Source organism: Mustela nigripes, chromosome 14 (assembly GCF_022355385.1).
Source record: "Mustela nigripes isolate SB6536 chromosome 14, MUSNIG.SB6536, whole genome shotgun sequence".
In the NCBI taxonomy this organism is placed as follows: Eukaryota; Metazoa; Chordata; class Mammalia; order Carnivora; family Mustelidae; genus Mustela; species Mustela nigripes.
Window position 1 is genome coordinate 27,297,643 of NC_081570.1, and position 68,893 is coordinate 27,366,535.

At 54.2% G+C, this 68,893-nt stretch overlaps 3 protein-coding genes across 8 annotated transcripts in view; 1 reads left to right on the plus strand and 2 right to left on the minus strand.

Moving 5' to 3' along the window:
- The window catches only part of COL8A2 (collagen type VIII alpha 2 chain), a 14,400-nt gene extending 10,709 nt beyond the window's left edge, over positions 1–3,691 (minus strand). Inside the window, exon 1 of the mRNA XM_059376338.1 lies at positions 3,653–3,691. The gene's annotated coding sequence lies outside the window, so the exon portion shown is untranslated. The remainder of the gene's footprint in view (positions 1–3,652) is intronic.
- Positions 3,692–21,351: 17,660 nt separating this feature from the next.
- Positions 21,352–32,719, minus strand: TRAPPC3 (trafficking protein particle complex subunit 3). The gene is made up of 5 exons (XM_059377252.1): positions 32,554–32,719; positions 24,138–24,235; positions 23,787–23,886; positions 22,551–22,733; positions 21,352–22,093 (listed from the first exon to the last, which is right to left on the minus strand). The coding sequence occupies exons 1-5, from the start codon at positions 32,593–32,595 to the stop codon at positions 21,974–21,976; spliced, it is 543 nt and encodes a 180-aa protein (XP_059233235.1). The 5' UTR covers positions 32,596–32,719; the 3' UTR covers positions 21,352–21,973.
- A 5,290-nt stretch (positions 32,720–38,009) lies between these two features.
- On the plus strand, positions 38,010–59,626 carry MAP7D1 (MAP7 domain containing 1). 6 transcript variants are annotated; one of them, XM_059377256.1, is made up of 18 exons: positions 38,012–38,318; positions 50,212–50,562; positions 50,764–50,832; positions 51,446–51,609; positions 52,360–52,474; positions 53,918–54,028; positions 55,190–55,312; positions 55,409–55,575; positions 55,668–55,810; positions 56,569–56,897; positions 57,177–57,354; positions 57,442–57,580; positions 57,723–57,827; positions 58,110–58,163; positions 58,313–58,358; positions 58,461–58,551; positions 58,649–58,845; positions 59,033–59,626. In XM_059377256.1, exons 1-18 carry the CDS (start codon positions 38,273–38,275, stop codon positions 59,041–59,043), a joined length of 2,439 nt encoding a protein of 812 aa, XP_059233239.1. In that variant the 5' UTR covers positions 38,012–38,272; the 3' UTR covers positions 59,044–59,626. The 6 variants fall into 6 exon arrangements, with proteins under 6 accessions (XP_059233237.1, XP_059233241.1, XP_059233238.1 ...); XM_059377257.1 differs by having other exon boundaries at positions 38,013–38,318; positions 58,316–58,358; XM_059377254.1 differs by having other exon boundaries at positions 38,010–38,318; positions 55,190–55,575.
- The last annotated feature ends 9,267 nt before the right edge of the window (positions 59,627–68,893 follow it).

Below are 68,893 nucleotides of genomic sequence, written 5' to 3' on the forward strand. Positions count from 1 at the left end.
TCAGATGAGAAGGGTGCGTGCCTACTCAAGGCCCAGCCACCTCCACACCCCTTCCCCAGGGCCTCCCGCTGTCTGCATATGACCCCCACCCCATCTCCAGCCTCTCCATCACCTGTCCACACAGGCCCAACTGACCCCTGACGCCAGCCACCCTCATTTCTCCCCAACCTTCTCAGCCAAGTTCCTTCACAGACAAGGACTGTCTCTAAACTTCATCGCTCTCTGCTCCCTGCCCCCCACAGTGCAGAATCCTGCCTGGGGGCCTGCTTTCCTCCTTCCTGGAAAGGCTCCTCCTCAGATTCTCCACTCCCTTCCCCTGCCCACTCTGCAGACCCAGGCTTGCCCCAGGGAGCTGCCTCAGGCCTCACCCCTTGTCTCTGGATGTTTCTTCTACAGTTTCCAGCTCTTGCCAGGCAGGCCTACAGTCCCAATCCCACCACTGAGGGTTCCCACATCTGTCTCCAGGTATGACCTCGCCCTGAGCCCGACTCTAATGTTCAACTTTGAGCTGAGCATTTTCACCTGGCTGGCCCTTAGACACCTCTGCCCGAACTGTGGTCATTATCTTCTCCCCATTACTTGCTCTTTCTCACTCCCAAGTGCCCAGGCCAGATATCTGGACATCACTTCTGACCCTTCCTTCCTTACAGGGCAATGAGGAATCTTTCTAGCCTGTACAGTGCCTTAGCGCAATTAGAAAGGGGTACCCCTCCTTCCAGCAGATTCAGGTACTCTCATTGCCTTGCCTTTCCTGGGTGCCCTTGTACAGTAACCAACCTGTACAACTGTACCTGACAGCTCTGTTCCTTTACACACCCAATCCAATCCTGTAGGCCCTCCTCTACCTCTCTCGCTTCTATTGCTGCCTCTCTCTCCCCATAATGTCTGCCGTAATACAGACCTTATACTCTCCCAACACACCGCGCAGGAAAATCCCCGCCAGTTGGTAAAGGTTTGTTATATTAAGTCGCCAAATCCTCGCCTGCATGATCATAGCAGCCTCCCCCGCCATCCTCACTCAGCTTCTGTTTTTCCATAGATCCCCCAACCACACTTCTTAAACTTCAGTGTGCGTCAGATAAAACACAGGTTCCTGGGCCCCATGCCCAGGGATCCTGATTCAGTGGGTTTGGGGTAGGGCCCAACATCTGCATTTCTAAAAAGCTCCTAGGTGAGGTGATGCTGCCTGTGTGTGGACCACACTTTGACACAATTCTGCCCATGGCCCTCCCCTGCTCTGGATTCTCCAGTGGCTCCCTAGTACCGACTTGATAAGTTCCACACTATTCTGCAATTTGAGTGGCTTTGTGGAGGAGGAGGAGGCATACGTCAGACTCAGTAGGATGTGGATCAATTAAAATGGAGGAGATGGAGCGGGCAGAGGTTGATGGTGAGCTTGGCAAAACCCTGAGATCACCGTGGGTGAGTGCACTGAGTAAGAAGGTGGGGAGCAGCTTGCTACAGGCGCCATGTGGGTGTGTGCCGCGGCCATCTGTGCCCCTTCCTCTGTGTCTCAGTGTCACTAAACCCAGAGCCTCACCTGCCTGTGCCTCTCAGGCATCTCCTGAGTGTCTCTCTCATCCCGTCTCTGTGTCACTGTCCTATTTCTGCCCATCTCTGGGACCCCTTTTGTCCCTCTCCTCTCCTATGTCCTTGAACCTCGATCCCCGTCTGAGTTCTAGCCTCTGTAAGTCTCTAGCTGTGGGTCACTCGATGGGACCCTCTGGCAGGCCAGCGGTTATGGCCCTAATACTCAAGCTGACGTCAGTTCTGTGTCGGACCTCGCTGGGTGAGACTTGTGGAGTCCAGTGCCTACAGCGCCCGTGAGCTGAGCTCTCTGTCCTTCAGGATCAATCGGAGACTCAGAACCCCTCACGCCTCAAAGCACAGGCACAAGGATTGCTCTAAAACCAAAGAACCACCTGGAATCTGGGACTTGGGGGGTGGAGAGGGGCGCCAGGTGGGGGCAGGGCTGTCTGAGGGCCACCTCAGCTTCCAGGTCGATGGCAGGACTGAGGCATTGCTCTCTGCCCACCCTGCCTCTCCTACCAGGCCTCGATCTGCTAAGAGTCCAGCATCCCTTCCCTCTGCAGGTGAGGCTCCCGGACGCAGGGGGCTCAGCCCGGGAAGCTGCGCTGTCGGGAGGCTGGGAGGGCCAGTCAGAGCTCTAGAGTCCAGAGGAGTAGTGGTGGAACATTTCAGACTAACAGCAGCGCATCCAGGAGGCAGAGAACTTCGGGTCTGGAACTCGACGGGGAGAGGCATGGACTAGAGATAAAAATAGGCCCTCACCAGCCAGATTGCTGTAGCCTGGACAAGGCCATGGACCCTCCCTTGGGGAAAGCACCCACATTTAGGGGTGGGAGGAGCCCCCTGCAGCCCTGAGCCCCAGTGTCCTCATATCCAGAAACCTCAGCCTATTCAGTATTTCCTTCTACCTGCTTACCTGGCTGCCTTTGCCTCACGGCCCTCTCTGCCCAGAGTTCCCTTCTGATCTTTCTCCTCCAAGCAAACATGTTATTTCTCATTTAAGACAGCTCATGTGCTTCCTCCTCCAAGCAGCCTTCCCTCAGCTCCTCCTCCTGGGCACCTCTCCCCCACCCCACCCCTGCCTCATCCCTGACTGGGGCTTGGCACACAGTAGGTGCTCAGTAGGGTCTGCAGCCTGGGTGTGCCAGCTCCAGGCCTAGGACACCCCCCCCCACACACACACACACCTCCAGCCACGCCCACAGGATGGCTTTCCAGAGGCCTTTGTTCTTTGTGGTTCCTCCAGAGTCCTTCTCAGCTCTGGGGCATAGGCGGCTTGGGCGGGATCTCCCTCCCCACAGAGGATGAGGTCCATCTCCCCGGCTCCAGAGGCTCCCCAGCTCTGAGAGTAAAAGGTAGAAGCCCCACTACTCTCCTGGGGAGAAGCATCTCGGGGCAAAAAACTCTTCCAGGGAGGAAGGAACAGCCAGCTCGGGGCAGAAGAAGAAGAGGCCCAGCAGTGGGCAGGACTCAGAGCAGTATGTGTCCTCAGGCAGGTGGCCAGGGGACTGGCCCTTCCCTGCCAAGGGGCTCAGGCCTCGGCTGCTGACATCGCCCACTTCCCAGCAGAGGCTTTGAACTTCTGAGCGGACAGAACATGGAAATGCTCCCCCACCACTGCCAGCCCCCAGCCATCCCCAACCCCCTGCCCGGCCTTCCTTTACGGCAGCCAATCCCTCGCCTTCTGGTTCATATTCGCAGCCTTTTCCGGAGCGCCACCCGCCGCCCGCTGCCTCCTCGCGCCGGCCAAGATTCCAGAGCCTTCGCGGCTTCCCTGCTCGGTGGCGGCGGCAGGAGGAGCCGGGCTGGGCTGGGAGGGGGCCTGGCGGGAGCGCCGCCAGGCCACTGCACCCGGGCAGGCCAAGCAAACACAGGCCCCGCCAAGGAGCTGGGGCGAAATAGTTCACAAATGAGAAAAAGCTGCTTCCGAGTTGGGCTGGGGTTTTAAAGCCTGGGGCCACAGGGAGCTGAGGTCACCTGTGCGAGAGGGGCTGCCCGCTAGGACACCCTGAGCCGGGGAGGGGCTTCTGCTGCAGCAGGAGGGAGCCGAGTGAGACAGCAGCAAGCACCGGCCTCATCCAGCCGCGGCTGTCAGAGAACCCTGCCCCCATATCCAGCTTACCTCTCAGGTCCCAGGGGCCTCCGAAGGTCCCAGCAAAGCCAAGGCCTGGGGATGAAAGAGGGAAACAGACAGTGAGGAAGCTGCCGGGAGCCTAGAAGCCTCTGGACCCTGACCCACGGGCCCCCGGGGCCTGCCGCAGGTCTCTTACCTGGAGCCCCTGCTGGAAACTGGCCCCAATCTCAGCCCCTCCTCTGTGGGAGCCCGAGGGAACGGTCTTCCTTTATTTGTTCCACGCACACTTAGCAAAGCCCATGGGTGCCTGGGCTGGGGCAGTGGAGCTCCTCCTGTCCCCGGGCCCGGGCTGAGGAAGCTCCTTCTCCACACCAGGATCCACACTGGAGAAGTCCCTATTCCCTATCGGGCCCTGGGCTGGGGGGCCCCTTCCACAGGCTAGGCTTCCTGAGAAAGCTCCTACTATGTGAGGAACCGACCAAGGCTGGGCCTTGGGGGCACAGAAACAGCTCAGCCCCGGGCCCTGCCCTAAACTAGCATTGGACAAGGGCCTGTCACACAAGTGGCTGACATCTCCCAGCTGCAGGAGCCCAAAGGGGGGACCATTGCCTCCCCCTTGAGCTCTTCCAGGGGCTTCACGGAGGAAGGGACACTAGAACTGGATCCTGAAGGGTGAGTAGGAGTCTGAAAGGCAGACAAAGTCAGAAAAGGAGTTTCAGGCAGTGGGAAGCCACTTGGCAGATACGGGGAAGGTCCAGAAGGACCACGGGGTTGACAGGACAAGCAGGGGCCCAGAAGGCAAGGGCGACACAGTGAGGAGCCTTGATGCCATGCCTGCATGTCTTTGGAAGGCAATGGGGAGCCACGGGAGGTTGCTGAGAGGGGAGGTGAGGTGGGCAGAGCCATGGATGCCCAGGTCCCCATTTCTGCTTCCGTCAATCATGCCTCGTCTCTGTCACACACAGCTATACACAAGGGAGCCCAGGCTGGAGCCCAGGCCCAGATGGGACTCCCCGGGTGGGTGGGGAGGGGACACCTAGCCAGCCCACCTGGCAGGGAGGCCAGCCGCAGCGTCACTTTCTCCCCCAGCTGCTTGCTCGCCTCTGCGCGCTCCCATGGAAACTCTGACACCCCGGCCCTGTCTCTTGCTGCACAAGCAGCCAGATGCCGAACCCAGCAGCTCCCAGGCTTTCCCTTGGATTCGGCTAAGACCTGCCCCCATCCCCACCATCAAGCTTTGAGACCCTAGAGGTGCGCCGTGAGGCTCCTCTCTGAGGGCCCAGGCCGGCCCACGGCCGAGCGCGAGGTTCTCACCGGCCAGCTCAAGCCCGGCCTCTCTCCATCCCACTGCCCCAGCCCCAGCCCCAGCCCTGGGCTCAGGGAACGGGGAAGGACTCAGGCGGGCTCTGGGCTTCAGAGGATAACTTTGTGCCTTAAATGAGGTGGTGGCAAGGACAGGCCACACGTCCAGGCTGAGAGGACAGCATGGATGAGGGCGTGAAGATGGGGAGGTCCCAAGCCTATCCAGAGGGTGGGAAAAATGAAAAGAAGATAAAGGAACAAAAGAACTCGCTAATCTTAGCTAACGTTTATCTGGTACCCAAGACGTGTGGGGCTCTGGGTTTCTGTGCTGGATTATCTCCTTTAATCCTCACAACGACCCAGTGAAGTGGGTCCTTTGTCTTCCCTTTTCACGGATGGAGAAGCCAAGGGACAGAAAGGTTGAGTAGTGGGCTCCAGGGCCCACAGCTCATGAGGGGTAAAGACTGAATTTGAATCTAGGCTCCCGTGCTTGGCTCGTCGCCTCTGATGGACAGGTGACTGGGAATGACAAGGGTTAGCCAGCGGCAGCCCGAATATGCCTGAATATCAGGATCAGGGGGACACACTGGGCCCAGCCTAGAGCTGGCTCCCCAGCCCGCCCCACAGGAGCCCTTAGTAACAACAGCCTCCCAATCCCAAGCCCCGTGCACCCCAGACACAGCACGAGGCAGGCTCCTAGCTTCCTCTAACTATTTCCTCTAACTCCCGCCTAACCCTGTAAGGCAGGAATTGCTGCCCCATTCTTCCGACGAGGAGCACTGACATCCAGAGGGGTGACATCTGTTCAGCAAGGTCACAGGGCTGGGAAGCACAGGGGCCAGATCTGAACTTCTGGGGCTCGCTCAGCCCCCAGGTGGCTGAAGAGCCCGTGTAACTGGGCTTCCGGGGCACCTCAGGCTCGGGGCCCTTGTCCCCGGTTCTCTTCTACCCCACCTGTGCAGCCGTAACCTGGATGGCCACAGGGACAGGCCAGGCTGCAAACCACGACGGGCAGCGACTAGGAAGGGCATCAGAAACCTCCTCCTGGATCACCTGGCTCACCCTCAGTCCTGCAAAATGGGAAGCTGGGGCGGTGGGTGTGCCGGGGCCGGGGGCCGGGCCCCAGCCGACTTCAATGGGACTCTCTTCTTAACCTCCACCCACAGCTGCCTTTCCTAATCTCCTCCTTGAGCCCCTCCCCTGGCGACATCTCCTCTTTGCACGGAGCCCACGGCCTGGCCGGCTAAATCCCAAACCCAAGGTGGGTGGGACAGTCTGTACCCGCCCCCTCCCGGCTTCTCCGTAGGGGGCTCCCACGGAGACTGGTCAGGGTGTGCCCCACTCCTGCGCCCCATCCCAACTTTCCAAACTGAGGTGCAGATGGCGCTGAGACAAACAGTCGGCCTCCCCTGGAGATGGGCTCATGGCGGGGAGTCCCCATTTTCGGAGCAGGCCCAGGCTGAGCGTCTTGCTCGAAATATCAGCTGAGAGCCCAGCTGCCTGGGTTCTTCTCCCAGCCCTGCTGCTTCCTAGCCTGTGACCTCGCTCATCCGTGCCTCAGAGGCTTCATCCATGAAATGGGGATCAATTCCTATTTATAGAGCGTGTGTGAGATTTAAGTGAGTTAATGTCATAGAGCGAAGGTCCAGCGGTATTTGCTGCATAGGAACGTTCAATAAATGCTCGCTGCTATTATTATATCTGTCATCACCGTGTGCCTCCCAAAAGCCGTGTGAAGTTAGTATTTTTATTTATTTATTTGACAGAGAGAGAGCACGTGCCAGAGAGCACAAGCAGGGGGAACAGCAGAGAGAGGTAAGCCGGCTCCCCGCTGAGCAGAAAGCCCGATGTGGGGCTCGGTCCTGGGACCCCAGGATCATGACCTGAGCCGAAGGCAGAGGCTTCAACCCACTGAGCCACCCAGGCGCCCCTGAAGTTAGTATTATAAACCCTATTTTACAGATGAAGAAACCGAGGCTCGGAGAGAAGTCACTTGCCCAGGTTCACCCAGCCAGTTAGTGGGGGATGGCCCCAGCGTCTGGAGCTAAGCTGATGGAGTCTGCAGAGGATGAGGGCAGGCTCGCAGCTCCCTGCAGCAGAAGCACAGTGGGGGCGGTAGGGGAAGGTGGGGGTCCCCACACCCCTCCTGCCTGACCCCCAGGAGCTCCCCCTATGCCCCCCCACGCCCAGCCCCTGCTGCCGCTGCAGGAGGGGGACTCTGCATTCCTGGCTAAGCAGCCGGATTTGCTGTGCTCCCGGAACTATGAAAAGAATGTTTGCCACGAGCTGAGCCACGGTCGCCTGTCAGAGGAGCGTGGCCTGAAGGGCCCACGCAGAGCTGCACAGCAGCCAGCAGCCGCCACGGTGGGAGGGAAGAAGGCTAGACACAGGGAGAGCTTCTGAGGCCTGTGGCTGTGGGACAGGGATGGACATCACCGAGTAGGCCTCCTGGGAGAGGAGACATGACCTGTGCCCCCCCTCCACATCGGCATTGCTCCCCGCCACAGGCGCTGAGGAGAGGCAGGACGGCATTACTGGCCCATCTCATAAATGGGATTATGAGGACCCGGAGAAGTCACCTGAGGTCACACAGCAGCCAGGGGTAAAACTGAGACCTGAACCCTGGATCCCTTCCTTCCAGAGGCGGTCCTCCCTCGTAGAGCCCCCCAGGACCACAGCAGGCTCTTAGCTACTGGAAAACACCTTCCTGGGCTCCTCTCTTCTGGCCTTTCTCCAGGCCTGACCTTCTTATGCCCGCTACTCATGTTCCCCACCCCCCAGCAGGTGCTTTGGGCTGTGAAAATGCCTGGGGCTCTGTGGATGCTCAGCAGTTAAGTTTCCATCCCTTTCTGCACCAAATCAGGTCCTGGAAAGGGCAGAGACCCGGGAGGTCAGCGGGAAGAACATCAGCCTCACATCCTCATGGACCTGGGAGTGAATCCCAGCTCAGCACTCAGCAAGGTGACACGTGGCCTGATTACTAATCTCTCTGAGCCTCCACTTTCCCCTCTGTAAAATGGGCCACTGATTCCTGCCTTGCAGCATTGTGACAAAGACTAAATGAGACATGTGAACATAGACCAAGTACACAGTAGGTGCCCAATAAACTCTTACTGTGACCCTCTCCCAAGGGGACAGAAAGAAGCGATAATAGAAATCCTCAGGGGACAAAGTTTCTTCTGCCCCAGAAACCTGATGGGCCCTGCTCCCGGGGCAGCGTGGGGAGGAAGGGAGGCCTGAGGCCAGGATCCTGGCCTCTGGTTCACTTCTGTCACTGGCCGCTTGCTGTATGACCTCAGGCAGGTTCCTCTGGGAGTCTCCATAAGCCCACCCATGGGATGAGCTCACGAGCCCAGGAGCCCACAGCACGGCCCTGCCCACAAGGCACGAACCCTCTGCCACTCCCCCTGACCTCCAAGAGCCCAGAATCTCCACCAGTTCAGGCTGCATGGGGACAGTCACCTCCCAATTCAAAACTTTCCAAGAATCTCAGCAGAAGCAGCGCCAAGTCCTCTCACGTCCCTTCCCAGGATCCACCCAGAGAAGTGTAACCGATACTGATCAGAAGTCTGGGTAAACGTCCTGGGTGCTACTGCTGTGACCTGGGATCACTCCTTGCCTCTCTGCAAGTATAACAACCCCAGAGATGAGTATTAGCATTCTCATTTTATAGATAGGGAAACTGAGGCACAGAGCTGGGAAGCTGCTTAGCCAAGGTCACATGGAAAGTAACCCAGGTCTGTCCGACGGCCCAAGCCAGCTCTTCCCCTCTTTAACCCCGCTGCCTTCATTCAAGACCCACTGTCCACACCCAGCTCCTTGGAAATGCCCACAAAACAGAGTGGGTCTGGAATTCCCTTTCTGGGAGTGCGACTTCCCTGGGTGATGTCTGGGCGGTCGTGTGCTCATATAGGGCCTCACCACCCACTCGGGCTTCTGGACACACCCCAGGCCTCCCAGAAGCTATGTCCCTGAACTCATGGCCACGCCCCACATGGAGTCCCTCACCATCTCAGCGTACCAGACACCTGGGTCCAAACCCACATTCTCCCCTTCGCCTGCCTCCTCTGCGGATAGGCCATAGCCACCCGGGGCAAACGTCCTGGCCTACCCTCTCCTCACCCCCACGGCCAGTCAGTCACTGAGGCCCGACCAGTCTCTCCCCCTCCTCCTTTCCATCTGGTTCTTCCTCTCATCCCCATGGCAACCACCCACCTCAGCCCCCATGGTCTTTCCCCTCCAAAGGCCCAGGCCCCTCAGTGAGGTCCTTGCCTATAACATGCCCTTTCATCTTGGTCCCCAGAGCAACCACAGAGACTCCCAGGGTGCACTGTTTCTCTGGTCAGCGTCCTTGGAAACCTGACCCCAAAGGAGTGCTCAGTCCCACTGGTCCCCCCACTGTGTGAGCCACCAGTTACTCACTGTCCCCTAAGAGAACCTTGCTCCGCCACACCTCTGTACCTGCTCTTCCCTGACTGGAATGGCCTCTCCTCGCCCTGCCCACCACCTGCACCTGTCAGAGCTCGCATTCTCTTTGACGGTCCCAGCCAGGGCTGTGTCTTTGGTGCTGCCTCCCGGAGAGTCCCTCCCTCCCACACTGTGGCTTGCATGGTGCCTCCCTCCCCCTCGATGGGCACCCTGGGACACAGCTGCACCCCAGGAGAGGGCCCTGAGCCTCTCTGGTTCTTCGACTCCAACTCTGTAAGTCCCTCAGGCCACACTCATGGTGGTGGGGGGGGACCCACTCACTGAGGCCCCAGCGTCCCACAGGGAGAGCCCCACGCCTGCCACTGGAGGGTCTGGAGTCAGACCAGGAGCAGGGGAGCTCGTGGAGGGTGGTCAGGCTAACAGCCCTGTTTGGTATCTTTCCCCTCCCTCTTGTGAGCAGACACATTTACTTCCATTTTTTCTTTCCCCTTCCACTGAGCCAAAGAGCGGAAACGCTCATTTTCACTCTGGTGGACAAAGTGAAACCGGAGAAAGAGACCCTGGTGAGTGTGTCTGAGTGTGAGTGTGAGTGTGAGTGTTGTCCTGTCTGAGTATGTCTGGCTGGGCTCAGTGGGGCCCACCACCCGTCTGGTGGAGTTTGGGTGTGAATGCGGGTGCACACACACGTGCCCGTCATTCTAGCATCCGTGGTGGTGCGTGTTCCGAACATGTGCACATGTGTATTTGTGTGTGACTATCAGTAGTAGGGAGCATAGCTGTGTGTGACGTGTATGTCTGTGGTGTGCTGTCATCATTTTGGGGTGATCGTCCAAGGATCTGCTGCTGTGCCCCAGCCTAGCAGGAGGCCGGTGGAGGCATCTGCGGCCTGACTGAGATCGCCAACACCCCCCATAGCTGGTGCCCACCAGACCCCCACCCTTCTCCTGGGCTCTAGAATGGGCTCCCTGAGGGCACCCCCATCAGATCAGGAAGCTAGGGTCTGTGCCCAGAGAGAAACCCCAGGCTACCTGACCACCCCCCACCCCGGCCACCCCAGCCCCTAGCCCCCAGCCGTTCTGAATGCCAGTGGCAGCTCTTAGACAGTTGCCCTTGCTAAGGGCACTGGGCGGGGGGGGGGGGGGGGGGGGGTGGACCCTGGACACAGGGCACAGGTCTTAGGAAGAGGCACTGCAGGCAGACGGGTGGAAGCCCTTCTGGGCCCCCAGGGCCCCCTGGAAGGCAGTCACTGGCATCACCGGGAACCCAGCAGGTTCTCTCACACTGGGGGTCTTACCCAAGCACACAGAGACAGACATACACATTAATACCATACTGGTGGACACTCACTGTCCCCCGCACACCCCACAAACACACGCACTGACAGGCTCACACACTCACACACAGGGACACACACACAACCAGCAAACTCAGAGGGTTTGCCTTTCCCCAGCTGGCAACTCCGGAGCCCATCTGGCTGAACAATCCTTCTGTACCCGGGGACTCCCGGGGCCCCTGTGTCTCCAGCCCCCAAACAGACAGATGGGGAAGGAGGTTCTGGGGCTCTCGGACCCCAGCCCTTCTCACCCCTGCAAGTCTCAGGTCTGAGCTGCGGTGGGGGTGTGCTGAGCCTCTGGTAGGGACAAACCAGTCTCCAGTTTGGGGGCACTGCCAGAACACCTAGCACAGGGGACTTGGAGGCAAAAGCAGAAAAACAGAGGAACTGGAAGGTCGCCAGCGGGCCAGGAATGGGAGAAAGATGGGAGAGGGGGAAGGGAGGAGCTGAGGGGCTTCCCTTGCCTGGGGCTGGAGGGGGCTCTAAGGCCCCTCACCCCTCCTCTCTCCTCCACCGCCCTGTGGGGTAAGCTTGGTCGCTCCCATTTCGCAGGTGGGAAGAGAGACTCCCAGAGGTGAAGTGATGTGCCCAGAGCCCCATCATGGGAGATCCCACCCAGCTGTCTGTGGCTGGGGCCCCCACTTCTGGGAGAGGAAGGAAGAAGACGGCTTTACCCGGGATTCTGCCTGGGCATCTCTGGCCGGGGAAACGGGGAGCAGGGAACGGGACAGGCTCCCGCACCCTAGCGCCCACCCCCTGGCCTGAGTCCCCAACTCATCCCCACCCCGCGGAGCCGCTGGCCCGGACAGTCTCACGGGCAGCTTAGGCCGGGTCCTGACCTCGAAGCCCCCAACCCCCGCGTCCGCGCCAGCCTCCCCGCCTTTACCTGCAGGGGCGACCGCGGGGCGCCGCTCCCGGCCCTCGAGGGCCACCGGGGCGCGCGGGCTCCGGGCAGGGGGCGTCGTCGAGGTCCGCACCGGCGGGGCTCCGCGTCGCTCTGCCGGCCGCCCCTCGCGGCTGCTGCCGGAGTGGGCGGGCGGCGCGGGGCGGTAGGGGGGTGCCGAGGCGGCAGGAGGGGCACGGCGGGGCGGGGCCTCCACCCTCCTCTTTCCACAGCCACGGCCAAGGCCTGCGCCCCGCCCGCCCGGCAGAGAGCGCTCGCTCAGCCTCGACCTGCGCCACCCTCTCTGCGTCCGGAGCAGAGACCCCACACACCCGCGTGTTCCCATTCATCCTCGCGCACCCTGTGTCTGAGTCTGGGCCCCCTGCCCCAGAGGGTTACCGTCTAGGGGGACACAGACCCAGCCACTAAGGAAGGCATGGTCAGTTCGGGGATGGGGCAGTACCAGAGTTGTGGTCCCTAAAAGACCAGTCCACGTCTTCCTGCAAATGGTGACCTCGGCTGAGGGTGGAGGGCTCGGGCCCTCAAAGGAGAGGGAGGAGGAGCTGTCGTGGGCTGCATCTTTGGGTCAAGGGAGGTGAGCCTGGGTGTTCAGAGGCAGGCAGGGACTGATGCCGCGCAATCTTGTAGGCCGCGCTGAAGCTGGTTAGACTTCCCCTCAGGGAAATGGGGATCCACCGAAGACAGGAGCAGAGCACAGGGACATGGTCAAGACTGTGCTTTAGAAAAAGCCCGCCCCCCTCCCGCTGTCCGAGCAGAGCACAGAGGCAGGGACACGGTGGTGGGGGAGGGGAAGCGCTGGGAAAATCCTGCTGGTCCACCCAAGCAGGTGAAAGGAATTAAGGAGGTGGATGAGGCAGAATTTGGGTCGGGGTGAGGGGCCTGGAAGGAAGGCGGTATCAACGACAGCATCTAGGTTTGTGGTTAGGCAACTGGGGAGGTCCCTAAGAGGGAAGGTGGTCAGATGCTTGGAGTTGGACACACCTGTGGGGTATCCATGTATCCAGAAGGGAGGTGAGAGTTCTGGGCTAGGGGATTAGGGATTAGGGGCCCATGGTGACACATGATGACTGATGTCACTTAGGCAATGCCTAGGGAAGGAGGGGAGGGAGTGGGGAAAGCCCACACCGGGACCAGGACACAGGGAACACCGACACTCACCGGGCATGCAAGGGAAGAGACATCAACAAAACAGCAAGAAGGTAAGGGGGGAAACCAGGAGAGCAGTGACTCAGAAGGCAAAGGCACTGAGCGTTTCTAGAAGGCCCGGGATCCCCCAGGGTCAGGTGTCACAGAAGTCCAGCAAAGAGGGACTGCTGGTTGGGGTGGGGAGGAGCCAGGCTGCAGAGAGGGAAGGAAAAGCCTCAGGGGAGGTAGAGACAGTGAGTGCACTGGGGGAGTTCAGATGAACTGAGGTCAGCAGAAGGAGGTTTGGGGTGAGGGTGTGTGTGGGGTGTGTGTGTGTGTGTGTGTGTGTGTGTGTGTGTGTGTGTGTTTTCTAAATGGGAAATGGCTGGGACCTCAATAGGTCTAGAAAAAGAATAAGGAGGGCCAATGGCAGCCTGTCTCTGGGTCTGGGCTGCCTCCATTGCCCACCCCCCCTTCTACTGCCTGCCCTCCAAGGGCCTCCCACTTTGCTGTCCTCCTGCCAAGGTACACACCAGCCCCACCACTCCTCAGCGGGGCCTCTTACTCTCGCCCACCTCTAGAGCCTGGGCCCATTCCTGTCCTACCCCTCAGACTGGGGAGGTTACAAGAGGTCTTTGGCTCTGGCCTCCTGACCTGAGCCAGCCTGGAGGGACCATGGGGAGCCAGGCCAGGCTGGGGCACTCCCCTAAGAAGGGGAGGGGGCCAGGCGGCAAGGGACACTAGCCCTCCACCAAGGCTGATTTGAGAACTAGGGATCAGATGGGGGCTGGTGAGTGTTCGGGAAGGGGGTGGGAGCTGAGGAGCAGGGACTGAAAGTTGCCAGCCTGGACTCTGAAATTAGACTGCCTGGGTTCAAGTCCAAGTGCCCCACTCCACAGCTACGCGCCCTGCAGCGCCCTGCAGCGAGGTCCCTAACTTCTGGTGCTCCATTTCCTCATCTGAAGAGCTCTCAGGGGGGCTGGTTGTGAGGATTACACCCCTCAGTCCATGGAGAGAACTTAGCTCTAGGTGTGAGCTGTTCTTAGAGAGGGGAGGGGCACTCATGGAAGAGGAAGCTGGCGGGTGGGGGTGGCACTGTGTTGGGGAAGGGGTCCTCTGGGCTTCATGCACATGGACACTGACACAGTCAGCCAGCGCCCACAGGGTCCCACCCCTGCTTCTCCTGACTCACTCCTTGAACATTCCTGAGGCCCTGGGGCCTGGTTCTCTGTGGCACACACGGTCCCCACTCTCTCTCTTCTTCTGCCCAAGGCCCTGCATCGGGAAAGAGTTCGGCTCCTTCATTCAACCCACCCTGGGAGCCTGGCCTGTTGTCCTGGAGCCCTGGTGTTTTCCTGGACAGGTGGGCCTCATCCCCCAACAGAGGCTGAGACAGCCTTGCCATGACCTTGCCACAGCTGCCTCCTTGTCCACCAGCTCTTTGCATAGCAAACTTTAAGACAGGAAATGAGTGTCCTAGAGCCAGATGTCTGCAGACTATCCTGTCAAAGCTCACCTCTGGGCTAGGCCATCCCACTTGCCAGGGGCTTCCACTTTTGGTTTGTTTCTGGTGGTGTCTGGATATCAGTGGGTTAGCTCTGCCAGGGGTCACCAGCTGTGTGGCCTTGAACAAGTTACTGCCCCTCTCTGGGCTTCAGCTCCCTCAGCCCCAAGAATCAGAGGCTGGCAGAGAGGATTCAAGGACTATTCTAGGACACCCGCCTCCTGGCTCAGTCAGTAGAATGTGTGACTCTTGATCTTGGGGTCATGAGTTTGAGCCTCAAATTGGACACAGATATTACTTAAAATTTTTAAAAATTTTATTATCTAGGGACGCCTGGGTGGCTCAGTTGGTTAAGCAGCTGCCTTCAGTTCAGGTCATGATCCCAGCGTCCTAGGATCGAGTCCCACATCGGGCTCCTTGCTCAGCAGGGAGCCTGCTTCTCCCTCTGCCTCTGCCTGCCATTCTGTCTGCCTGGGCTCACTCTCTCTCCCTCTCTCTCTCTGATAAATAAATAAAATCTAAAAAAAAAAAAATTTATTATCTAAAAAGTTTTTAAAAAATTTTTTAAAAAGGATTGTTCTAGACCTGAGCAGGATTACCAAATGGGGTGGGGGTTTAAAATGAACCAGACGAGGCATATAACCTGCTTAGCACAGCCCCTGGCAGAGCCAGTGCTGGCACCCGCCCTATGGTTCAGAGCATGGGCTGAGGAGTCAAGCAGACCTGGGTTTGGATCCCAGTTCTGCTTCTCTGTGACTGTGGGCAAGTGACCTCATTTCCCCAAACCTCAAATTCCTCCTCTTTAAAAGAGGGATAATGATAGTCCCGAATGATAACAACTAACTCTCATAGGGCCCTTCCTCCCTGCCAGCCACTATTGGGAGGCACTTATGAGGATGAACTCATTTAATCCTCGCAAACCCTTTGAGATTGGGATCATCACAGTTCCCATGTTGTAGATGGGAAAACTGAGGCACAGACAGGTTAAGTGACTCACCCACAGTGACATAGCTGGGAAGAGGGTGAGCTAGGAGCTGACTTCAGGCAGACTGGCCCTGTCTACCTACTGTGTCACAGGGGATGGAAGAGAGTTAATACAGTCTACACAGGCCAGGGACATAGAAGTGACTCAATGTGCGTAATCTTTATTGCTGTTACCATAAGTCTTCCATTCATTCTAAATGTCTATCTGGGGCGCCTGGGTGGCTCAGAGGTTCAAGCCTCTGCCTTCGGTTCAGGTCATGGTCCCAGGGTCCTGGGATTGAGTCCCGCATCGGGCTCTCTGCTCAGCAGGGAGCCTGCTTCCTCCTCTCTCTCTCTGCCTGCCTCTCTGCCTACTTGTGATCTCTGTCTGTCAAGTAAATAAATAAAATCTTTTAAAAAAAAAAAACTCATTAAAAAAAAAATTTCTATCTGGATCTGCCAATAAGAAAACTCTCCAGGCTCCCACCACCCCTGGTTGGATCCTGGGGAGGGCCTAGGTAGAACCTTCTTCTGGCCACCATTCCGTCTGTCTGGCAAGCTGAGGAGGGGCAGGGGATGTTTGCACAGATGTGTGGCCGAGGGTGTGCAGATAGTCTGGGGAGGGGTGTGGCGCTGGCAAATTCCTGCCCGACCAGGGCCTTGGCGATTCTGCACCCCCCATCCCCACCCCCAACTCCCACATCTGCTGGAGGACTGACTCCTGGTTCTACAATTCCTGGGAAGTCCTTCCCTCTGTCTTGCCCTCCTGCCTTCCTTCTCTGTTGCCAGAGGCCTCTTCTACAGGACTAGAGAAGAAAAGACCCTCCTGCAACCCCAACACACTTTCACCCCGGGGGTCTCTCAGCCCCATCCTCAAAAATCCCAGTAATGCTGGCGAAATTAAAGGTACCTTAAATGTTCTAATCTTATAACAATTTTGGTTCAATCAACATCTAAATGTGACCACATGTGTCCAGACCACCCAGTGCCCTGGATGGTGGCTTGGTGGGGGGAGCAGTGAGCTCCTGAAGGTGGAGGGCGGAGGGCTGCTGTAGGCCTGGCCCGGCTCTGGAAGGGCTCCCTGGGGAAGAGGTCTGCAGGTCTCTGGCCCCTCCCTCTGCTTTCTCCCCATGCCCTCCCTTCCTTACCTCCCCTCAGTCAGGCTGGGAAGCATGGCAGACCATGGCTGGAGTCTGCTTCTTCTATCTCCAGGACATGTGGGCTTGGGAACAGCTGCGGACTCAGGCAAATGGAGGCCAGGGCTGGCTTCGTGGGCATGCCTGCCTGTGCAGTCACACAGAGCCCCCTGCTCAGATGGGCTTGGTTTACTGCTCTGTTGGTCATCTTGAAATTCATAATCATTTTTGAACAAGAGGTTCTACATTTTCATTTTGCACTGAGCCCCATAAAATGGTGTAGCAGGTCCCAGTGGAGGCCCACACACCCCTCTCTGGGTGGGCCCTCCTGGCTTCTTCTTCACTCAGTCAACACGCCATCAATAAACATTTCTTGAGCACCTACTTTTTGCTGAAAAGTAGCCCTGGATGCTTGGGGATACGATGATGAACATCCCAGACACAGCCCTGAGTTCACAGAATCACTCTTGGCACACACTCCGCCCCTCAGATATCCACACATAGTAGTCTTACAAGACAGTTTCATAATAGCAATCCTGTTCATCATAACTGCCAATTAGGGAGCACTCGGAATACACACTGCATCTTGGTTCATCCTCAAAACAGTCCGTAACATGGGCATTACTATAATCCCCATTTTGAACCAGAGGAGAAACGGATGCTCAGAATCAAATCCTTTGCTCAGTGTCTTGTAAGCAGTAAGCAGTGAGCCAGAACGTACCTTTGTCTCTTGTTTTCAACATCTCTCCTCCCGGCCACCATCTCCCTGTCCTCTTGTCCCCGGGCCCAAGCCCCCAGCACAGGGCTCCGTTTTTGTTAAATGAAAGAGTTTACATACAGACACTCTCTCCAAGGAACACAAGGAAACAGACACACACTGAAACCCACTTATACACAGAACACATAACGTAGGGCTTGGGGCCTGAATCTACTATGCCCTAGCTGTGTACCTCAGTTTTCCCATCTTCAGAATGGGCACAAGGATGGGGTTGTTGTGAAGGCTAAAGGAAAAACATATGTGAAGCACTTAGACCAGCACTGATTGGCACGTAGTCACTCTTCGATAAATACTCGCTGTTGCTATGAATAACATTTGTCACCCACATTCACTCACACATACTCTCATGTCACCACCAGCCTCCTCAGCCCGGCTCAGTCCCAGATGTCTCCATGGCTGACAGTCCAGACCCCCAGAGCCAGGAGGGAAGAGCAGCGGCTTCGCTGGGCATCCCTGGGGCTCTACCTGGACCGGCCCACATGTCTGGTGGAGTGAAGATGCTGCTCCTCAGCAGCTCAGGGTCCATGAGAGAAGGCTTCCTGGAGGAGGCCTCTGCCCAAGCCAGTTCAGCGAGCCAGAGGTGGTAAGATGGTGCTGCCCTATGCCTTGGCTCCCTCCATAGTCCCTCGCAACACCCACCCTCTAACTTCATCTGCTGCGCCCTCTCTCCACCCCCTTCCCCACAGTCGAAACTTTCCTCTCCTCCTGCCAAAAGGGTAAATTGCCCCCAGGAATGCACTGTGTCCCACAGCTCCCCTGGCAGTGGCCATCGGCTGTCCTAGGGTCAGGCCTGGCCCTACATCAAAGGCTGGGGATCGGTAACAGCGAGGCTCCTCGCCTACCGCCACCCACCCTCCCCCCCCACCCCAGCCCTTTGGCTTCCAGGGAACAGCACATGGTAGCACTTAAGCTCCAAGAGAACGGGAGGATGCTTTTCCTGCCCCACCACCCCCAACCGTCCACAATGAACTGCTTGTTAGGAGACTATTTTAATTTTACTTAATGCAATTTCTGTTGCCACCTCCTTCTCTGGATGCCCAGTACAAATAGAGGGGAGGCCAATCCGCGAGGGAAAACGTTACTGATGGGGGTGGAGGGCAGGAGTAGGACTCTCTTGCAGCAGGGGAACAGTGCTGGTGCTCTGGTCTCCACTCGGGAAGTAAGGGGGTTGATGAGGGGAGGGCTCAGCGCTAGCTTACACCACTGAGGCCAGCAGGAGAGCCTGGGGTAGGCACAGGGGCGACATACTTCTTTGCCAAAGTGCTCTTCCCCAGGCTCTGGGTTCAGCAGGCAGGCCCTCAGCCTGGCAGCACGCAAGTTTTGCTGTCAGATGCTACGGGAGTGGCTGGAAGAAGGGGGTGCTTCCGGGTTCTGACCGGCCTCTGGGAATTGTCCCACCAGGTGCATGTCCTAGCAAATTATGGAAACCAGGGGTCCAGTGGTCACTCTGGGGCAGTAGAGTGGTGATCTGGAGACCCCTGGTGGCCAAAGGCTGCAGAGCAAGGCCTTTCCTTGGAGCTCTGCCTAGCCTGTGTCAAGCCCAAAGGCCACCAGGACCGTCTCCTGCAGCCCCAGCCAGAACTCAACCAGGCCGCTGGCCTCATTGTTCAGCCCCTCCTAGAAAGCCAGCAAATGTGTCCCATCTTGCTTGGAGGGTGTGCCAGCACATCACAGAGAATGCGGAATGGCCTAGGCGGGAGGGGGCTGCCCCAGCCTCAGAGCCAAAGCAGAAGTAGAGAGCTCTATGATCCCCCGTGAACTAATCCGGGGGGTGGGGGAGGGCCTGAAGTTAGGTTGCTGAGACTTGTATGTTTGGCTCACTTGGAAGAGATGATGAGGTGATGTTCCAAGCAGTTCCACAGTCCAACAGCCCCTCCCTTTCTTCAGCCTCTGGGCGCACATCACACAATTGTGGGGCTGCCATTGGGGAAAATCACCATGGGGGCTTTGTTCCTGCAGTTTGCCGACTCTGTAATGCTGCCTGTGTTTAACTCTGGAAAAGGAAAGATCTAAAACCTCATACCAGACAATGGCTGCTGGAAAATAGGTGTGGTTCAAGAAGAGGAAGGGTGTGCCACCCCCACCCCCCCACGCAGAAGGAAAGGGTGGGGTCACTTCCTTGTCTTGGCAGACCCCCGATACCACACAGTGCGTCCACATCGGGGCCCAGCATCCGTTCCCTTAATCTCCTTCATTCACACACTCTGGAGTAATTGACCAGTGGATGCTAAGGATACAGCTGACCTGCCCTGGGGTCCCAAACTGTACCTGGAGGGCGAGGTAAAGAGGCTCAGAGGACAGTATCTCAGTGGGAGCTTCCCTATACTTGGGAACACAAAAGTGACCTCTCCCTCCCCCGGCTTCAGTGGCCTGACCCAGCGGGAAGAGGCAGGTCTTATGCAAACTGCCTCTAGACAGGTGTCCCAGAACCCTGGTCCTAACCTATGCAATCAAGACACACTTCACAGGGCGCCTGGGTGGCTCGGTGGGTTGGGCCGCTGCCTTCGGCTTGGGTCATGATCTTGGGATCCTGGGATCGGGTCCCGCATCGGGCTCTCTGCTCGGAGGGGGGCCTGCTTCCTCCTCTCTCTCTGCCTGCCTCTCTTGTGATCTCTCTCTGTCAAATAAATAAATAAAATCTTAAAAAAAAAAAAAAAAAAGACACACTTCATGCACAACATCTATAATGGCTCTCCTCAACTCAGGCCTGTGCCCTAACCTTGGGAAAAGACTGGGGGCCCCTTCCCCCCAAAAAACCTGAGTATCTGGACTTCAAGGGCCTAGGCTGTCTCCAAGAACAGTGCTGCCAATATGGCCTGACAATCTCTAATCCCTCCTTTGAAAAGCTATCCCAAGTTCTCTTTTTTGTTTTTAAGGTTTTTATTTATTTATTTTTTAAAGACTTTATTTACTTATTTGACAGACAAAGATCACAAGTAGGCAGAGAGGCGGCCAAAGAGAGGGGAAAGCAGGCTCCCTGCTGAGCAGAGAACCCGATGCGATGTGGGGCTTAATCCCAGGACCCTGAGATCATGACCTGAGGTGAAGGCAGAGGCCCCAACCACTGAGCCACCCAGGTGTCCCAAGATGTTTATTTGAGAGAGAGAGAGAGAGAGAGAGAGAGAGAACAGGGAAAGGGACAAGCCAATCCATCACTGAGCACAGAGCCCAACGCAGGCCTTGATCTCATGATCTAAGCAAAATCAAGAGTCCAACGCTCAACTGACTGAGCCACCCAGGCGCCCAAAAAGCTATCCTAAATTCTGTAAGGCTTGGGGAGGGGGCTGCAGGACTGCTCCCCTCCTTCCCCACAGGGCTAACCAGGCATCATGGTTAAGAACATGGACTCTGTGCACTAGATTCTCCACCTAATGGCTGTATGACCTTGAGCAACTTGTAGTCTCCCCTCTAAAAATGGAATTATTGTAAATAAGGAAATTATTGTGGATTTGGTAATGTAAAGTGCTAGTACAATGTCTGACATGTGGTAAGCACACAATAAATTGTACCCAACCTCAAAAGTTTAACTTTCCTTTGACTTCACACCCCCCTCTAGACACTACCCTACTTCTTCGCTCTTTTTTCCTCCCTCTAAAGATTTATTTTGAAAGAGAAAGCGAGCGAGCACGTGAGCAGGAAAAGGGGCAGAGGAAGAGAGAGAATCCCAAGCAGACTCCCTGCCAAGCGCGGAGCCCAGCATCCGGGGGGCTACCTCTCACAACCCTAAGATTCGGACCTGAGCCAAAGTCCAGAGTCAGAGCCTTAACCACCACCACCCACCAGGCGCCCCCAAAGCTCTTTGAAAGAAAAACTTGGTACCCTTGGTGCTCTTTAATTCTCTCAAACCTTTACCAATCTGGCTTTCATTCCCATCGTTATTTTCTAAGTAAACTCTACACCACCCATGGGGCTTGAACTCATGCCCCTGAGATCAAGAGTCACACACTCCACTGACTGAGCCAGCCAGGCACCTCTCCCTCGCTCCAAGAAAGACAAGGTCTTTCTAGCCACGCCTTCCTACTCAGTGGCCAAGAACTCAAGATAGTCCTTTTTAGGTATATCTGGGATAATGGTCCGCTTCCAAGTTTTGCTAGACAATAGACCCAAAAATGACTTTGCAGGGGTATTTGCATCCAGGTCTCCCAGACTCTCTGGTCTGCGAGGAGGAGCCATTCCTAGACCGGGTAAGTGTGTGAGGCAGGGCCCAGGAACTTAGTTGGCCTCCTCACTCCACTGTAGTAAAATTCCAGAAAGAAAACAGGACATGATTAGGATTTCACTCAAGAATGTGTATTTATTGAAGAATCTGTAAGAAAAAAGGATGGACCCTCTGTTAAAAGAGGAGATGTCGCCTCCAAACAGCAGGGAGGAACGAGACCTGGGTGGCTTCCCAGAAGTCAGTGTTCCCGGCATGACTCCCCTTTCCAGGCAAGCACTAGAGTGTCCTATCCACCCCATCAGCTTCCCCTCCCCCACCCCACAACCCTGGATTCTCTCAGCCATTCACCATTGGCATTCCGAAGGCCTGAAGGCCGAAGGCCGAGGAATAGATGCGCAAGGCTTGCCTCTTAACAGGGTCAAAATGGGTTTTGCTTTGGAAAATCCGAACGGGGAATGTAAACTGGCTGAGCTCTTTCTAGTCCGACCAAAGATGATTGCATCCAACCCCTCTGAAGGGAAAGGGAGCAAAGAGTTTCCCTCCCGAATGTGCACACTTGGGGGGTGAATGGACTGTTATCACAGCCTGCTCTTTATTAGCTGGCAAATGGAAACAGAGTTAGGAGAATATGTAACAACCGTGTTAACGAGTCACTGAGTTCTAAGGGGCAGAGGGAGCTCTGAGGCTTCTGATTCCAACAAGTGCTCCTGCTAGCGACCCTCAAGTCCTGGGGACGGTCACTCCTCTCCGGCTGGGAGATTGTCCTCAATCCGCCTGATGAACCTCATCCGGATTTCTGTCACGCCGTCTCCTTTCAGGGTGTCTTGGACAAACTTGGCCTCCACGGCCATCTGGACCTGGGGGACAGTGGGAAAATGAAGGCGCAGCTGCTAGCCACAGCCTCTGGGGAGCCACAGGGGAGGGGCCATAACTGACTCATCCACAGCAGTCCAGCTGAGGGGGCTGGTTTCCACAAGGACGAGATCACCGGTTCCACCGTTCCCTTGTAGAAAGCAGTGGCCCCGACCCGTAAAGACAGACTTAGCAAAGAACACCCACAAATGAGATTGTCGCCAAATGAGCCAATCTGGGAGTGGGTGTTCCCGGGCTTTGGGGGCTGACAGCGCCACTCTCAGGGAGAATCAGCACCGCATAGAGACACCCAGCTTGGATCCTATGCTCGGTACCATCACATCTCAGGCAGCAGAGTGCTGAGATGAGCCAAAGCCCTTTCTTTTTTCTCTCATTCATGCAAACATTTTCTGAGCCCCTTTTAGATCTCCAGTGTCCCGGAAGGTAAGGAGCTGCACTCACCATCTCCAAGGCTCCCCGCAACACCCCACACAAGAGGTTAGAATAAATAAGGGATGAGTGGTTATCAGGAAGTTCCACAAAGTCCACCAAGGGGTTATTTTCCAAAATGAGGGAGAATTCGTCACCAGCTGGGCTCCAATTGGTGATGCTTGGAGTGATGCCCAAGTACATCTTGAACGCCACCTGTCAGGAACACAACAGCACCGTGGGGAAGAGCAATGGGGGCTGCACACCAGGGAAGGGACGGGACTGGTGAAGGAGAGGTAAGCGGCTCGGGGAAAAAACTGTGGCCTCTGCAAAACACTGGGGCTTTAGGTATTCAGGGCAATAAAGGAAAAGCATCTATGCACAATTCCACACCCCTTTCCTTCAAGGCCTCATACAATCAGGCAACCTCCTGTCCGCCTACACTTCTGACACGGGTGGCTTCCCGGAACCAGCATGTGAGAGGCCGCAGCCCACTGCCCTGTCTTCTGTGCTACCTTGAACCCTTCTTCATGAAAGCAAATATGGTCACTGCGACCGAATTGGTCTGAAGACGTCCTTCCCTCTATCCACTCTCCTACTTCCAAACCTTCACAAAGTGCTCTTCCCTGCCAGCCCTCTCTAGGATTTGGGCCAGCATGCTCTACAACACAAAGAACCAACCTTTCGGTAACAGATGCCACAAAGCTAGAGGCGTAATACCATTTATTATTAATTTTACAAGATGTAAAGCTGATACTATCAATAGCGACCCTTTACCACAAGCACACTGCGTGAAGTGCATTTACCGGAATGCTCACGTCATTACTTCATTTACTCCTTACAACCATCCTATGAGGGAGCTCTTATTTTCTTTTAACGTTGAGGTAAGTGGTAATTAAAAAGATAAAAATTTACTTACCCTTAACTAGTAAGTACTGGAGCCAGAATCTGAAGCCAAGTCTATCTGAGTCCAAAGCCTATCTACCTCACACCCATGCTACTCTGCCACATCTTCACAGCCGAGGAGATGTGGCCTTCGCCTCAGTGGGGCTTTCATCCACACGGATGATCTCAACCACTCTTCCCTTTTCGAAACGCGCACTATTCCCCTACCACCAGGAAGGCTTCTTTGGCCCAGACAGCTGCCTAAGCTGCCAGACTTTTGGAATAGTCCGAAATAGTCTCCATCTCTCTAAGGGAGATGGAGAGTGGTCAGCAGTGCCTCCCAATGACATCCTTCAGCAAAGCCAGGTGGCCCAGGATAATGACCTTGGCAATGACATCTGCGGTTTCCCGAAAGTCGTGGCACCTCCCAACATTTGACCGTGCCAAGAAATCTTCAATCAGTCGGACTCCAATGTTATAGCCCCTGGGAAGAAAATGAGAGAACAGTCTCTATCATGGGGTATGAAATTCTTACGTCTGAACGTAAGGCTGTGGGTGGTAAAGGAAAAATGGGGGATAATCCCAAAGCATCCCAATAAATGAGCTCAGTGGAAACCATGCCCAAAATGTTGGTTATGAGAGAGAACCCTAAAGGCCCTAAAGGCTCTAAAGGCCCATGTAGATTGCGTACTAGAGAGCCCCATTCTTGTCTCTCCTGCAGAGGAGCTTACTCACATTTTGTCCAGCTGTTTATTCACATCTTCATCATTTTCATAGTCCTTGCACAGCTGTGTGACCAGAGCCCCATAGGTCAGGGTGAAGAGCTCAGAGCTCTAAAAGAGGTTCAAAAGGCAATCAGGCTCAAGAAGCACAAAAGAAAAATTTTAGTGAATCTAGGTCAGCCTCAGTGCAGCTGTCAGGATTCAAAGTAAGGTCATCTGTGTCTGGTGGGAAAGAGCAACGTCCCCTGTGGGGTGGCCAGAGTGTGCCCCGCCCCCAGGGTCAAGGTGGCAGGGCTTTAGCCATGCCCACTATAGAACGGGCTATAAAGGGCACTTCACACATGGGGCAGTCACTCTTCCAGCACATCAAGGTGGGTTTCTGCTAACCCAGGACCCCACCACAGCTGCCAAGCCTAAGCTCAGGTCGCCAAAACTGGAGGGGGGCAGGGGAAGCAGCAGCTATCCACCGGATACTATGACACACAGACCGGAAGAAGACATTTACATATTAGCTTCTGTGCCTTAGATGGTGAGACCCATGGCTTCTCCACATCTAAGAATGTCTGCAGTGTCGGGGCCTAGAGTGCAGCTACACTCCCAGGCCCCCACCCAGGAGCAGCAAAGGACCCATGGGCCTGGTCTGTGGGGAGGAAAGGAAGTCCCAGAGTCCATTGCACTGATAAGCCCCCTCCTAAGTCACCAGCACCAGGAAAAATAATGTTCCTCTTGACACAGAGCGAAAATGTTTCCAGGAAAGGGGTAACTCTGAGAGGAATCCAATCTTTTGTGTACCTGGAACATAATACTGATCTGGACTGGTTTCTATTACAACCACAGTTAAAATCACAGAAACCCTTTCTCGGATAAAGACTCCTGGCACCTACCCACCAAGAAACAGAAGTGTGGAAGGTGACAAGGTCAGTAATGCCAAGACTACAGAATGAAAGCAGGAGGTGGGGGAAAGGCACTAGCAGAGCTAAACAAAGTAAGAAACATGCTAACAGAACATCTGGACCAATGGATTCACAGAGAAGCAATCACCCAGCCACTCCCTTCTGAATGGAAGCACGTCAAACTCGGAGCACAGCACCTTTCTGTCCTCAGGTCTTCTGGGGAACAAAGTCCACGTCATGTTAAGGCCCAGGCTCTCAGCACATCAGGGCCACTCATCTCATCCTCATGGCCTGGTGGCAAGGTCACCGTAAGAACAGTGACGTGAGTGCCTTTTGCTTATACACTGCGTTCTATTTTTTATCACGTCATTTTCCATCCCACAAGAATTCCGTAAAGCAGAACGGGAAGGAATTAATCTCATTTTAGAGATGAAGAAATGGAGACTCAGAATGATTAAGTGATCTGCCCAAGGACAAACAGCTACTGACAAAAGTAATTCTGGGAAACAAAAAAACAAGAGTTTCTAAGCCAATGTTCATTATATCCACTGATCCCCACAAGTGCAATATTAGTAACTCCCCATACCCCAAAACAGTAACAAAAACTTAGCCGCACTAGGAAATCAAAGACAATCAGTTTCAGAATCAGGAAGCTTTTTGAACTCAACTAAAACAGCCCAGATCAGGGTGTCTCTAAGAGACCATTTACCAAATATGGCAATTAAGGGAAGCTATTAGGGAGGACAATGTTTTTTAGTAAAGTTAAGGGTTTGGCACTAGAATGGCTTGGACATGAATGGATGGAGACAATCCAGCAGTTACCAGTCCATAGAGTTAGCACCGCTGCATTAAATCAGGACAGCTCTCTTTCCATTATTAATGAGCCCTTGGATGGAGACTCCTCTAACAGCCTCACCCCACCATGATGCCAAGTAACATCCATACCGTGATGCTGTCAACTGCTTCTACATGCAGCAGCCCCCAGTTTACCAATAAGAAAATCCAAGGTTCTAGATAGATCTGTCCACAGTCACAGAATCAGTAAGCCTGGGATCTGGGAATGGGATTCCTGACCCAGGCTCTCCACACTCTCTCTTAATTTGTAAGTCTGTCTCCATCTCTGAATATGAACCAAGCCTACTTGAAACAGTGCACAATTCAAATATGCAACTTGAAGGTGTTCATACTTTAAAAATATGAATGGGGCTGTGGTATAGAAAAAGTCATTCATTCAATGTTTACTATGTCAAGGGACTATCTAATAGGAGGGAGACAGATAATATACACACACACACACACACAAACACACACAGAAAGAGAGGAGGGAGGGTGAGTGAGAGATCAGTTTTTTAAAAATATTTTATTTGGTTTATTTAGTTATTTTATTTTATACTTATTCTATTTATTTATTTATTATTTTAATTTGTTTATTTGATTTTATATTTATATTACTTTATTTAGTTATTTGACAGAGAGAAAGAGAGAGAGAGAGAGATCACAAGTAGGCAGAGAGGCAGGCAGAGAGAGAGAGCCAAAGGCACCTTAACAACTTAACAACTGAGCCACCCAGGCGCCCCAAGAGATTACTCTTGACCTGGGTTTTCAGTCCTGTGACCCTTGTAACCAACAGTTCTATGGGACCTTAAAGGTCAGCTAATTCAATCAATCCAATTTCTTCACTAAGCATAGTAACTACCTTATCCCTCCCAGAAGAAAACTTGAATCTCTTCTGCAACATTTTTACGTTTAGGTGCTTTAATTATGATTAATAATAATGGCCATAAACATTTATAAAACCTCCAGAATGCTTTCAGAGTTTCTCATTGATCCTAATCATAACCATGAGAGGTTAGCAAAACAAACATTATTCATTCTCACTTTACAGGTGATAGGTTAAGTAACTGAGACTCAGTCCTCTTATAGTTGAGCACCATCCTGTAAAAAGTTATGCCATCCACACCACCACTTAGTATCTTGAGTCAGTTCTTCCCCATCTGCACGATGGTGACAATATTATCTGCCCTTGAAAGTTACTGTGAGATCCCAGAGAGATAATGTTTGTAGAGCACCTGCTGCACAGCACCTACACAAGTATCTATTGCTGGGGATGCCCAGGTAGCTCAGTTGGTTAAGTGTCTGCCTTCAGCTCAGGTCATGATCCCGGAGTCCAGGGATCAAGCCCAGCATCGCACAGTATCAAGCTCCCTGTTTGGCAGGGAGTCTGCTCCTCTCCGCCCCACTCATGCTCTCTGTCTCTGTCTCTATCATACTCTCTCAAATAAATAAAGAATCTTTTTAAAAAAGTAGATATTGGGGGCGCCTGGGTGGCTCAGTGGGTTAAGCCTCTGCCTTTGGCTCAGGTCATCATCTCGGAGTCGTGGGATTGAGCCCCCATCGGGCTCTCTGCTCGGTGGGGAGCCTGCTTCCTCCCACTCTGCCTGTCTGCCTACTTGTGATCTTTCTCTCTGTCAAATAAACAAAATATTTTTTAAAAAGTAGATATTGTTTTATTTATTTAATTTATTTGAAAAAGTGACAGAGAGAGAAAGAGGGAAGGGCAGATGGAGAGGATCTTAAGCAGGCTCCAGCCTAGCCTGGAGCCCGAAGATGGGCTGGATCTCTCACCCTGAGATCATGACCTGAGCCAAAATCAAGAGTCACATGTTTAACTGACAGAGCCACTCAGGGGCCCATTTTTATTTTTAAACTAGTTTTCTGGGGCACCTGGGTGGCTCAGTCGTTAAGCGTCTGCCTTTGTCTCAGGTCATGATCCCGGGATCCTGGGATTGAGTCCCACATCGGGCTTCCTTCTCTGTCTGCTTCTCCCTCTCCCACTCCACCTGCTTGTGTTCCCTCCCTCTGTCAAATAAATAAATAAAATCTTCAAAAAAAAGAAAAACTAGTTTTCTGTGGTGTGGTATCTGAGAGTACCCTGAACTAAATTCAAGGAAGGAGATTTTGAATCAATATAAAGAACTCGGTAACAACCAATAAGGCATACAGAAAGAAGACTGGGTTTGTAGTCAGAAGACCTGGTTCTGAGTCTGGACTGCCACTTACTCATGGTGAGATTTTAGGTCAATCACTTCACTTTGCAAATCTCAATCTCCTGACACAAAAACGGTTAACAGTAAAATCTGTCATGCTGACTACAGGACTGTTGGGAGGATCTCATGAGATAATGTACTGAAATACGCTTTGCGGATCAACAAACCACAGGAGTGGTTTCATACTGAACAGCTGATCTGATCTCCAAGTACTCCCGGCACAACCTGAGCAGAGCAAGTTAAGCCAAGGCCTAGTTCAGGTGAGCTGTGGCACTTGAGGGTTTTCAAAAGTCTTTTCAGTTAGTGTCCCAGACACATAACAAATCTCCCTAAGGGGGCTGATCTTTGCAGCTACTGCTCCTAGAGTCGCATTTACTATTTTTATCAACATAAGTGACTCAGTGTGACTGCCCCCAAAAGCTGGGAGTGAAGGTCAGTGACAGGACGGAGTGAAGGTCAGTGACAGGACGGAGTGAAGGTCAGTGACAGGACGGAGTTCACCCCTCTCTCTCACCCTCTGGCCTCCCCTTAGAGACTCTGGAGTGCTGCTGTCCAACGAGCAATTCACCAGAGCACTGGAGAGCAGAGCCGCTGGGGTTGGGTTACTAGTAACGTGACACAAAATAAGGGAAGGTTTGATTGTCCAAGGAATTCAGGAACCAAACATGATACAGGCACATAAAGGCTACATCTGCACTAACTAAGATGCTTGCCGGCTGACTTTCACTGAGTGCCAAGTGCATTAAGTACACCATCACACTGCTATCTTTTCATGCATCACCTCAGTGAATTCTCAGAACCCCATGACAGATAGTATTACTACACTAACTTATTTTTAATTTTAATTTTTATTTATTTTTAAGATTTTATTTATTTATTTGACAGAGATCACAAGTAGGCAGAGAGAGAGCCTGATGCGGGACTCAATCCCAGGACCCTAGGATCATGAACTGAGCCAAAGGCAACGGCTTTAACCCACCGAGCCACCCAGGCGCCCCTCTAACTTATTTTTTAAAGATGATGAAACTGATGCTTACGACAATGAGGAAACTTGCCCAAGGTCACACGTCAAGTAAGCGGTTAAGCTGGGACTCCACACCAGACAGTATTATGCCGCTGTGTTGTATACTTTCCTGCCTCATGGAATGTGCTCCTCAATGTTACAGAATAGGACTGCATCTCTCACAGCACCCAGCACAGAGTTTGGGCTGTGGAAGAGTTTAGGGCTCAGGAAGAGTTTGCCAGATACATCGGTTATTTCTGTTCACACGGACTGAAAGCAGAGATCTAGTTCCTTGGCATATTAGTCATTTTTTTAAAAGATTTTATTTATTTATTTGACAGAGAGAGATCACAGGTAGGAAGAGAGGCAGGCAGAGAGAGAGAGGAGGAAGCAGGCTCCCTGCTGAGCAGAGAGCCCGATGCGGGACTCGATCCCAGGACCCTGAGAGCATGACCTGAGCCGAAGGCAGCGGCTTAACCCACTGAGCCACCCAGGGGCCCGAGGCATATTAATCATTTAAGTCTTGGAAGGTTTAAGTGGGAACATAGCAATTAGCAGAAGGTACAGTCAACTGGGAAAGAGGGCTGCTAGAGGGGGAGACTGCCTGGGAGGAGAAGGGCAAGTCAGAACCAGATGGCCACAAAGAGGATCATGTGACAAGCCCTAAGTAGCCGCCAGCAGTAAGTGAATGAGAGGCTGCACCAAACCTTCAAGTCATTCATTCACTAAATATTGATTGTCTAGTGCCAAGCATCATTCTAGATGCTAGGAATAGAGCAGTGAACAAAACAAATCCCTGCTCTGGTGGTTAAATTCTCATGGGGGGAGCTGAAAATAAACTATGTAATTCATAATGAAATAGCGCTATGAAGAAAAATGGAGTAGAGTTAAGAGGACAGAAAACTAGTCAGGCAGTCAGGGAAGGCCTCTCAGAGGAGGTGACATTTGTGTAACTGTGAATGAAGTGGGGAGCAGTTAGATGAGGATTAGGGTTACTCATTGAGGAAAGGAAGGTTTTTTTTTTCTTTCTTTCCTTTTTTTTGTTTTGTTTTGAAGTAGGCTCCATGCCTAACGTGGGCATGAACTCAAAAGCCCCCCAGAATCCCATGGACCCTGAGATTAAGAGTCGCAGGCTCTGTGGATGCTCTACTGACTGAGCCAGCCAGGTGCCCCGGGGGAAGGAAGTCCTAAATAGAGACACTAGGAGTTGCAAAATCCTTGAGATGGGAGTGTGCTACTGGCCCTTCCTAAACTACCACACTCACCAAAGCTGAATGAACACTGGAGGTTAAGGGTGGAACCTGGGGGTTCCTGTTTAAAATATGATTAAAGATTTCAATAAGGATTTCAGGTTTAAAAAGGGGGGGGGGCGTGCCTGGGTGGCTCAGTGGGTTAAGCCTCTGCCTTCGGCTCAGGTCATGATCTCAGGGTCCTGGGATCAAGGCCCGCATCAGGCTCTTTGCTTGGAGGGGAGCCTACTTCCCCCTCTCCCTCTGCCTGACTCTCTGCCTACTTGTGATCTCTCTCTGTCAAATAAATAAATAAAATCTTAAAAAAAAAAAAAAAAAAAGAAAGGTGAAAACTAAACAAGAAGACCTCTTGTATCTGCTCTTATCTTGGGAAAAGGAGGAGGAAGCATTTACCATGCCCCATACATTGTACACTGCTATCTCACTTAATCCTAAGTAAGCATTATTGTCCCCAGCTTACACATAAGGAAACTGAGGATCAATCAAGACAGGACTGTTTCCTAGCAAAATATACTTTTTTCTTTGAAATTCTTGGTATTTCCTCCAAAACAGGAATTCTCTTTTAAAGATTTTATTTTTAGGGTACCTGGGTGGCTCGGTTGGTTAAGTGACTGCCTTTGGCTCAGGTCATGATCCTGGAATCCTGGGATCAAGTCCTGCATCAGGCTCCCTGCTCAGCAGGGAGTCTGCTTCTCCCTCTGACCCTCTCCCCTCATGCTCTCTCTCTCAAGTAAACAAAAAAAAAAAACCTTAAAAAAAAAAAGATTTTATTTTTAAGTAATCTCTACACCCAATGTGGGGTTCATACAACTCTGAGATCAAGAGCTGCAAGTTCCTCATACTGAGCCAGCCAGGTGCCCCCCAAACAAAAATAACCTGTTATCCATGGAGGAGCTTTAGGGAGCCCACAAATCCACCCAAAAGATAAGTAAATGTCTGTGTTTATGTTTGTCAATTTATTATTTCTAGGAAGAAGTTCCATAGGCATCAGCAGCTTCTCAAAAGGGGTCTGAGAGACAAAAAGGGTAAGTACTACTCTGAAGTACAAGGGCCTCCTGCAGCCCATTTTGGGTGCTGTTCCTGTTGTTAAGAGGCCACAGTGTAAGGGATGCTTAATCACACCCCTCTAGAGCTGAGTTTCGACAAAGGGCCCCTGATCGGCTGGCCCAACCTGCAACCTTGGATATTTAATTTCTAAATCTGAAAACAAATAGCATGGGCAATTCTGGAGGAGGGAAGAACATGGCATAGAAAAGAACACTTATCAAGAAGTCTTAACTTGGGGGTGCCTGGGTGGCTCAGTGGGTTAAGCCACTGCCTTCAGCTCACGTCATGATCTCAGGGTCCTGGGATCAAGTTCCACATCCAGCTCTCTGCTCAGCAGGGAGCCTGCTTCCCCCTCTCTCTCTGCCTGCCTCTCTGCCTACCTGTGATCTCTGTCAAATAAATAAATAAATAAATAAATAAATAAGTCTTAATTTGAAGAAAAACGTCGTCTACCTTACTTTCCAGTCCCAGCTGCCACCTGCAGCCAACCTTTATGAAACTACATGGTGCCCCACTCTTCCCAGGACAAGAAAGGAGCCGCCCCCACTCACCAGAGGGGCACCACTTAACTCCCTACTCGGGCCCACCTCTCACTCCTCCAAACAGAAAGTTCTTTCTGCCAAGACCAGTATCTGAGCGTCTCTTGCAATGCCCAGCATTGCTCTCACAGCGTGAGAGACAGGGGGTGCCCAGCAGTCTGAAGTCTCGCAGTTAGACATGGGTTCAAATCCTAACTCTTCCAAGCCGTAAATGTGGGCAAGTTATGCAAACTTAACTGAGCTGTAAAACTGCGATAACATTATCCACCTAAGAGAGTTACTTTGCGGATTAAATGAGCTAAGGTAACGTAGAGTGCTTGGCCCAGTGCCGAACACCCCGGAAGGGAGCGAACGACGGTGGTAGCTACCGCTACTACCGCCGCCGTCGCGGGTCCTGCTCACGGCGCTCTCGGGACCCGGGGGAGGGGTCTCTGAGCGGCTCCAGCGGCCCCCCAACCTGCCCCAGGCCTGCGACGCCCGCGGTGAACTTCTCCCCTGCCACCCACCGGCAGCCCCCACCTCCTTCCTTCCCGCAGAAGCACCCTGCGCTCACGCGAGGAGCCCCTTTTCCAACTGCGCCCCCGCGCCGGGCCCCTTCCCCAGAACCCCTCCATTCCGCCCGCCCGCAGAGGTCACGCGCTCCGAGTTACCATTTTCTTGCTCTCGGTGCCACGGTTCGCCTGCCTAGACATGGTGCCGGCCTCCCTACCCCGCCTCGCCACAGACCCGCTTGGCCACCCCTCCTGACACCGCTCGACCCAGCCGCGGCCCCTCAGCCTTCGGGACTGACCGGCACCGACTCACCGCGCCTGCGCGGCCTGCCGCGGGGCACCACGGGACTCGTGGTCCGGACGACGAGGATAATTCCCGCCCAATAAACGTCAGACTACAACACCCAACAGCCTCACTGGAAGCACCGCTGGACTACAATTCCCAGAGTGCTTCGCGCTCAGTTGTCTCTTAGAGCCGGGCTCCCCCACACAGGGCTGCATTCTGGCCACTGGGTGGCGTCCGGAGCTTGCGATAATCCTGTATCGTCCACGCACTTCCCTCTCTTCCCACCCCCTCACCCTCACAGATGCTCCGCAAATTCCTCTCTCAACGGGTTGGTCTTGGAAAGTCCCACTTTCGAACTGACTTCTTCCGCTGTTGCTGCAATTCAGAGCCAGAAGCTCCCAGGATGTCCCAGAAAACTAGCTGTGGCTCATACAGAAATCTGGCTTCTTACTGCAAAAATATTTAATGACAACCTATGTGCCAAGCATTTCACTCACTAGTAGTTTTCTCTTCAAATTGTCATCTGTCCCCCAGACTCCAAAAGCAGCCAGTACCTGGATCCTACCACTGTGGCCTCATGATGGAATATTGAGTCTGTTGCTAAAATTCGGGTCACTTTGTCCCCCTCCCTTCCTAAGAACAACAACACTGCCTGGTCCCTGGAAAAGAAAGATCGCCAGAGTTGGTAACAGCCAATCCTGGATTTTAAGTTCAGCTTTGCCATTTTAGGCAACTTGCTGGACCTCTCCCAGTTGTTGTGAAGATTGGTAAGACACAAGGGCAGAGCGTTTGGGCACAAAGTTAATGCATATTCCCTTTCTTCCAGCCACTCTCTCAAAACAGACCAACAAACAGGTCCCAGAAACGCCAGGGGAATGTGCTGGCCACACCCTCAGCTCATCACCAAGGGGGAAGTCTTACAGTCCCTGACCACAGCTCTTTGGTTTCATCTCCAGCCATTCCCTCTGGCTGGTCAGTTGTGGGAAGGCTGGCCTGGGAGTCCCTGAGCAACCTCTCCTCCTTTAAGCCTAGTAGCTGGACTCTGTAGGCAGCTGCATTCTAGCCCCTAGCCTTCACCATGACAACCAGCCATGAGCTGGCCAGCCTGGGGAAGACTGGGGGACCCAGGCTGCTCTGGCTAAAAGGGCTGCTCTGGCTAAAAGCCAGTTCCCAAGACTCCCCCAATTTCTTCTTCAGGGTGCAGGACCAATGGCTATTATATCCTTCTCCCTGCGACACAGACATTCTGGGCCTCCCTAGATGCAGTGACCTTTGACTCTCCCCTTCTCTGTCAGCTCTTTGGCTGACAGTTCTGGGAAGGAACAGGAGGGTGGGCTGTGAGAGGAGGAAGTCAGGGTCAGCTAGCACCCCCCAGCCCCCCCACCCCCACCCAGGCCCGCATGGCCAGGCAAGGACCTCCTGCATTCCCAGGAGAGAGGACAGCTGAGGTGAAAGCTGCAGTTGGCTGGCCTGTCTGTCGGTCTGGGCTCCTCCCTGCCGGCTGCCCTTGGCTGCCCACAGAAACCTGAGTCACAGTCACGGCCAGCCGCCCGACCCCACCCAGCCTGCTGTCAGGCAGGGTGGTTCTGGAGAAGCTGAGGCGGAGTCTCTCCCTGCCTATCTTAGGACCTCTGAGATTCTTCCCCTGTCTGCCTCTGATTGTTCCTTTTGGAGTCTTTTTTGTTGGGACGACTCCTTGCGTCACGAGCTGTGAATTAAGGATGGGGATGGGCTCCATTTCAAGCTGATTTATAGGGTCTCCTCCTTGCTCAGATGGGAACCTAAACCTTCTTAGACAGCTGCTCCAAGGATTCTCAGTTCCGCTGCCGTCATTCCCAAATCCCAGTGCCTCTCCACCACTGCTCAGAGTCAGCACATTTAGGAATGCTGGGCGCCTCCTTCCCACCCCCATTTCCCTTCTCCCTAGAAAAAAATACAGCAGGGACAGCTTCTCATTCTTAGCAGGGGCTCTAGACAAAGACCCTCCCAGAAATCCAAAGCATTGAGCCTATTTGATCCTGGATCTCAGTTTCTCCCCCCTCCAATCTGTCCCTGTTCCTTCCCCTCCCCAAGCTGGAGGGAGGCCACCCTCAGTCCTGGGGAGTGAGCCTGGAGGACTCCCCAGGAGAGCCATATGGGTTAGAGACCCATTTATCGTGCAGTGCCTTGGGGGTGGGGTAGGAGTGAGAGTCTGGTGACTGGTGTCTGTTCTCTTTGTGGGGCCCCTACTATGAGGCCCCTCCCACTTCCTACTTTGTGAGTGTGGAGGCAGCCTCCAGGGCCTTGCTCCTGATTCATATCTCTTATCTCTGGGTCGATTTCCCAGTGATTTCCTTCACCCCTCCATCAGGTTCATCCTGGACCCTGCCCCACCAACCCAAGGAGGCTGTGAATGCTCTTGCTCCTGCCCTCCCCCTAGAAGGATCAGAAAGGGGACATATTTCTGATCCCCATTCAGCCACCTGACCCATAGCACCAGCCCATCCTTGTGGTGGTGAGAGGAACAGCTCATTCGTGCCTGCTTCGGAGGAGGAGGGGACTGCCCTAGGTGGTGGGGGAGGCACAGAGTTCCCTGTCCCTCACCAAAAGGGCGGGGCATCCTGTAGGGGGTTTCAGTCCCCGATGTTGCAAATGCCTCATTTGCTCCTTCTCTGGGATGTCTAATATTCGGGGGGGGGGTGCAGATGAGGCTCCCAGACACCATCATCCAGCCCCAAACTCAGAGAGACACATACTCCAAGCCTTCTCAGTTGCTAGGGTGTGGGATCTGCCAGGGATCCTAGTCAGTCTGGGGGTAAACGGAGAGGAACGGACTCCATCTCTCCATCTGTTTGCTTCGACTTAATCACGGGACCCTGGTGCTCTCTTAGCTGCCGCTTAGCCATCCTCCCAAGACTCACTTTGGACCCCTCAGCTGTACAGGAGGCCTGGGGCTGGCCAGGAGAACGGTCCGTCAAGTTGGCTAACTCCCAGATATCTTGTCCCCGCCATTAGCATCTTGTAAAAGGGGGTATAGCTGTCTCCTCCCACAGTCTAGGGAAGAGTTCCTCTGTGTTGGCACCGTTGATGTTTTGGGCTTAATGGTTGCTCTGAGAATCATATGGTGTTAAATGGCATCTCTGATGTCTAAGCACTGGATGCCGGTGATACCCCGACTTGGTTCTGACAACCCAAAGTGCCCCAAAATATTGCCAGAAGTCGTCTGTAGGGCAACACTGCCTCTGGTTGAGAACCACTGACATATGCTGATACCACACACTACCCCTTTGCAATGATTCCTCAAAGTCCATCCCAGATCGTTAGACACAATAATTTCCAGTTCTAAAGCTCTGCTTACCCCTCCCCTTGCAAAAAAAAAACCTTCCACAACTCCCCATGATCAATGTCATATAGATCATGATGCCAACTGGCATTCAAATCTTCCTACGGAGACCATCCCTCACTTATCTTCTCATCTTTAGTTACTGTTTATTGCCCCCTCCACTATTGTTGAGGTCTAGCCCATGCAGGTATCTATCTCACTGTTCCCACCCAGGGTCTTCATCCCTGAAGTCATCTCAAGTTCACCAGGGCCGGGGGAGGGCGTGGGTGGGGAGATGAACTATCGCAGAGGGCTCTCCCTTCTGTTGGGTTCTGTTCACGAACACTGAGTCTACTCACTGTCTGGCTCAGGTCAGGGTAGACCTGTGTATATCTGGAAGATACAGGCCGTGAGGCCTCTGACCTCACAAAGCACAGCTCTGGATGCCATCATCCACGGGGTCCCCTCACCCTGCAGGGGGCATGGCTGACAACAAAGATGGGCTCTGCTCCTCCTCTTAACCTGCTTTTCTCCTTAAAGCTCCATCATCATACCACTGTCATCATATTCATTTCGTGCTTCTTACTTAGATGCCAGGCTCTGTGCTAAGCACTTCATCAGCGTTGCCTTATTTAACCTTGAATGCCCCCATGACACCTCATGGTGCTATCATTTTCCTGCTTTTCTAAGTGAGCAAACTGGGTTTCAGAAAAGTTAAGATACTAGCTTAAGGTCCATTTGCAGCCTTTCCATCATCATCATTTTCTAATGATCTGGGGCCAGAGATGGTGGCACTATTCCCTCCCGGGGTGGGGTGGGGGGCCCTTCCAAGAGAGTTCAGGCCCCCCAGCTACTCACTCCTCCTAGGACTGGCTGTTCCCAGGTTGCCTGAGACCCAGACCCTTTTGTTCCCCACCCTCCCCCTTGAAATGGCTGCTTTCTGGAACTGTTCAAAGAAGACGCTAGCAGGAAAGAGGGGCAGGAGGCTAGCATCTCAAGGCGCCTAATCTCTGGACAATGGAGAACCAGAGAACTGACCTTCTAGAGGTCAGGACAAAGTGCAGGGAGGGGGTGGCAGGGCCCAGCTGTGCCTCCTCTTTCCTCCCCTGTCAGTCCCTGCAGCTCCATCATTGATCCACCTTCCCAGCAAGCTCCCTCCCCGCCCCCCCACTGCCCAGGCTGGCCAGACTTGGCTTGAGGCCCCACCTCTGCTGGCAGTAACAAGGGAAATGGGGGGGTTCCACCTCAGAGAGCTGGGAAGCAGGACTATGGGGAGGGGAGTCAGAAGGGACCCCTTCCCTCCTTGACAAGCTACAGGGGAGAAAGTCCTTCCGGGGAGATTGGAGGGGTCCCCATGGGGGTGGGGGAGGTTCAGGGCCAGGACCACCCAGTTTGGAGCTGGGAGGGACCCAGCAGATTAGAGACCTGGGCAAAGCATTGGTGCAGGCCTGTAATTACCCCGGGGGAGCACGGAAGACACCAGCAGTAGGATGCTGGAGGAAGGGCAGCAGCAAGGGGAGAGAAAGCAGAGAGCCCTTTTAGGGCTCTCCTTGGGGCCCTCCTTCAGGTCTCTCGACATCTCCCCGGGCAGATTTGGTTTGAGGTGGGATTGGGAGAAAATCTGGATTTGAAGCTACCGCCAAGGTTCCGGAGCCGGAGCCCCCAAGTTCCAGGGTGGGAGTGGAGGTTCCCAGACCCGCTCCCTTCTACTCCCCCCAGTCCAAGCGGCGGGTGAGTCACCAGAGCGCTCCCTACTTAGTCTGCTGGCGCTGTGGCGCGTACCAACGCGCGGCCGCAGGGGGAGGCGGCGGCACGGGCGTCCTCGGGGAACCACGGCGTCCCCTCGGTCGCGGTCGCAGGAGAGGCGTCCCGAGCTCGAGGGCCCGCGCTCCGGGGCGGAGGCGGGCGGGGCGAGCGAGGCGGGCGCGCAGCGGCTCGCATCCCAGACGCTGGGGGGGAAAGGTCCTCCCCGTGTCGCACTTGGTACGCGCCAGCGGGGAGGCTAGGCGCAGCCCGGGCGGTACAATAGGGTTGGGCCGCGGCCGGGACTGGGCCGGCGCCGGGCAGGGAGCGGGATCGCGGCCGCAGCTGAAAGACACTGGGCGGCCGGCGACTCCGAGCCTCGCAGGCCACTAGCCGAGGCAGCCCAGACCTTCTCCGGAGCGCCCCCGCCTCCGAGTCTTGCCCGCCGGGCAGGGCCGGGCGTGATGCGCCGCGGGACCCCTGTCCTGGCCGCTGGCCGCGGCCGCCGCCGCCGCTGAGACCCCAAGACCCCCGGTGACGCCGCAGCCATGGAGAGTGGCCCACATGCAGAGCCAGGTGCCGGCGCACCCCCAGGTATGCCGGGAGCCACGCAGAGGCGAGATGGGGGGAGGTCGCGGGGCCTCGGGAAGGCCGAGGAGGAGGCCAACCCGCTGGGCGGGGACCCCTCCCCCGCCGCGCCCTCTGACCACTTGGAAGTTTAAAAATAAAGGCTGCCGCGGCGGCGGCTCGGGAACACCGACGCATCCTCTGACAGCTGCCCCCTCCCCCATTCCGGGCGCTAGGACACCCTGGGCGGCGGGATCCTCGAGGACCCCGCTCCGGAGTTGTTGGGACGATCCTTCCGCCCCGGCCCGTTGCTACTTCGGCTTCCCAGCCTGCATCCCCTTTCTGATCCACCCCGGCCCCGAAGCTCCTCTTAAATCGAACTAGGGCGTCTGTCCCCCTCTTCATCTCGAGTGGGCAAGGGTGACCCCAGTCTGACTGTGTGTGTTGGGGGGTCCAGATTCTCAAGCCTAGAGTCCTGCATAGCGAAGCCTAGGCCCTGGGCGCCCCCCACGCCCAGGCCCTGGCCCAGACCTCGCCCCCACCCCATCTCTCCAGCTGCCGCGCAAAGGGCCTGTTGCTGCTGCGGGCCGGCCAGGAGTGGAGGGGAGGGCAGGGGGAGGTCTCTAGCGGCGGCTGCCAAGTAACCCGCCGGATAAAGACGAGGGGGAGGGGGAGGCGGCATTGTTTGGGGCGAGGGCGGGAGCTGGGGAGTGGGCCGCCTCCTCTGCAGCCTGGCCTACTCCGGAGCCCACCCAGCCGGATTTGGGGAGGAAAGGGACAGAGGGAAAGCTGCGTATCCTGCCATCCTCCTTCCTAGCCTCTCTAGGCCCCAGTCTCTTCTTGAGAATGGGATGAAGGCTCAAGGCGGCACTCCCGGGACCTGCCACATCATTCCTCAGCCTGAAGCTTGAGATGCCTACCCCCGCCCCCCTACACACACTCTAGGCCCCAGAAGACCATCAAAGCTACCCTCCCCTCCCCTCACCCCACCAACCACCAGTGCCCAGGACTTCTGCAAATCCCATTCGGATCTGGGAGCAGCTGATGAGGGGGTGGGGACAGGTTTCTGGTTGGGCCTGGTGTTGGAGGGAGGGATCTCTCTTTCTCTTTCTTCCTGGAAGGGGAGGGAAGAGCGTGATTACTGAGGACCCAAGTTCTGTTCCCACTGACTCAGGGGGGAGGCGGCCCCAACCTCACACCTCCATAGAGTTCTAGAGCCTAATCCCTGCCACCTCCCTGACCCCTGGGGCGTGGGCCCAGCATGAAACAGTGTCTGTGGGTGCGGAGAGCCCAAGACAAGGCGGAGCTGCTTGGCTGTGGGTGGGCTCCTCCCCATGCCAGCGTGGGCGCTTCCAGGGGCCCCCGTGGGTGTGGGAGCTGAGGGACGCAGGTCCTGGTGGTGGTGGGGTTAGCTATCAGACTGTTGTGGTTGGGGTGGTTTGTAGACTGTGCTGGAACAGTGGCACTTGGGTCAGTCTTCGCTCTGCTGAGCCTGAGAGGGGACACCCAGGGAGTCCTCAACTGGGTCCATTTCATCTGCTTATTGGCCCTCTGCATCTGAGGGGTGCAGGACTGGTGCATACATGGGGGCCTGAATGGGCATGATGATGGGGCCACAGATGGGGGCCTGAGTGTCTGGTTGAGGGTCTGGGGGACATGCTTGGCTGTACTGAGGGGCCTGAGGGGGTTTGCATACAGGGTCCTGGGTTGGGAAGACTTCTCTGTACATGCGGGCCTGGATGGAGTTACGTGAGAACCTAGATCAGGCTGGTGGCAAATCCCCACACAGAAGGTGAAGGTGACAGGGGCCCCCTCCAAGCCAAGGGCTTCCAGGGAATAAAGGTGGTGCCCACTGCATGTGTCCTGTCGAGTCTGAGGCATAGGACTGAGACACGGAATGCCCATGGCACGGTCCCTGCCGTCCTTGAGTTCTGTCTACCCTCCCCTGAGCATTTCCAGGAGGCAGCATGCAGTCTGGGACAGGTGTGGACTGGGGCAAGTGACTTGCCTCCTCCATGCCCCTGGAAGAGGAGGTGGTAATTCCAAACCTTTTGGGGCTAATGTGAGGGTTGGAGATGATGTACCCAAGGAGCCTAGCAGCAGACGCCCGCAGTACAGTGCTATTACCATTATTGTGGTTATGCTCATCAGAACCTGTGCCAACAGGGAGGTACGAAACACGGGGGAGGTGAGGACAGGGATTGGGAGCCAGTTTGCTTAAGAACGTAGACTCTGGAATCAAACATGACCTACTATTGTGTGACCTTAGGTATGTTGCTTAACCTGAGTCTTAAATGTTCCCATCTATAAAATGAGACTAATGTAGAAATTATCTTGTGGAGAGATGGGGATCATTAAATTAGAGGAACACATGAAACACTTAGCCTAGGCCTGAGCGCATAGTTAGTGGTCAATAACCTCTATTTGTTTTTTTGTCATTATTGTTTTTTAATTCCTTTAGAGGAGGAGGTGTGATTCATTAGAATTTCAGGAGGTAAATATGGGACAGAGAGCCAGGGAGAAGGGAGTTCTAGACACATATGAACCAGGGTGGATCTGGGGAACTGAGGGGCCCCCCAGTGCTTGGGCGAGGGAGTAGGGGCTGGGGCAGTAGCAGAGAGCCCCTGGAGGTGAGTGCAGCCAGCCACCCAGAGCACACACCGATGACTGCCAGGTGCTGGCTCCGTGCTGGCTGTGCGGGTGGCAGAGAAGTCACTACCCGCTGAGAGCTCCTGGCCCTATGAGGGAAGCAGACGTGCCCAGTGGAGGGAAACCTGACAGGAATACTGGTGATATGGTGGTCAGCGGGCTTGTGGAAGGCTTCCCAGAGGAGGAGGCGTTTCGGGTGAACCTAAAAGGGCGAGTAGAAGTTGGCAAGACTGGCACAATGGGCTGTGTCTCTAAGTATGGCAGCAAGCCTAGCTGGTGCCTCCCACTGACAGCTTCGTGCCCCCTTGGGCCTGTGGGCCCAGTAATGAGCCTCTAATGAGCCCCTAATGTGCAGTCATGCATATGCAAATAAGGAGGAAGGGGCACGAGGCCACGCTCTCCCCCTTTCCCTCAGGATGGGCATCAGCTGGGGGGGGGGGTGTTGGTGGGGAGAGCGAGCTGAACGCAGGGCCCTGACCAGAGTGATGGCCCTAGAGGGTGGCCAGGCGGGGTCTCAGGTCTAACTGAGGCTGGAAGTTAGGCCACAAGCAGCAGGGAGCTATGTCCCTGGGTCCTCACTGGGCCTTGGGACAAATCAGGGAGCCAAAGAGCCAGGCCCAGATAATGCAGCTTTGTTGGCTGTGGTAGCCACTGCCTGGCACCCCGGGGCACAGCCCTCGGCGGTCCGCCACTTCTCAGCTGCAGCTCTGCCCTGAGGGGAGCGGAGAGCATGAGGCTGGGGGTAGGGAGCATGGAGTTGCTACCACCGTCCGGAGCTCCAGCCCCACTTATAAGAGGAGATATGGCCCCTCACCAGGGATAAGTCCATCTTATCTCCCACTCCTATTTCTTAAGGGCCTTCTTTGTGCCAGGCATAATGCTTAGCATATCATGTGCCTGGTCTCATTTGATTCTCAAAACAATCCCTGAGGTGAGGATCAGGGAGGGAAATCATTGGCCTAAAGTCACACAGCTAGGAACTGGCAGGGGCAGGATTTGAACCCAGGTTCATCTGATGCTAAAGCCTCTGCAGCAAACCTCTACGATGACTTACCACGGCTGAGCCAGCTGGTGAAAGAGTCTGACCTGCTTCCCTGGCATGACTGATCTATAGGCATCTTGGTCTTAGGGACCCGTGATCCATTCTCTGGCAGGCAGAGGTAGAGCCAGCAGAGCCGAGTCCCCTGTGCATCTTGTCGGGTTGGAGTCCGAGGAAGTCAGACCAGAGGCAGGCCCTGGACCCAGGCGGTGATCACAGTCCAGCCAGCAGGCCATTCTCAAGCCTCTGCCCTGAGCTGCTAGGCCCTAGCACAGACAGCCCTGCTGGGGCCGAGGGAGGGCCCGCGGTGGGGCCTGGGCTACGGGATGGGGTCATTTCCTGCCGCCTAAAATAACAGGAAGTGGGTGCTCCTGATTGGAGGCTGGGAACAATGGCCGCCAACCAGGCCAGAGAGCTCCTTCAGATCTGCAGTCTCAGTGGAGATCCCGGCTTTATCTCCCCACCAGAGGCCCATGGCCTGGCCGTAGTGCCCTGCTCCTAAGTGCCTGTGGCCCAGGTTCTAAGGACTGTTGAAGCAGGCTGCCGCCTACCCTCCCTCCCTCCCAGTTCTGGCTCCGCTCTACTCAGGCTGGGAGTAATGCTGCCCCCTAAGGGTTCCCTCTGTCCCAGCTCCATGATCAGGCATCTCTCAGAGTTCATCCTTCCGGGACCCGCCCCTACCCCCAACCTCATCCTCCCAGCTCAGAGCTCTCCAGGCTGGGGAAACCCTCAAAGAGGCTGTCCTTTTTTTTTTTTTTTTTTTTAAGATTTTATTTATTTATTTAACAGACAGAGATCACAAGTAGGCAGAGAGGCAGGCAGAGAGAGAGAGAGGGAAGCAGGCTCCCTGCTGAGCAGAGAACCCGATGCGGGGCTCGATCCCAGGACCCTGAGATCATGACCTGAGCGGAAGGCAGAGGCTTAACCCACTGAGCCACCCAGGCGCCCCGAGGCTGTCCTCTTTGAGTAACAGAGTGAAGGTACAGACTGTCAACGCTGCTTCAGACCCCAAACCCCAGCTTTGCTACTCACCAGCTGTGTTGAGCTGGGTCTGACACAGCATTAGGTATTGTTGCTGTTAACTGGACTTCCCCTGAGCCCAGGTAAGGGGACGTCCAGAAGGGACAAGGGAGGACATGACCTGGACGAGGCTGGGCAAGTACCCTGGGGACATGATATCTGCATGCTGGGTGCATCTCTGAGGCTTCATCTGTGCCTTGGAGGGGGTACGTGGTGTGTGTGTGTGTAGAGTTCTAAATCCCGCTAAGTCTGATTCCTGCGTATGTAGGAGGCGGGGTGGGGGGTGGTGCGAGGGAGAAAAGAATGTGTCTTGTCTCTTGCCATTGTTCAGGCTCTGTCCACGTTGTCTGGGTGTCTTTCTCCCTCTGTGGTGGGTACTCTGTCTCTCTGCATGTCTTTGACCCTCCTTTGGACTCAACTATCTTCATTTGTCTGGCCCAGCACTGCCATCTGAGGAGCTGTTGTGAGAGCTGGAGGGCTCTGACTACTGGTACCCCTCTCTGTCCTGTTTCCTCTCTCTGCCTTGTGCCTCTGCTCCCCATGCTCCCTGCCCAGGGGTGCTGTCTGTGCACCCCCTTCTGCTGGCTGTCCCCGGTGCTCCTTTGCTCTGTCCCCGGAGGATGGCCACGCACCCCCACCCCCTGCCCAGGTGTCTCACTTCCTGCCTCCTGGTGGCCAGCCTGGGCAGGAGCCTGCCTTTCCTGCATTCCTGCCCTCTGAGCTCAGTGCCTGCCTGCCCCACCTGCACCCTTCACCATCTTGGGGGAAACCTCCCTGAGGGAACCACCAAGTCACTTCCTTCTTTAGGGAACAGGCAGGAGCTTCAAGGAGGGGTGATGTGATGCCTACCAGAAACAGTGTGACATAAGGGTTTTGTCATCAGATAGCCTTGGTTCAAATCCTACCTCTGATGCTGACATGAGCAAATCACTTAATGTGTCTGAGTAAGTTTTCTCACCTGTGAAGCAGGGGCCATCCACAGAACTTTCCTTTTAGGGCTGTCATAAGAAAGAAATGAGATGAGGAAAAGTGCCTGGCATACAGTCGGCCTTCGATGAACCCTTCCAGGGTTTAGGAGCTGGCAGGGCACACTCAGGGCTCTGAACGAGCAGGACCTTTAGGATCAGGGAGGCTTGGCTTTAGAGCAGCTCGAGGTTTGACAATGTGCTGGCTAGGTGACTCCCTGCAGTCCCCCAATCCGTCCACGCATTTATCCATCTGTGCCTTCATTAAACAGACCCAGAACTCCTGCTCTGTGCTGGCAGGTCCTAGATAAACCCTGGGCTCTAAAAATGAGCAAGACCCAGTTTCTTCTGTCCATGAGCAGTCATGCTGGCAGAGACAGGGGCAGCAGGCAAACAGAAAAGCCAGACTCAGTTATCAGTGTTGTGAGAGGAATATTTGGCCCAACAGCACTTGTTAGAATGGGAGGAGGGAGGTGCCAGAGGAAGGGAGGAGATGGGGAGTGAGCCCCCTGAGCGTGTGACCGGCCCGCTGAGAGACTGCGTCCAGATCTTTCTGTGGACCACAGGTACAGGCCCTCGTGGGGCTCTTGAGAAGATAAGACTCACTGACCCTATGATAAGCTTCTGCCACCTCTGCCCGGTGAATGCTTTTTGTGCCAAGAAATAAATACAAACTATCTGTCTCTTTTCCAGTTCTTAACAAATACTTCTGGTAGATATCAGCTTCACAAAATAAAACTAACCGTGGCTAAAACCTCACAATTTGACACACACCAAAAAGACAAGGCAGTCACCGAAGGATTACATTAGATGAATGAAAATAGGAATAATCAGAAGTTCGTTTAACCATGCCGTTGATAACTCATCAAGTACTTAATTTGGTTTACTATTATTTGTTCTGGGTAACACTGTCCCAGTGGCATTTCATCAGTGTTGGCATGCCTCTGAGGGAAATATTTGTATTTTGGGTCAATCGTCTACCAGGTCAAAAGAAGAATTCTGGGGCACCTGGGTGGCTCAGTAAGTTAAAGCTTCTGCCTTCGGCTCAGGTCATGATCTCAGGGTCCTGGGATCGAGCCCCACATCGGGGGGGAGAGCCCGCTTCCCCATCTCTCTATGCCTGCCTCTCTGCCTACTTGTGATCTCTGTCTGTCCAATAAATAAAATCTTTAAAAAAAAAAATAAGAGTTCCAAATGTCCCGTTTACTTCTCAAGAAATCTTTCTTGTTGAGCTGCTGGAGTCAAACATTTATTATGATTTTTAGCTTCCACCTGAGTGCCAGAGTCCAGGAAGCTGCCCACATTCCATTGAGATGGAGGGGTCGATTTGCTTCCCTTCAAGTGTCTGTCCCTTTGCAGTAAGTTACCACATGGATTTACTCTTTATTAGAGCAAAATTCTTCTTCTCTGTACACGGCTATAGGCTGGGGTAGTGCTCGAGTACAGCACTTTATTCTCATTCAACAGCATCTCGTGACCGTCTCCATGTCCTTGGCACTGCGGTAGCTGCTGGTGATGTGGTGGTGAGCAAAGCAGACACAGCCCAGCTCTTGGAGGGCTTCCCGTCGGTCTAAGGGGAGGCTGACTATAACAAGAGTAACACACAAGAAAGTAGAAAAATTTAACAGTCACAGTGCTTCAAACAAGAGGCATGCGAAGCCATGACTGTATAGAATGAAGGAATTTATCCTGATCCGAGAGGCCAGGGAAGCCTTCCCTGAGTATATGATGTCCAAGTGTAGATCTGAAGCCTAAATGGGGGTTAACTAAGAGAAGTGCAGAGAGAGCATGTGCAAAGGCCCTGTGGTAGGAGCAAGTATGAATGGTTATCAGAATTCAAAATTCAGCGTGGCCAGAGTGCAGAAAGCAAGTGGGGAGCATGGAGAAGAGATTCAAGAGGTGCAGGAGATGGGGACAGGGACATCAGATTAAGCCAGACTTGTAGTTTGGGTTCAAGAGTTTTGTTTTTATCTCTAAAACAAAGAGAAGCCACTGAGAGGTTTCAAGTGTCAAGAGTACCATGATCAGATTTGCATTTGCAAACACTTAACTCAGACTGCTCCATGGAGAGCAGAGTGAGAATGGGTGTGGGGAGAGCAGTGGGGAGACTTTGTAGTCAGCCAGGTAGGAGAGATGCTGATGGCATCAGCCAAGGTGGAGCTCACTGATTTATTCACTCAGCAGATAGTTGTGGAGTACCTATGTGCCCGCCTTAGAGACAGAACAGCTGACAAAACACACATATGTGTCCTGGTGGAGAGTATCTTCTAGAGGCAGGAGACAATGTTAAAATAGCGTCAATACTTTCAGAGTAAAAGAGAATTGGAAAGAAAACATACAGTTGGAAAGTGGGAGGGAGACTTCCATCGCAGTTTGTAATTTTAAATAGGGTTAAGGAGGGTGTAAATGACATTGGAGTAATACCCCGAAGGAGGTGATTAGTGCCCCAGTCTGGAGGCAAGTACACAGGCCTGTGGTAGGAGCATGCCTGGAACAGTGGCTGGAAGAGATGGGGGGGCGGGGTGGAAGGGAGGAGGAGATCAGGCCCAAGAGGTACTGGGCTGAAGAGGGGGCATCCTGAAGGTGGTCGGAGACCATTGTAAGGCCTTTGGTTTTTCCTCCCCAAGAGATGGGGCTTCTTCAGGGGAGTGATTCGATCTAACTTATTTTTAAGCAGAATCACTCCACTGCTGTGTTCAGAAAAGATGAAAGGGGAACAGCAAATGGCAGCAGGGAGTCTTTTTTTTTTTTTTTTTTAAATTTCATTTTTTAAGTAACCTTTCCACCCAGCATTGGGCTTGAACTTACAACCCCGAAATCAAGAGCACACTCCACCTCCACCAACTGAGCCAGCCAGGGCACCCCAGCAGGGAGTCTTCATAAGGGACAAGAGAGGTTGAACCAAGGTGACAGAAGTGGAGATGGTGAGAAGTGATTGGATTCAGAATATACTTCGCACATTGAGCCAAGAAGATTTACTGAGAGATTAGATATGGGGTATGAGATAAGAAAAGATTCCAAAATGACTCTTAAGATTTTTTGGCCTGAGGCATTGGGAGGATGGGGTTGCCACGGACTGGGATGGGGGAAAAACTGGGGGAGAAGCAGGTATCAGGAGCTCAGTCTGTCGTGTTTTAAATCTGGGGTGTCTGCAAGACACTCAGGGGTGTCAAACAGGGAGTTGCATGAGCGAAACTGGAACGTAAGGGAGAGGTCTGGGCTGGAGATGCAAGCCTGGTTGTCGTCAGCAGAGCAATGGTATTTAAAGCCATGAGTCTAGATGAGATCACCAAGGGAGTTCATGCAGACGGAAAAGGGATGAGGTCCTCCACTAAGCCTGGGGCACCTGACACTAAGAGGTTAGGCAATTCAAGAAGGATCAGCGAAGAAGACTGAGAAGTCACAGCCAGCAAGGTAGAAGGCACGCCAGGAAAGCGTGTTGTCGTCACAGCCCAGTGCGGAAGTGTTCTAGGAGCATGGAGGGATCAACCCTGTCAAACGCAGCTCCTAGGTTACCAAGACGAGGACCGAGAAATGGGTGCTGATTTAGCAGTGTTCACTGGTGCCCTTGAGAAGAGTGGTGTCATGGAGCTGTGCTGGTGAAGGCTTGACCCAAATGGGCTCTTGTAGCAGAGGTCGGGAGAAGTGGCAGATTCCTCTGGGCAGGTGCTGCTTGCTGAGCCCCTGCCAGGTGCCACAGATGCTAACCGACTCGCCACTGATGCCAGCAACTCAGGGAGGAAACTGAAGCTCACACAGGCTCAGGGCTTGCCCAAGGTCCCACAGCAGAGCTGGGGTTTCCCACCCAGGCTTGTTGGACTGGGGAGCCCAGGACCTTTCTTTCTACTCCACTGCATCTGACATGGGAACACAGGTCCCTCCAGGCCTCTCCCTCCCCCTCCTCCCAAGCCACATATAGCTAGCTCGGACCTATGGGGAGATTCCCTGTCTTGCCTGGTGGGTGGGATTTACCTAGGTGTAGACAAACATCCGCCTACCAGTTTTCCTTGCAACACCCGTAGCTCGTACAGGTGCTAGGAGAATGACAGTAAACAGGCCTCACCCTCAGCCTTCAAGCTTAGTACGCATACACCTAAGCTTTTTGGCCCCAGACTAGTCCCGGGGTTCAAATCCTGCCTCTGCCACCTGCTAGTTCTATGACCCTGGGCAGATCACTTTGTGGGGTAAGCTTTGAGCATCTTATCTGTATAATGGGGATAAGAATCTCTACCTCTCAGAGCTCATAGGAGGATGCAGGATAGGGCTACAAAAGGCCTAGCTCAACTCCTGGCATATAGTAAATGCTCACTAAACGATTGCTCCTAGTCAGATTGCCCAGTGGAGTCGGAATGGAGTTTGCAGGCGTCTGGGAGGCAAGCTAATAGGGGCCAGGCAGCCTTCTGCAGCTGGTGTGGGGAAAGCGGGGTGGGTTGTCATGGAGCCTTGGGGCTGGCCCTCTTGGACGGGCCCTTAGGGAGACAGGGCCTCAGCTGGGGCTCTTGCCTGGAGCCCAGGAAGCTGCAAGGGAAGGAATGAGGGAAAAATTGTGAGCCTCAGATTTCATTGCATAACACATATTACTTCATACTGCCTTAAGCAGAGGCAGGAGGCTGTAACTAGTAAGAGCATGGGTTGGGTAACAGATGCTGGGTTCAACTCCAGGCTCCTTCACTTACCAGCTGAGTGACCCCCAATTTTACAAATTTTACTTTTCTCTCCTGTTAAAAAGGTATTTATAGTGCCTCCTTCATAATTGACTGTCAGTGAGGACTAAAACAAATATGTGTAAAATGTTTTGAATATAGGAAGCTGAGAAATGAAGAAATCTATGACTGTTAAAGGTTATTGCTTTCACTAAAATCGCAGTTTGGTGGGATAGGTACTACCCTTATCCTGCAGCAGGAGCTGTGGCACAGGGAGGGTCTGTAACCAGCTCAAGGTCACATAATTAATGGGGAAGCCAGAATTCACTTGCAAATAGTTTGCTTTCAGAGGCCACATTCAGCCACAGGACACCTGTCTCCCTGAAGAAGGTACCCAGAGTCCCAAACGTGGACTGCTTGGGAGTGTCCTCTCCCTACATACCCGTTGTCACCTCCAGGGATCGGGGTCTACCCCCTCCCAAAAGGGCCAGATTTCCCAGAGGAGAGGACTCTGGTGGAGGCATCCAGTAAAAGTGAAAAATGCTTCCATCGATTCAGCTTCTCTCAGACCCCGGCCCTGTCCCCTCAGCCTGGGTTCAGGGTCTGGGTCCCCCTCGTTCCCCTCAGGGCTCAGTAGCAGCAGATGGCAGTGTGGCAGTGTGCTCAACATGCAGAGCTTTACAAGACCCACAGGGAAAGGGCAGGAGGTGGTATTGGCTGGTACCTGAGTTCTGCCAGGCGCTTCCCTAGCTCGGGCTCATTATTCCCATTTTACAGATATGAAAACTGAGACTTTAAAAAGGGGGAGTGGCTTCATGAAGGTGACCTGCTGGAGAAGAATGCCCTCCCGTCCCTTCTTGGGGTGCTAAAATCAGAGCTGGGCCTGTCTTTCAACTCTCCAGAATATACACGTGCTCACCTGTGTGCCGATACACATCCGGACAGAGTCACGTGGCTTCCTTACTTGGCACTTTGCTATCTTTTACAGGCATCTTGAACTATTGTGGGTGTTCCGGGAAAGGAAAAAAGATGACAAAGTGAAAGTAGTTGGCTGCCCGCCCCATGCGGGAGTGAGCAACACAGCATCCCACTTGTGCCCAGCACTGGCCCCCTCTGTGCCCAGTCATTACCACTCCGGCCACTATTCAGGGCTACCAACTTTTTCTGTTTTTCCAGTACACCCTGCTCCCTTCTGCCGCTCTGCGGATGCTCTTCTTTTAGCCAGCACCCTCTCCTCCTTGCTTTGTCAACTCCAGCTCATACTCTGGCTCTCAGCTTGGTTGTTCCTTCTTCAGGAAGCTCCCCAAATGTCGGTTAACCATCTCTGCTGTGTTACCCTCAGACGTAGTTCTTATCCTGTGCCATAACTGCCTCGCTATTTGTCTACCCGCTAGAAGGTGGGCTCCACGGAGGCAGCGGCCATGGCTGTTTTCCTACCATGGTATGATTAGTATCTGGAACAGGGGCCTGGCACACAGAAGGAACTCGATAAGCATGTTGTGTGAATGAATGAATGTGAATTGGACAAGGGATGGAGCCCCGTGCTGAGCTGATGGCATGGGTGTGCTAACTGACTCTCTCTCCTCTCTTGTGTTGTCTTCCAGCAGTGGCAGCCAGGACCCCCCCAGAGCCAAGACCTTCTCCAGAAGGTGACCCCTCCCCGCCACCGCCACCACCACCGATGTCAGCCCTGGTCCCCGATACACCCCCAGATACCCCTCCTGCCATGAAGAATGCCGCTAGTTCTAAGCAGCTCCCACTGGAACCAGAGAGCCCCCCAGGGCCGGCTGGGCCTCGATCAGCCCCCCAGCAGGAAGAGTCCCCTTTCTCAGATGTGAAGATCAGAGGACCCACCCCACCAGCCACAGGCCCACGGGATGCCAGGCCTTCTCGAAGGAGCAGCCAGCCATCCCCGACAACGGTGCCAGCCTCTGACAGCCCTCCCACCAAGCAAGGTAGATCTGATGTCCCTTGTCCTGGGCCAGACTCCTTGGCTCAGGCTCCCAGCCCTGGATGATGCCACTGAAGGGAACCTCCTGGGCCCAGGAGGAGATGGGAAAAGGGACGGGGACGAGGCCTGGGGGAGGGCCCCGAGGCTGACTCCCCTTTTTGGGAGGAGCCTCTGACCTAAGTCTGTTCCCATTCCCTTGACTAAGATGTAAAGAAAGCAGGAGAGAGACACAAGCTGGCAAAGGAGCGGCGAGAAGAACGGGCCAAGTACCTGGGTGAGTGTTGGGGAAACGTCCTCATTCCCCTGACCCTCACCGTCAGTCTCTGATCGGCAGCATTAACACTTCTGAACGCTTAATTACAGCGCACTGTGCTAAGAGCAGTATGTACATTATCCCATTTAATTCTCTCCACCCATTCTGTGGATGGGGGAAGCAGAGGCTCAGAGTGATGAAATCATTTTCCTAAGCCACACACAGCCAGTGGAATCTCTGCCATCCAGACCCACAGCCTCATCTCACCCTCTGTCCCATGCTCTTAGTCACGCAGTACGTGAAAGTCTGTCCAGCAGGCTCCAAAGTCAGACAGGGCTCTGGCCCTAAAGAACTCATGTCTTCTTTAGCACCGAGAAACCACGAGCCCAATGGGGGAGAGAGAGAGAGAGACCTTCCATCAGGGAAATCCTCCTTCTGAGGCCTGAGCCCGTGTTCTGGAAGCCCATCAGCATGAGGCGGGGTCTGGGAGCAGAGGCACATCCCTCCTGCCCCCCCAAACCCCCTACCGCCACTGCCCTTAAACTGGCAGAAGAAAGACCCGCCTGGGGCCAGGGCAACAGGGAAAGCCACTTCCTTGGCTGAGACCCATCACACCCACCCTTGGCCCCCACAGCGGCCAAGAAAGCAGTGTGGCTGGAGAAGGAGGAGAAGGCCAAGGCCTTGCGGGAGAAGCAGCTCCAGGAGCGCCGGCGGCGGCTGGAGGAGCAGAGGCTTAAAGCCGAGCAACGCCGGGCGGCCCTAGAGGAGCGGCAGCGGCAGAAGCTGGAGAAGAACAAGGTGCGTTCGAGCTCCTCGCCGGCGAGGGCTGCGCGGGTCTGTGGACACGTGCACGGACGCACACGTGTGGACGCTGGCTCAGTGTGGACACACATCTGTGTCAGCGCCTCCGTGCCATCTGTGCCCGCGTGGCAGTATTTGTATCCGTATCTGCGATTGTGTCCCTGAGTGTGCACGGGCTGGGGATCCTGCGGCAGCAGACGCGATTGGTTCTGCGCATGCCTGGTGCAGGGTTGGGGCACTGTGTGCTGACAGTGCAAGTGTTTCTGTGTCTGTCCCAGGGGTGCGTGTTTGTATGTATGCGGAGGTGTGTCTCTGTGTGTGCTGAGCTCCAGGACGTGAGGAGGAAAGGAAGGAAAAAGTGGCCTGGCCCCTGCAGGGGTGGGGGGTGGAGGCTTAGGCTAAAAGGAAAACGTAGCCCCAAGGTCAGGACCCTCAGGATCAGGGGGACATGGCCCCACCTGGGAGCCCCAGGCAGGGAAAGTCCCACCCTGTCCTCAGAGAAACAGCTCATACATCCAGGAAATGACTCAAGAACAGTGAAAAGCTCCCCAAGAACAGGTTGGAAGGGATTTGTTACAAACGGGCTTCAATCATAGCAGGGATTCAGTAACCTTGGTTACCTACAATGAGTCAGGGAAAACTTCTTGGGTGGGGAAGGCATTGTCACAGCAGAGAGCAGGGCCTTTCTGCCAGGTATGCTGAATGATGCTGAGCCCAGACCTCTGCCCTCTCCCCTCGCCCCACCAGGAGCGCTATGAAGCAGCCATCCAGCGGTCAGTGAAGAAGACGTGGGCCGAAATCCGGCAGCAGCGCTGGTCCTGGGCAGGAGCCCTGCACCACAGCTCCCCAGGACGGAAGACCAGTGAGTGGGCTGGAGGGCCTTGGGAGGGGGGCGAGGCGGGGGGGGGGGCTGATGAGTGGGGCCAGGGAGCAGCTTCACTGCCAGCAGCAGGCCCCTCTCTGCAGCAGCAGGTATGCCTTGCTTTGTGTAACTTGTGTCTTCTGGAATGGTCTTCTAAGCCAAACTGTCCCTTCCCAAGGACTTCTGGTATCAAGTCAGAGGTGAATTCTCTTCATTTGGTTTGCTCTTCAAACCTCTATCATTTTAGATGAGCCTTCTCTGTTTCTGTTTTTACTATTAGTTGATGATACAGAAAAGAACACTTTAATGCCCTGCAGACGCTGGGTGTTTAAGAGAACTATCGCCCCCTTGTGAAACTGTCTTGGGAGGTAGATATGCGTCTCTGAGTTTTCTTCATGTAGGGCCATCAGGATTTGGGTCTGATTCTTGGCTGGCATGTATGTACCTTCGTGTTTGGATGTCTTTATGTAATGGCCAATTTAGTATTTCCAGCTGTGTTCCTTTTGGTGTATGTGCTCATGGATCTGTGGGTTGTGTGTCTTATATGAGTTCGTTTGCCTTGGTGTGTCTATGGGGCTTTGTGTACCTCAGTGAGGGCTCCCAAGTCAGACAGAATTGGGTGAGGACCCCAGCTCTGGCACTTGCAATGTAACCTCTAACATCTCGATGTCAGTCTCTTCATCTGTAAAATGGGGATAACCATACTACTTGCCTCCGAGGTTGTAGGTAGATGTTTGGGAGGATCAAGTGAGGTAACATGTGTGTGGTGCCCAGCACAGTGCCTGGTACGTGGTAAGCATCCAAAAAATGTCAGCTGTTACAAATATCATGATTAAGTTGCTGCGATGTGTTTGTGCCTGTGTGCATCTGGGTCTGGCGCATTATCCGTCAGTGTTTGTGTTTCTGTGTCTGTGCATGTCTGCACACACACATGCATGTGGAAGTGTGTCTTTTACTCTCTATGCCCGTGCCTGCATGTCTTTGTCTTTGTGTGTCCCTAGGGATGTGTGGATTTGGATTTGTGTGACCGTGACTGTGGGTTCTTCTGTTTAGGAATGTCTCTGCATTTGTCCTAGTACGTGGGTGTTGTAGCCATAGCGCCTTGGCAGGTCCGTGCCAGCAAGTGCCAACGCTGGGTGGCTGTGGGGGAGGGGTTGCAGCGCCCAGCCCCAGGGAATGGCTTCCTGGCCAGGAAGGCTGTAGTTTCTCTAGTTCTGCTCCATCCCCTTCCTCTGTTCCTTCTCCATCAGCTCCCCCAATCCGGGTTGTTTCTGGTCCCCTATCCTCCCCCCCTCCCAGAGCCAAGTCTGCCTCTTCCTCCCCTTCCTAGCCTGCCCACTCCACCCACCCCCCCAGCCCGCGGAGCATCTTGCATGGAAGGCCTCAGTGCCCCCCCTGGCTCCTGTCCGGCCCGGCCCTAATGCCGTGTCTTTTCCCCTCCAGGTGGGAGCAGGTGCTCCGTGTCGGCAGTAAACCTGCCTAAACACGTGGACTCTATAATCAACAAGCGGCTCTCAAAGTCCTCAGCCACGCTCTGGAACTCCCCCAGTAGAAGTAAGAGAAGGCCCAGCCCCTCTACCTCCAGAGCCCCTTGTAGCCCCCACCAAGCCTCCTCCAGAGCTTGGCAAGAACCCCAGGTCCCAGGACCCCTCACATACGCCAGGTCTCCATCCCCACTCTACCCCACTCAATGTGCTGCACCCCCTCAGGGGAGCTGGTGGTGGCGTATGGGTCTGGACCCTGAGGACAGAGGTGTGCCCTGCAGGGGAGAACAGAGACAATGGGCAGTGTCCCAGCAGACAGAAAGCCTGGCTGGGGCCTCAACAGCAGGTGGAGGTGGGAGCAGGGTTGGGGTTGGGGGTAAGGGGTGGAGAGTGGGAATAGGCAGGCAGCCTCATCACCAACCACAGCCAGCTGGCCTTGGCTAGCCTTAGGCAGGTGGCCTTGCCCCCCTGAGTACCAGACTAGCCTGGGTGCTGTGTGTGCAGAGGGGGCCCCTTATTCCGGCTCTACCCTGGGGGGCCCAAGCAACCCCACACCTCTCTGCCTTCAGAGCCCCAGCCTTGTGGCCTTAGCTGGCTCCAGAGTTGTGGCCAACCAACGTGGCAGGGCCTCTGTGTTCCCACCATGCCCTGGTGCTCACATGTGAAGGGGCCATGGTAGGAGTTATTTATAAGTTTCTCCAGCTTTTATTTGGTTGTTCTGTTGCCTAGCAACCAAATCAGCTGCTGTACCAACTCCACCTGACTGAGGCTTAAAAATAACCCAGCAGCTGAGGGGACAGAGCAGGGTGGCCCAGGCCAGCCAGGCCCCCTAGCAGCCTCCGTCTGGCATGGGACACCCCTCAGTTAGGCACACAGGGACCCTCACTGTCCCCAGTCCATGGGGTCATGCCTCCCCAGGCCAGCCCTCTGGATAGCAGGAGGAGCAGGGCTCTGCAGTGGGATGGGAGTAGGCACCCTTTTTCACTTAGGGAAAATGGTAGAGGGGGCCCTCCAGCTGTGCAGGACTTTGCCCTGGGAAGCATCTCCTTGCTCGGGTCTGCAGTGGAGGTCAGGCCCCACGGCAGACAAATGCGGCCCCACCTGACTGGGGTAAGGGTCCGGGGGGAAGCCTCCCTGGGCTCCGCGTGGATGGTACCCAGCAGTCCCCCTGTGCTTCTGCCTGCCTGCTGCGGCCCCCAGCGGTAACACGCTCCTGGCATTCTCCTCCTAGATCGCAGCCTGCAGCTGAGCCCATGGGAGAGCAGTATCGTGGACCGCCTGATGACACCCACCCTCTCCTTCCTGGCACGGAGTCGCAGTGCGGTCACGCTGCCCCGCAACGGCCGGGACCAGGGTAGGGGCAGCGGCCCTGGGAGAGCCCCCACGAGGGGCGGGACAGGGGCCAGCCCCGCTCGAGGGCCGCACCCCGACCGCACTCATCCCTCCGCAGCCGTGCCCGTGTGCCCGCGCTCGGCCTCTGCCAGTCCCCTGACGCCGCCGAGCAGTGCCCCCCGAAGCGCGCACCGCTGCGCCCCAGCTGGGGAGCGCGGGGAGCGCCGCAAGCCCAGCGCTGGGGGCAGCCCGGCCCAGGTCCGCCGCCGGCCCGAGGCCTCCCCGGTGAGTGGGCGCGCAGGTGGGGCAAGGAGCCTCGGCACAGAAGCGCGGCGCCTGCAACCCCTGTTCCCCCTCTCCTTCCTCCTCCCGCGCAGGTGCAGAAAAAGGAGAAGAAGGACAAGGAGCGGGAAAATGAGAAGGAGAAGAGTGCCCTGGCCCGGGAGCGCAGCCTCAAGAAGCGCCAGTCACTGCCTGCCTCTCCGCGCCCGCGCCTGGCTGTGGGCCACGCAGAGCTCAGGTGGGTGTGCGCCGGGGGCTGGGGGTTGGGGTGTTTCTGCGCACCAGGTCAGCCGGCCGTTAGCTCGCTCGTTCATCATCCGTTCACAAATAGTTGCTGGGCACCCATCCCTAGCATGAAAATGAAAGCTCCTTGAGGGCAGATTTTTGTTTGTTTTGCCTTTTTTTTTTTTTTAAGATTATTTATTTATTTATTTGAAAGATCACAAGTAGGCAGAGGGGCAGGCAGAGAGAGAGAGAGAGGAGGAAGCAGGCTCCCCGCTCAGCAGAGAGCCTGATGTGGGGCTCGATCCCAGAACCCCGGATCATGCCCTGAGCCGAAGGCAGAGGCTTTAACCCACTGAGCCACCCAGGCGCCCCTGTTTGTTTTGCTTTGATGGCTGAGGTACCCTAGCACCTAGAACAGTGCCTGGGGTTTGGTAAGTACTCAGCAGGCACCTGCTGAATGAATGAACCAGACCTGCCAGGTACTGTTCTGGGCCCTGAGAACACCCCGGGGTGCCAAGCCAGGCCGAGGTTCTCGCTCTTATTTGCTCTACTGGTGAGCTGGACATTAATCAAAGACTCACACGTGAATATGTGATTACCAACGGGGCTATATGCTCTGAAAGGAAATCATCTGGTTGTGTGAGAGCCTGTAAGGGGGGAGTGCTGAGTTACCTGGGTCTGGGTGGAGAGGATGCTTCCCTGAGGGAATGACATGCTCAGACGGTTTGTATGGACACTGCACTCAAAGCCTAACTTTTCCTTTTCTCTCAGTCCCAAAGCCAAGGCCCGGCCATCCTCTCCCTCCACAACCTGGCCCAGGCCTGCCTCTCCCTGCCCCAGCCCAGGGCCAGGCCACGCTCTACCCCCAAAACCACCATCCCCTCGGGGCACCACTGCATCACCCAAGGGGCGGGTTCGGAGGAAGGATGAGGCAAAGGAGAGCCTCAGTGGGACAGGACCTGTGGACAAGAACCAGAGCAAGAGCAAGACCCGTGAGGAGAAGGAGCCAACAGCCCCAGCCTCACCAGCACCCTCGCCTGTGCCCTCCCCCACCCCAACTCAGCCCCAGAAGGTGCAGCCCACAGCTGAGATGCCTGCAGGTGGGCAGGGCAAGAGAAATGACTTTGCCTGTGTGGGAGAGGTGGTCAGAGATATGAGCCTAGGGATGCCTGGGGACTGGGTGTTGGGAGACAGGAAGAAGAGGCTCCGACCCTCAGTAGGTCCAGGCGGGAATCCCTGCGGGAGATGAGGACCACACAGCAGTCAGAGTCCCTGGCAGAAGTTGGGGGAGGAGGATCGCCCCGAGGTCCGGGAAGCTCGCGGTGCAGGCAGCGGTGATGGATGTGTGTGCTGACTCCTGGTCCTGGATCCCACCCCAGATGCTGCTGTCCTGACCCCACCCCCAGCTCCTGCTCCACCAACGACCCCTAGCAAACCCATGGCAGGCACCACAGACCGAGAAGAGGCCACCCGGCTCCTGGCTGAGAAGCGGCGCCAAGCACGGGAGCAGAGGGAGCGCGAGGAACAGGAGCGGAGGCTGCAAGCAGAAAGGGACAAGTGAGTGCGCCCTTGGCGACCGAGGGGGCCTTTATGGAGGCTTCGGGAGAAGCGCAGGTTGGAGCCCGAGTTTCCTCTCTCCCCCAGGCGCATGCGAGAGGAGCAGCTGGCGCGGGAGGCCGAGGCTCGGGCCGAGAGGGAGGCGGAGGCTCGGAGGCGGGAGGAGCAGGAGGCCCGAGAGAAGGCGCAGGCGGAGCAGGAGGAGCAGGAGCGGCTACAGAAGCAGGTGCACCTCCTCCCGTCCCCCTCCGGGGGAGGGGGGGGGCAGTGCGGGGCTGGGTGCAGGCGCCTCCTGGTGGCGAGCTGGGGACTGGCCCGGAGGGAAGGGGGGAATCCAGCTGCTTAGAGCTCACGGGGGTCTTTGGCAGAAAGAAGAGGCCGAAGCTCGGTCCCGGGAAGAAGCGGAGAGGCAGCGTCTGGAGCGGGAAAAGCACTTCCAGCGGGAGGAGCAAGAGCGGCAAGAGCGCAAAAAGGTGTACAGAGCAGGGCGGGGCTTATGTGGGCGGGGCCGTGCGGGCGTGCCGCGTGCTGGGTGCTGGGTGTCCCCCGCAGTTATGGGGTGGGTGGAAGCTGCGGGAGCAGGCCCTGCCTTGGGCTTGTAAAAGTCGGGTCAAGAAGGAGTTGGGGTGAGTTCCTGGCCTGGAGAGGACTGGTAGGAGCTCGAAGGGCTGTGACATTCAGTACGGGGGTTGGCTGGTAGGAAGTTTCGAAGTAGGGCAGGACTTGCGTGTAACTGCTGTGGGGTCTCCAAACAGCGCCTGGAGGAGATCATGAAGAGGACTCGGAAGTCAGAAGCTGCTGAAACCAAGGTCAGGATTCCCCAAAGGCCCTGTTGGCAGTGGGGGTGCTGGGAAGGTGGGAGGGAGCGCTCGGGGTCTGGTTTGGGAGAGGGGAAGTCAGCACTAGAACCGTGTGGGGCCAGCCATCCTCTGAGTCTGACTGTTCTTCCAATTAAAAGCAGAAGCCGGACAGGAAGGAGGCACAAGCCAACAATTTCAGCCCAGGTAAAGGCCCTGTTCCCCCCATCTCTGTCCCCTTAGCCATCCCTCCTCAAACCTCCTCCTCTCCCCAGCCCCTGACTGATGGGCCTTCCTCTCCTGTGACAGAGCCTGTGAAAGCCGGGGAGGCCAGGCCCGCAGGGCTGCAGAAGGAGGCAGTGCAGAAAGAGGAGCTGGCCCCCCAGGAGCCTCAGTGGAGGTACCAGCTACCAGTCCCAGGGGCCCTGAGTGGGGCGCTGGGGGGGTGCCTGGGTGGTCCTGGGGTGGAGTGCTGAGTGTTGGCCCTGCACCCACAGCCTGCCAAACAAGGAGTCGCCCGGGTCCCTGGTGAATGGCCTACAGCCTCTCCCTGCACACCAGGAGAATGGCTTCTCCCCTAAGGGGCCCTCTGGGGACAAGAGTCTGGGCCGAACGCCAGAGGCACTCCTGCCCTTCGCAGCAGAGGCAGAAGCCTTCCTCAAGAAAGCTGTGGTACAGCCCCCGCAGGTCACAGGTAGGGATCCCTGATTCCTGGACCCCCAACCTTCCCTCCCAGCAGCCTTCCCTGGATTCCCCAGCCCTGCCCTTTCTTCCAGCTCTGCCACAGGCCCCTGGCACACTCCACCCTGAAGACCCCCAGACATCTGGGCTTGGAGGTGTGGTTTTGCCTTGACTGTTTCCCCTCCTGCTTTTTTCCCCAGAAGTCCTTTAGGAGGTTGCCTTGGATCCAGGCGCAGCTATGAGGGCTCCTCCGCACATCCTCCAGGAGGTCTGGAAGAGAGAGAGACAGAACAAAGCCGGAAGTGGCCTGGGCCCCTGGGGGTGGGTCTCCTGTTATTTTTAATCTGCACCTTATAGACTGATGTCTCTTTGGCCAGAGCCAGGTCCTGCCCCTCAGTGCATTCGTGTGCTCACACGCGCGGCCGCCCCCCTCCCGTACACACACATACACTCACAGCCTCTCTGGCCTCCTCCCTCGGGGAAGGGCTGCCTGTAGTATTTGCCTTGGTTCGGTGGGGTACAGTGGTTGTGAATACTGTAAATACTTGTGCTCAGACTCCTCTGCGTGGAGGGGCGGGTGCAGGAGGCAGACCCTCCCAGGACTCCCCCGGGGTGGTCTTCCTCTCTCTATTTAACTGTAACTGAGGGGGAACCCAGGTGAGGGGGTGGGGGGCACCTTGGGCCACAGGATACTGTTTGCTTTAGGGGTACCCATGCCCCCTGCCCTCGCCTGGAATCAGTGTTATTGCATCTGATCAAACTTCTCCAGAAATAAAGTGAGAATAATTCTGCCAGTCCTGTCTATCCTTGGGGCTGGCAGAGGGTGGGAGCAGGTGGCCTCCCACAGTCTAAGCACTGAAGGAGCCAGGACCTCGCGCTATCTACCCTCACCCAGGACTAGTCCTAGATCTCCCGCCTGTGGTCCCCATCTTGTCATGAATGCATTCATTGAACAAATGTGGTAGCAGGCAGAGGGCTGCGTGCTAGGGATGCCGTAGTAGGAAAAGATGTAGCCTCCATTCTCACAGGGTCTACAGTCTAGCAGGTGAGTGTCCTAGACACTCAGTTGCTTACTCAACATCCATTCCCATTTACCCAAACGAATGATTTTGTTCAGGTGGCCGTCTTCCTCCTGGATCCCCTCCTTCCCCCCACCTCTGTGCTTCAGCGGAGGTAGAGCCTAAGCCCATGGGGTGAATCATGGTAGTCATGAGGCAAAAATGATGGTCCCCAACCCCTCATGAGTGACTGGTTCAGGTCCAGGCATGTGACCCAACTGGGGCCAGCAGATATAAAGAAAAGTCTCCTGAGCTTCTAGGAGAGGCATCCTCACTTTTGAAAAACAACAAAACAAAACAACAACAACAACAAAACGAGGCCCTCCCAGTGTCCCCCACCTCCTTGTGTTTGTACCCTGGGTAGTCCCTTTCCATATTGTACCAGGGTGGGGTTGAGTGACCACCAGAATACAGAAGAAGTGACGATGTGTCACACAAGAGGTTAGGTCACAAAAGACACTGCAGCTTCTGTTTCTGTCGCTCTCTCACTCTTGGACCTTATGTGGGGGAGGCAGCGGCTACATAGCAAATAGCCTGAGGGGCCTGCATGCTGAGGGACTGAAGCCCCCTGCCACCCCATGAATATGCTTGGGAACAGCTTCTGCAGCCTGGTATGGCCTTCAGATATCTTCAGCCCTGGCCAACCTGCTTGACAATAGCCTCACGAGAGCTTCTCTGCCGGAACCAACTAGCTAAGCCACTCCTGGGTTACCAGTCCTCCGAAACTGTGAGATAATAAATATTGTTGTAGACAGCTAAGTTTCGTGACGATTCGTTAAGACAGCAATAGTTAACTAAGACCCATAACAAGGGGGAAAAGTCTGCGTGTGTGATAGGACGTCGACTGTGATGGCTGGAGCTGCTGCATCCATCCTGCTGACCAACCTGAGAACAAGGCCAATGTCAAGGGTGGCAGAGCAGGGAGATGGGGAGAACCTAGGTCCTTGAGAAGACCACTGAGTTAAGCCTGAATCCAATCCTGCCACCAGACAACTTACTGCTTAAGCCAGTAGAGCTGGATTTTCTGTTTGATGTAACCAAAAGCTAACTCATGCAGGGACACAGACAATAAACAGATATGTACATGCATGTCTGTTTCAAAGAAGGAAATGAACTGGATGAAAGGATGAGCGATACCAGGGAAACCTCCTCAGAGAAGGCATGTTCTAAAGAGGCAGCATGTAAATTAGACCCGAGGGCTGAGGAGGAGCCAGCCATGTGAGAAGGAACAGGGAGACAAGGTGCAGGTAGAGGGGTTGGTATGTGGAAAGCCCTTGTGGAGTAGGAGCAGGAGCAGGGTTGCTGGGGAGGGCTGGGTGGCATGGGAGAGATGAGCGGGGCCAAGTTTCAGGTGTTGCGACCAGGAGCCCCAAGGAGGAACTACTAGCTTCTTGGCCCTCTCCTTGGTGACATCTCCTTTTCATACCACCCCGAGCCCTCCGCTCAGGCCCCAGCTCCTATTCCCACCGAGGCAGAGATACCCAACATTTCCTTGGCAGCAGCGCCCTCTGAATATTTCTGCAAGCGAATCCTTTACTCATTCCTTTATCCATTCAGTATAGTGTGGAGCACCAGCAAAGCACCAGAGTGATACGATGGTAAGCAAACAAGCAGACATGGCAGCTGCTGGTGGGGAAGGTGGGTATTAACTAAATTACCACGCAAATAAATACAAATGCAGGAAATGCAGTAACTGCTATGAAGAGCGAATATAGAGCATTAAAAACATCTAACAGAGGAACCTAAGTTGGGGGTATCCCTCAATAAATGGTGTTTCATCTGAGATCTGGCTGGTGAGCAGGTATTGACTGGGCAAAGTCAGGGATGTGGAGGAAGGAGAAAAAAGCACTTTCCAGACAAGGGGAAAAGCATGCGCAAAGGCCCTGCAGAGAAAGGAAGGCTCTGGAGGATTGTCAGCAGATCTGAAGGAATCTGTTCTTACTCACCACTACATACTCAGGCCTGGGACAATAGGCACTCAATATTTATTGAACTAAGGAAGGTCCGTTGAGGAGGTGGGGCTTGGCTTGAGGTGCGCCAGACGGTGCAAGTCCTTGTAAGGCTGTGTCAGGAGTTTGGATTTTATGCCAAGGGCCATGGGAAGCCACTGAAGGCTGTGAAATGGGGTGGAAACGGTGACATGGTCAGACAGGCATTTTTATTAGACCACTCTTGCTCTTGGCTGGAAAACCGGTAGAGGCTTGATTGTAAACTGGAGACCAGGAAAGGAGTGATTGCTGGGGTCCAGATAGGAGATGATACAGGCTTAGCCTCTGGAAATAGAGATGGGGAGAAACGTGCAACATTCATTTGCTTATTTTTGCAAGAACTGTTGAGGCCCTAGTATGTGCGAGATACACGGGTGCTGGAGACTTACACTGAATAAAAAGTGACATGGTCCTTATCCCCATGGAACTTACAGTCTGGTAGAAAAAACAGGCATTATTTAAATAATACTGCAAATAGATCAACAATTGCAGCTATGACAAATATGTGAAGGAAAAGTATGTAGTGCTAGGAGTCAGTCATAAGAGATCTGACCTGGTCAGGGAGGTCCTGGAGGGTGTCCCTAGGAAAGCAATGCTGGAGCCTCAGTCTGAAGGAGTAGCAGTTAACAAGGCAGAAGGGCAGCATTCCAGGCAGAGGAAGAAACAGCATGTGCAAAGGCCCTGTGACTAACACGGCCCATGTAGTTGGAACAAAGACAGTGATAAAGCAGGTAGTGCCAGAGTTGTAGGAAGGACCAGGCCATGCGGCCCCTGTGGGCCATGCTAAGAGTTTAGTCTGTAGTGCAAGAGCACTAGGAAGCATGAGAAAGATTTCAGCAGGTGGGCAACATGATCAGATTAATTATTTGAGATTAGCAGGGCTACCACCTGGAGAAGGGATTGAGAGGAGAGGGGAAGAGACAGTAGAGAGTCGACACAAGAACACTAACTCTGATGAGAGGATGGGCAACTGGCTAGTGAGAGGTGGAAACCGGGACACGAGAGGTGAAAAAATGGATTGGCCATGGGGAATAAAAAAGGTGTCAAGGATGATTCTAAGCTTTCCAAGTTAATAAGCAGATGGATACTGGTCTCTTCATTGAGAGAGGGAACTCAGGAAGAAAGCCACGTTTAGGGGGACAGATCACGAATTTGACCTGGCAGTGGGTGGATAACAATTTCATTCATTTTTTTTTAATTTTATTTATTTATTTGACAGAGATCACAAGTAGGCAGAGAGGCAGGCATGGTGGGCGGGGGAAGCAGGCTCTCTGCTGGGCAGAGACCCCCTATGCGGGGCTTGATCCCAGGACCCTGAGATCATGACCTGATCCGAAGGCAGAGGCTTCACCCACTGAGTCACCCAGGCACCCCTGGATAACCATTTCTTGTACAGGTCCATCTCTCAAGGAGATGGGTCTGATCCCACCGGCTCGGTGGGAGGAGCCAGGAGGGCGGGAAGGAAGAGTGTTGGGGAAGTTCCCACCGGGAGCAGTGTACACCAGCCTGGGGTCTGGTCCTCTGACACCTCAGGGCTTTTTCTGGAAGTCCTGGGCCAGGGCGGGAACCGACCCAGGCTGCAGGGAGGCGGGCCTCCTGGTCTTTTTCCTGGTTTCCCGTCGGAGACTTAGGAATGTCCGGTCAGCTCTGGGCCCTGCCGGAGCCTGAGAATGCGGGGGGGGGGGGGGGGGGGGGGGGCAGCCCCCCTCCGCCCTGGAGAGCCCTCCCTTTCTCCAACAGGGCCATAGAAGGCAGGGCCTGAAGGAGGCAACCAGTGCCCTTTCCTCCGCGTCCCTCCAGGAGCCGCCAACGCTCCTGAACCCCGGCTCTCGCACAAAACTGCCCCCAACACACACCATTTCTTTCCCAGGGCTTCCCAGCTCCACGGCTCCGGTCCGGGAGGGCCTCCTTCAAAGGAGCAATCTTTTCACCCCCAGGCCCGGCCCTGGCCTCCCCAGGAACGGACATCGGGCGCCCCCTCCCGGTGAAACGAGCACGCGGGCAAGCTCGGTGAGGTCAGAGCTGCCGGGACACGACTGGACGCAGGGCTGTGGGGGTGGGTGAGGGTCCTGGCGGAGAGGTCGGAAAGGGTGTGTCCAGGCCTGGCCAGTGAGTCCCTCTGTAGCCCTGAGCAATACCCCCAAGCTCTGGACGCTCCAATTCCTCTCCTGCTTATTAGGGCTAGACATGGGTGAGACATTCCTTGCGGTGACAGGTGGAAAAAAAAGAGTTTTGTTAGCTGCAAGACCTCCTCTACACCTTGAGGGCCCTTGACACCCTGGAGCAGCTCTATCTCACCTCCTGGGTGCTCCCAGCCCCCTCCTGAAAGCACTTAACTTCGAGACAGCCATTTTAGAGATATCTGATGCAGCCAGAACGCTGAGCACTCACGCATCCATGGGTTCCTGTCCTTACCTCCACACGGCTCAGCCTAGAATTGGCGACATGTAATACAAGTTAAGAGGTCAGGGACAGAATTAGGCACAAGGTCCTATGGGAATATAAAGGAGAAGTACTTGATCCAGACTCAAAGGGGGAGAGAATGTCAGGAGAAGCTTCTTGGGAAGGTCCTTTAAATTAAGGGTTGAGAAATTAAATGACTCCAAAGGGCGGCTCCTGGCATTCTGCTGTAGTCCACAGTTACCGGGAGGGAAATAGATGTCCGTATTGCTGGGAGTGGCCTACCAAGTGTGGGATGATGGTAGGGGCGTCTGCCCTACTCAGAAATGGGTAACGAAGATGCATTGCCTGTAGAGAATTTGAGAATCATAATAAAAACAGGGGTGCTTGGGTGGCTCAGTTGGTTAAGTATCTGACTCTTGGTTTCACCTCAGGTTATGATCTCAGAGTTGTGAGATCAAGCCCCTTGTGGAGCTCTGGGCTGGGCATGGAACCTGCTGAAGAGTCTCTGTCTCAAAAACAACAACAACAACAACAACAAAAAACGCCTAAGGGGCGCCTGGGTGGCTCAGTGGGTTAAGCCTCTGCCTTCCGCTCAGGTCATGATCTCAGGGTCCTGGGATTGAGCCCCGCATCAGGCTCTCTGCTCAGCAGGGAGCCTGCTCCCCTCCCCATCCCCCGCATCTCTGCCTACTTGTGATCTTTGTCAAGTAAATAAATAAAATCTTAAAAAAAAAAAAGCCTAAAACTTGGAGAGCTTTTTATTACCAGCAATTTAATTTTTTTGTTTTTAAAGATTTTATTTCATGGGGCGCCTGGGTGGCTCAGTGGGTTAAGCCGCTGCCTTTGGCTCAGGTCATGATCTCAGGGTCCTGGGATCGAGTCCCGCATCGGGCTCCCTGCTGAGCAGAGAGCCCGCTTCCCTCTCTCTCTCTCTCTGCCTGCCTCTCCATCTACTTGTGATTTCTCTCTGTCAAATAAATAAATAAAATATTTAAAAAAAAATAAAGATTTTATTTCTTTATTTGACAGAGAGAGAGAGTCCGCAAAAGAGAGAATACAAGCAGGGGGAGCAGGAGAGGGAGAAGCAGGATTCCCGCCGGGCAGAGAGCCTGATGTGGGGCTCCATCCCAGGACCCTGAGACCATGACCTGAGCTGAAGGCAGTGACTTAATGACTGAGCCTCCCAGGCACCCCACCCATCTGCAATTTTAAACAATATCAGTTTAAAAACGCTTCTTCTCCCCCGAAAAGGCTTCTTCCCCCCCCCCCAAAAAAATTTTATTAGCCTAAGTTCTAAATAGTTGCTACAGGGCGCCTGGCTGCCTCAGGTAGAGCGTGCAACTCTTGATCTTGGGGTTGTGAGTTTGAGCCCCATGCTGGGTGTGGAGATTACTAAAAAAAAAAAATCTTTAGATAGTTGCTGTAGCCACCACTGAGTTTTAGTAATATTTATATTAGCTTCCAATTACCACAAACTATTACTTACTTACCTTTGAATAAACCTTGTGTTCTACATGTAAGTTAATTAGGAGAAATCTCACTTAAATAGTCGCCTCTTGACACCCAGACGCACATACGTACATTCACTTTGAAATCGTTCAAGCTTGCTTTGGGCTTGATTGGTGTTTCCAACTCTGTGACACTGCATGTTCTGAACTTATTAATTTTTTTAAAAAGATATTATTTATTTATTTGATATATATATAGAGAGAGAGAGCACAAGCAGGGGCAGCGGCAGAGGGAGAGGGAGAAGCAGGCTCCCCACGTGGGGCTTGATCCGAAAACTTTGGGATCATGACCCGAGCTGAAGGAAGATGTTTAATGGCTGAGCCACCAGGGTGCCCCTATTTCTGAGTTTAAACAGTAGTTTCGGAATGAATGATGATAGTCATTGGAAGGGCAAAGAAACAGAACCTGTTACTTCAATTCTGTCATTCTATGTGATCACTTGTGCTAATAATTTATATATTAAAAGTTTAAAACAGTTTTTTAAGTAGGTTCCACACCCAACATGGGGCTTGAACTCAAAACCTTGAGATTTAAAGTTGTGTACCAGGGTGCATAGATGGCTCAGTGGGTTAAGCCTCTAGCTTTGGCTCAGGTCATGATCTCAGGGGCCTTGGGATCGAGCCCTGCATCAGGCTCTCTGATTGTCAAGGAGCTTGCTTCCTTCCACCTCTCTCTGCCTGCCTCTCTGTCTACTTGTGATCCATCTTTCTCTGTCAAATAAATAAATAAAATCTTAAAAAAAAAAAAGAATGATTCTTTCTTTTTAAAAAAATATTTATTTATTTATTTATTTGAGAGCAAAAGAGACAGAGAGAGTACAAGCAGTGGGGGAGACAGAGGCAGAGGGAGAGGGAGAAGCAGACTCCCCTCTGAGCTGGGAGCTGGACATGGCACTTGATCCCAGGACCTGGAGATCATGACCTCAGCCGAAGGCAGATGCTTAACCATCTGAGCCACCCAGGTGCCCCCCAAATTTTATTGTTAAGTAATCTCTACACCCAATGTGGGGCTTGAATTTACCACCCTGAGATTAAGAGTTGCACGCTCCACTGACTGAACCAGCCAGGTGCCTCTAAACTTGTACATATATTATTAAAACTCAACAATAAATAGACTGTTGTGTTTAACAGTGGAAACTGTAAGGTATAATATTTTTGTTTGGAAAGTACAAATTTAGGGGCACCTGGGCGGCTCAGTCAGTTAAGTGTCTGCCTTCAGCTCAGGTCATGATCTCCAGGTCATGGGATCCAACCCCACATAGGGCTCCCTGCTCAGGGGGAGTCAGCTTCTTCCTCGCCCTCTGCCCCTCCCCCATTCATGTTCTCACTCACTCTCTCTTTTTTTTTTTTTAAAGATTTTATTTATTTATTTACAGACAGAGATCACAAGTAGGCAGAGAGGCAGGCAGAGAGAGAGGAAGGGAAGCAGGCTCCCCACTGAGCAGAGAGCCCGATATGGGGCTCGATCCCAGGACCCTGGGATCATGACCTGAGCCGAAGGCAGAGGCTTTAACCCACTGAGCCACCCAGGCGCCCCTCTCACTCTCTTTCAAATAAATAAAATCTTTTTTGAAAAGTACATATTTATTCAAACATAAAATTTTTTGTCAAATTTGAATAATATTGTAAAAGAGTTATCTTCTTTATTAATTTTTTTCAATCTTTAAAATAATTTTATTTATTTATTTGAGAGAGAGAATAGGAGCTTGTTGGAGGGGCAGAGGGAGAGGGAGAGAAGCAGATCCTTGAGCGGGGAGCCCCACATGGGACTGGATCCCAGGATCTGGAGATTATGAACTGAGCAGAAGGCAGACGCTTAACCGACTGAGCCACCCAGGCCCCCCTCAGTTTTTTCATTGTAGTAAAGTTTACATAACAGAATGAACCATTTTTGTAAGTGCGGAGTTTTGTGGCATTCAATATGTTCCCATCACTGTGCAACCACCACTATTCATCTCTGGAATTGTTCATCTTCCCAAATGGAAATTTGATCTCACCCACTTCCAGGGCTCAAGCTCCTGTTTCAGTGAGAGGCTGTATAGTGTGGTGAAGAGCATAGATCCTGGCTAGACTGCTGGGGGTCGCCCCCCCCCTCCCGCTCAGTCACTTAGTAGTTGTGTAATCTTGGTTATGGTAACTAACTCCTCTCCCGTGGTCTGTAAAATGGCGAGAGCGAAGACGCGTAGCTCATCAGGGGTGCTGGGAGGAATCAATAAGTTAGTGTATGTAGAGAGCTTAGAAAAATGTCTGATGCTTGGTCAGTGCTCAGTAAAGTCTCAATAAAGATGGAGTTTTTATTGCCATCTTTATGCCGATGGATCCCAAATGCGGTCCTCCAGTCCAGACCTCTTTCCCTAGCTTGACAGCCGACGTATCTGTCTGCTGGACATCCTGGCTTGGATGCTTTGCAAGTACCACCGATTCAACGAGTTCCAAAGTGAACTCAGTCGGGTGCCTGGGTGGCTCAGTAGATTAAACATCTGACTGTGGATCTCAGCTCAGGTCTTGATTTCAGGGTCATGAGTTCAAGCTCCATGTGGGGCTTGGTACCTAATTAAAAAAAATAAATAAATAACAGGGGCACCTGGGTGGCTCAATGGGTTAAAGCCTCTGCTTTCGGCTCAGGTCATGATCCCAGGGTCCTGGGATCGAGCCCCACATCCGGGCTCCCTGCTCTGTGGGAAGCCTGCTTCTCCCTCTCCCTCTCTTACTCCCACTGCTTCTGTTCCCTCTCTCACTGTGTGTCTCTCTCTGTCAAATAAATAAATAGAATCTTAAAAAAAAAGAAAAAGAAAAAGAAAAAAGAAACACCATCCTAGAGGACATCGCCAGAATCTGATAGTCTGTGAAGCCAGAAGTTACCTCAGAAGTCACTCCTCACACTGCCTCACCTCTGCAATATCTCTGACTCTGTCCCCAATGCCCTCACAAGAGCCCCGGCCATCCTGGAAAGGATAGCAAGGCTGTTCCTCCAATCTAGTCTCTGCCCAGCAGCCACAAATTCACCCACACACTTCCCTCCTTAAATGCCTCCCAGGCCTCATCACCCTCAGGATAAAATGCGCACTGCGGCAGAGTGACTTCCTGAGGTGGCCATGTGGCCC

Excerpts from the sequence above, each read along its gene's own strand:
- TRAPPC3 (XM_059377252.1), bottom strand. The coding sequence starts at position 32,595 with ATGTCTAGGCAGGCGAACCGTGGCACCGAGAGCAAGAAAATG. Across the intron at positions 24,236-32,553 it reads GCACCGAGAGCAAGAAAATG|AGCTCTGAGCTCTTCACCCT; the intron begins GTAACTCGGAGC and ends AACCTCTTTTAG. Across the intron at positions 23,887-24,137 it reads AATAAACAGCTGGACAAAAT|GGGCTATAACATTGGAGTCC; the intron begins GTGAGTAAGCTC and ends TTTTCTTCCCAG.
- MAP7D1 (XM_059377254.1), top strand. The coding sequence starts at position 38,273 with ATGGAGAGTGGCCCACATGCAGAGCCAGGTGCCGGCGCACCCCCAG. Across the intron at positions 38,319-50,211 it reads AGGTGCCGGCGCACCCCCAG|CAGTGGCAGCCAGGACCCCC; the intron begins GTATGCCGGGAG and ends GTTGTCTTCCAG. Across the intron at positions 50,563-50,763 it reads CAGCCCTCCCACCAAGCAAG|ATGTAAAGAAAGCAGGAGAG; the intron begins GTAGATCTGATG and ends CCCTTGACTAAG.